The sequence below is a fragment of the Falco cherrug genome, chromosome 5 (genome assembly GCF_023634085.1).
Source record: "Falco cherrug isolate bFalChe1 chromosome 5, bFalChe1.pri, whole genome shotgun sequence".
Taxonomy (NCBI): Eukaryota; Metazoa; Chordata; class Aves; order Falconiformes; family Falconidae; genus Falco; species Falco cherrug.
Genome location: NC_073701.1, coordinates 57,131,457 through 57,202,524, shown reverse-complemented (window position 1 = coordinate 57,202,524; position 71,068 = coordinate 57,131,457). Strand labels below are relative to the sequence as shown.

The window sequence follows — 71,068 nt, the reverse complement described above, 5'->3', positions numbered from 1 at the left end:
ATGGCTATTACAGTCTGAATGTTTTCTTGCCGTGAAAAACACAAGGAAGTTAATAATTCTGTATTTAATGGTGTAGTGTAACAAAGGCACGAGATCACACAATACAAAACAAGGAAATGTAACATATGTTGGATCGTTACCTGGTGATTTTCATTCACAGGGCATCACTGCTACAAATCAGGTTCTGAGCCTGCCTAATCTGTGTAATAATTAAAGACTGAACTGTAATTTATACTCACAAGACTTGTGAAATAAGGCCACACATACAGCTAAAATAAGGCTCACCTGCCTTATTTTACAGTGTGTTTTTCCAGCTCTGCTGGTTTGTCCGACAAAGAGATATTACTGCTACCTCTCATCTTTGCTTGATAGCCTATGTCCTTAAACCATCATTACTGCCACCCTGAAAAGCACAGTAGTCGGGGCAATTTTCCAGCCTTTCAGGTGTTAATACGCGGCCTTCACTTTTTTCCTTTTGAAGTCCTGGTCTGTACTGTTTTGTGTTTCCTATATCTTTAAAAGCGGTAGGCAAAATGTTGGAAAGCAGCTATAAACAAGACTCCGTTTTACCACTGGTCCAATTACAGTGCCAAAAAATAGGCTTCAGATGACAGCAGTATTGGCTGTCCATTCCTTGCTGTTAGTGCAGCTGAACTGAACCACGTGCTGTAATGGTGAGGAACTTTACCAAAAACTAATGTAAACAAGATCTTGTCCCATTCATCAGTTAAGGAATGTAAGCCACATTCCAGTCAATAATTGAAATGTTAATTATCTTGACAGCTTTCCACTGAATGTGAAAGAATCCTGTTTGGCCAGTTCTGCAGGACATAGACACAGAAAAATAATGTTCTCTGTGGCACATTCACCTAGGAAGAAGGTCATTGAGGGCAAAATAATATGACAAAGAGGATGTCAAAAGACAAATGTATCAATGCCATTCATCATAATATAAATAACCTATAAATAGTAGTATCTTCTAAACTCCTTTTCAGTATGTAAATCTACGCTGACTACAAGGAGGCTCAGGCAGCGGGAATGGCTACAGAAAATCATCCTCTAAGGCCTTCCTGGAAACAATCTGAGAACCAAGAAACAAAGTAGCACAAAAAGTGGAATATTCTTTGTTGTGAAAAGCCTTCCAGAGCAGAGATGTTCAGTTTGAAGAGCCTTGACCTTTAACATGTCTTAATTTGCAATAGGACCCAGGCAGTGCTACCAGAATGCAGGTTTGCCAAATTACAAGATGCATCAGAAAGTTCATTAAAAACACGATTGCAAAAGAGACATGACAAGTGGAATCAGAAGTTGGAAACAACATATTACGACATAGTAAACTGACAAGAGTCTATAATTAGGATCTGTAATCCTATAGTTCTTAATCCTGTACAATGACTGTACTTGGCATGACAATCTGCTGTTTTAACCAGATTAGACATCTTGCATTTCAAGAAATAAAAGCAATGCAGTTCCAAAGACATTTGACTGTGCTAAAATTAATCACCAACAGATTTATTTTGTCAAAGTACTCCTGTATTTTGCTGTAGGTAATACTTTAAAAAGTCAGGCAGCAGCAAACCGCAGAAAATGTAACTTACACAATTAAAAGTTGAAACAATTTGGATTAAGTCCAGAGACATAAATAGGAGAAGTAAGCTTTTTTTTTTTTCTTGGGGTAAAAAAAAATTATCTATTTTAAAAGGGAGCCCTTGTTTCCTTCCTGAGCTGCACATCAGTGTCAGAGCAGGGCTACTCCTCCAGGCATCATGAACTGGGATCTAGGGGTACCCCCCCCAATGAGGGCACAGTCAAGAACAGGGCTAGGATGGTGATAGCAACAGGCTTTGTCATACACTTAGCAACCATCACACAAGTGAAATGCCAAATCAAGTCCAGGATCCATCCAAGAAATCTTGTCAGGGAGAGCAAGAAACAGAACTAGAGACCTACACCTATAACATAGGCCTGGGGTTCATCCAAGGAGGACACAAGCAAGACAGGCTCACCCAAAACAAAGCACAGGCAAATCCTGATGACCTGGGCCTGAGCTTAAATGGAACCCTGGAAACCCTGCCTACTATGGGAAGAAGGTAGCTGAGTAGGGGCCCCAGATGAGGCTGATCAGGGCAGTTAAGGTATTTTAGTGCCCTTAGGTCCCTGGCAATCAGGAAAACCAGAAGTCCTTTTAGAAACAAAACCATGCATTGCTATTGTTCTAAATAAGCAAAAATCACTGTTGCTAGTGGAAAGTGATATACCATTTGCAGCTTCAGTGGAATAGCATATGCCATGGGTGCCATCTCTGATTAAATATTTGTAATCTGACAGGACCATTCAACAAAACTGCACAACATACAAAACGTGGAGGATGGACTTTGCTGAAACTGTGTTGTTTCTAATGAACACTAGTATTTGCTGCTTCCATCAAATCTGTTCACTCAGCTTGTTAAATCAGTTTGTCTGTTCCTTTTAAACTCCTCAGCATGGTTAAATGCCTCAAATCAGAAATTCCTGTTCTCCAACCAGGTAGAAAGCTGGATAAGTGTCTTGGTGCAGACTTGGCCACAGCAGTCAATGTACTGACAACTGACAGTCCCACTTGCATAGCTTCTTTCCAGTCATACTGGTGCAGAATGTGGTAAACACCATTGCAAACAGTTCCTGCACCGCACCCCTGAACTGCACCTCTGTCTGTCCAGGCCTTCTGTTGCATTTAACCATCTGTCTGAGAGACTGTGTCTTCAAATGCGGCTGTTTCCTTTGCTAATAGTTACAATCCACTGGACCTAAGAAATCTGTTTCAGAGAAGAAAAAACACAAGAGACTAAGATGTTTTGCAGAAGGTAGCCCTAGACCATGGCAGACTTCTCTGTTGAAGGCAAGAATGGCTGTAGGACTTTAAAGAAACCAAGTGCATCATTTTTCTTTGATCTGAAGAATTTAATTAAAGTTTCCCATCTATACGCACAAACACAAATGCCAGCTAATCAAATTTTTCCTCCTACGGGGTGGGAAGAACAAAAGAATGAGATGGTTGTTCTCTTTATAGGACATGTTCAAGTGTGTGGTGGAGGAGGATGTCTCAACAATTTCACCGATAAATAAAGCAGATAAGTTTTTTAATCTTATTTTCTACTTGCCTGTGGTACTTAGTACTTGTTTCTTTTACTGTTTTTCTTTTTTTTTTTAAGTATTGAATAAACTGTAATTATTACCTTACTTTCAATGAAGATGTTATAAAACTAAACTCAAGTGAACCAAAGGATGAACGTATTAATAGAAGTCACACATGCATTGCAACCCCATAGCACAGTGAAAAGAAACAAAGATTGATCCATTACGTACAAAAAGGGTACAAAGACTATATAAATCTTACCTGGTTTAGAGATTTTTGCCCCCTTTTATACTAGATCAGCTGAACCAGCACTCGTAGTTTTGGGAACCGTAACATAAGGCAAGAGCTACCCAGTCAAGAATATTTCTTCAACATTTAGACAAGCATTTGGAAAGCAAATCTAATTTGTACCTGGGCATAAATAAACATCCAGTTTATGGGAGTCCTAAAACTACAGCTCTTATCTTTCTGCTGCTTTCTTTGATTCAACTGATACAATATTAAAAACAGTGAGGTCTGTGTTTTTCTTCAAATCCACCCACTATAAAAAATCCCAAAACAATAACAAATAGGCAGGATTCATGTTAACTGCTCCTGAAGCTCAAAACTTCCAGTGGTGGAAGGCAGCACAGCCTCCCTAAGCAGTGCATTCCAGTGCTGAATTAACCTTGGAGTTAGAAATATTTTTCCAAAGTCTAACCTAATCTCCTTTGAAATAATGAGCTTATCTCAGTGGATGCAGGAAGCAACAATCTTCAGGGTATTTGATGGCATCATGTATCCACTCCATTTTCTCAAAGAATAAGCGCAGTTATTTTAATCTTGCCTCATAGGTGATGATTTTTAGACTTAGAATTGTTTTTATTATTCTCTCTGGGCTTCTTCCTGTGGGTCTTCATCTTTGTAGAAGAACAGTGCTTAACTCTGGGCGCAGCACTCCAGTTGAGGTCTGAACAGCACTTGCTTTAACATATTGCACACCTGTTTACACATCCCAGCAAAGATCCCTTGATTTTTTTTTCTTATGGCAGCAGAATGCTGCTTAACCAGTCTTCCTCCAACTTGTGAGTGACTTCACTTGTGAACTTTCTTCTATGTCCATTGATTCTCTCTGAATTCTAACCTTGTCCTGAAAAAAATGTTTATGGCCCTTCATATCTTGCAAATTTGTAAGCACACTCCCTATTCCATCAGCCAAGTCATTAATCAAAGCATTGCATGTTTTCAGAACCAGAATGATCATCTGAGATTAGATGCTTTACATTAACAACTAGTCATCCAAAACCATGGCTTGAGCATGGTTTTCATATCAGCCTTCTATTGTCTTTGCAGCAGTTTATGCTGGACAGTGTGTCCCTCCATTTTTTGTAAGATGTCATTGAAGGGAATTTCAAAAGCTTTACAAAGCTCTATATCATATATATCGATTCTTTCCTATGTGTCTTGGAATGATGCAAATGATGTGCTCAAATCACACAACAAATTTCTTGCAGCATCAGAAATCTCAAACCACTTCATAGTCCTCTCCTTTGTTAGACTTGTCAACACGCTAGATCAGTCAGAAATAAGACCCTAAAATGATGTCTAAAGAGTGAATGCTCATCAAAGCCTTTATTCCTTAATTAAAAGTCAAAGCTCAAATACCAAAACATATACATTTGGGGAATAAATTCCTTTCATACATAGTATATATCTATACACAGCCTGCAGAACTCATTCACACAATATAACAAGAATGGCAAATTCTTTACCCTTAAAAAAAAAAAACAACCACCACCTTGATATGACTATGGAGAACGCTGCCTACTCAGGGAAAATATAAATGAATAAAGAATATAAATTCTCTATTAACTATTAAATGACAAGGATTAAAAAGAAAATTCCCCTTCAATCACGTTAGTTTACAAGTGTCCACTTTGACTATAAGACTGATTCTGCAAACAACCTGCCCAACTAGGCAGATTCTGCTGCTGCATATAAAACAAATAATACTTCAGAGATTTTTGAAGGTGGTTATAAATGTTAACTTAAAGCTAAGTGGAAGAAACAAAAAAACTGAAATGGCCTTACCAACTTATGTAAGGACTGACATGTGGTTTCGTTTATCTTTAGAAGCAAGCTAGGGACAGATCTAAGTGTGATTAAAAATAGTACATGTTCATCCCTAGTTGGAATACAGCAGAGATGCCAAACCTGAACTCAGAAATCAGAAAATAAAAACACAAAACACATTTTCACCTGAAAATTAACCCCCAGAAAGCCAAACAAGCTTTGTAGCCCTGACAAATCTGTAGTTAAAACTCAAGAATTCTTTTACCTAATCATACTCCAAAAATAGCTCCACCAAATACTCCAAATAATAATAGTGAAAAGCATACGGTGAGCATTCAGGAATTTATGTTTTATTCACAGTTCTGCTTTGGACCTGGGTACCCTCCCTGTGCCTTAATTTATTCATCTTTAAATTGAAATTCATGAGACTTCTTCCTCCTTCCCCACAATATGGTCATGCAATAAAGTTTAAATAATGATTTTTTCAAAGGTCTTCATTCTTTCAGGCCAAAGTTGCTGTAAAAATGGGAGATGTGGCTTTAATGGGCTGATTTTACTTTATTTTTTCTCAATAACATGGAGATTCAAAACCAGCCTTCGATCAAGTCTGCCAGTTATTGCTATGTTCTGCTCTGTGAGGTGAAGCTGGTCTTACAGAGAAGTTTTTGCAGGTACCAACCATTTCCCTGTGTGATAGAAACACCGTTTTATTCATGTTCTGTTCAGCATTACCTAGCTGGTGTGAACATCACTCCACGGGGCATAGGAATGCCTCCCAGTTTAGAATGGCCTTTTCTTCTCCTTGTCTTCTGTCTTCTCCAGCTTGGCACACTCATGGTGACAATGCTCTGTAAGTTCAGCGCAGCAGAGAGGCGTTTCTGAAAAGTAATCTGAATCCTTTACTCAGTTGCATAGATGGTAAAAAATGCTGAAGCAGTATTGAAACCAGAGCAGTTCCAGTTCCACAGAAGAGAGGGATTACTCCGTTACACCTCCCACAGTGACGTTTAAAGTGCCAGGGCCCCCAGAAGTCTTGTCTCCAGTAGCATTTACATCTGCATTACCTTGACTGGAACTGTGCCCACTCTCACCATGGCAGGAAAAGTTTTCCGTCACCTCACTGAAACAGTCAAAGTGTGGATTTACCCAGAGGAGTGTGAAGGATAAATTCCCAGTTAGCACCATTCAATGTGTGCTCTGGGCCATGTACTGGCTCAGCAGCGATGCAACGAGTGTAGTTTGTTTCGTCTGCTCTTGGCTCACAGGCTAAACCTCGTGTCTGGAGGAGTGGTGAGACTTTTGGTTTTGAACCAATGTAAACAAACACAGTGTAGTGCGTATTTTGCAAAAGCTACCCAGTCTGTTTAGGCTGTTTTCCTATGAAAAGTTACAGGAAGCAGAGAATGAGCATGTTTGTAGCAGTTCAAGAGGAAATGATTGGGCTTGTTGTCCATAGAAAAAGGAAAGGCTAGTTGTTCAGCTCTGTTGGTTCACTAAACTCGCATTTTTTTTTCCTGAATGCTGCTTTCTCTTTTTATAGTCTTCTTTCCGCCACCCACCCCCCACCCCCACCCCAAATCTAAATCTGCAAAGTAAACAAATGAAGTTCTGAGGGAAATATTTAGCACTGAAGTAGCCAGAGCTAGCTTTAATACAGGACTGGCAGGACCACCTGGGTCACAGAGTAAAGTCCTCAGTTTTATCCTTTTCACATGTGTATGAAGTACCATTTTTAATAGCAGTGTTATTAAGGGTTTTTTTTAATTAAAACTAGCTAAATAAGCAAAAAAACTCATATGAGTTGTTCGCTTCACAAAGAGAAATTGGTGGTGGTCAGCCATCCTGACGTAATCCTTTTTTATGCACAAATATAAATAATCCTATTTTCACAATCACAGCAACAACTGTTCCAAGTCCTTTCCAGACAATACCTAACTCAAAAGAACTTACCTTTTCTAAACACTTTTCCCTGCAAATGTTTTTCTGTGTGTTCTTAGCCTCTATCTTGTCGTTTGAATCTCTGGCATCTCATCTTTCCCTTTCTCTCTTGTGCAAGCAGATACTCCCACAAATCTCTGCCCAAGACACAGCTCAAGGATATCCTACATCCCAGTTGCATTTGGTGTTAACATGGCTCTACATTTTGGTCTGAGGCCCCCTTTAATTTGAATACAGATAATTAAGGGTATAGTTTCTCCCATCCGTAGCGGCATGGTTTAATCAAGCCTCTAACAGTGTTGTATATGGTAAATTGCACCATAGATCTGCATCAGTCACTACTGCACAGTGTTATTCTCTTAAAATCATGCAGTAATCTGGATTACTATTCTTACAGGTGGTTTTTCATGTACAAAAATCAAAATACATTTGTACAGAGCATTTCTTCAAAGAATAAGCAAAGCTATCCTTGTGAATTTTTAAGTGGGAGAAACAGAATGGTTCAGTTGTGCTGTTATGTATCTTGTCTGTTGTTACATACTATTGTTATTATTGTTGTTGTTATTGTTATTATTATTACTACTATTATTATATTTCCATGCAGAGAACAAGAGTTATCATTTGCTACTCTCAGAGAACACCACTCACTGTAAACCTAGCCCCTTGAGCCATAAAGAACATGAGTTTATGATGCTTCTGTTGATACCTCAAAAATCTTGGCTGAGAGCACAAACATGCCTGTTGTACAAACAAAGTTGCATTATTAATTTTAATACAAATAAACACTTTCAGTATTCTTAGAAAAGAAACATTCTAATGTGAGAGAAGTCCCCCTTTCTCAGATCTAACTCCTTAAGAAGTGCAGGAGACGTTAATATATATTATAAAGTACAGACTGTTTATCAACAATCATTATTCTTCAATGTCCACAGCAATACAAAATTCTGTTAACATAACTTCTTCATTAAAAAAGAAAAGAAATTGCAGTTCTGCAGCATTTTGCATGTACAAACGGTTGATTATGCAAATGGCTGTGCAATCAGCTGCATTTTTAGGCAAGCAAGGAAATTATCTAATATCAAATGCTTGACATTGTGCAAGAAGTTTTGAAACCCTGGTCATTTTGCAAAGCAGAGCGTTGCTAACTTCAGAAGAGCTGGTCCATGGAGCAAAATCAAGCACCTCTCCTTCTGTGGTTGCCCTTTTGACCATGAAGCTTTCACATAAGCTGAAGCTACATTAGCATATATTAAGTAACCCACCCAGTCCATTTCAGATGAACAAGATAAGTAGCACTGTGGAGAGGTAGGTCTTAAGTCAAGAGAAACCTCTCCCAGTCAGCCCAGACATTGGCTTTTGAGCCCAGTTTCTGGACAGCTTATTTCTGGTTGCTTTTTTGTTCCCTGACAAGTCCTGGGCCATGACATCAGTTTGCTTTTGTGTGTCTGTGCCTTCCAGCAATAAAAGGATTGTTGAAACTGATAACAGTCATAGTAATAATAATATTTCTAATATCAAACTCGGCACTACACATAACAAATGATGTTTATTTCATTACAAGGAACTTGGAAAGCAAAGTGTTTCTGAATATGGTTTTACAGTACTCAGAGAATTAATCTGTCAGGGCAGCAGGCTTTATCCTGCAGACAAATTCATTTGTAATCCTCTGAAGTATTTTACCATGTGACTTCCAGAGATAAAAGAGCCTCCTTTAAAGTATATTTCCATAACCCACACTGAACGATGCTAAGTATGGTGGTATCTCTCCCACTAGATTAACTTTTAATTATTGCAGTTTCTCTCATGAAAGAGACCGTAAGATATCACAGCAGCTCTCTATACATTCATTCTACACGCAGAGGACATTTTATGTTAATTTACTGATTTGCTTAAGACAGGAATTCCAGCAGCAAGTGACAGTAAGTAGAAAAATAAAGCAAAACTCAATATAGTCTCATCTGAGAAAATCTGACAGTACTGACAGTAGATTTAAACTTTCATACTGTCCTCTTCCCAACACTTTAATTACTCACTTCTTTTCAATAAGAAAATTCTTTCATGTTGTTCAGACCACATTTTAGCCTAATTATTATGGCATTTCTTTGGATATTGATGTTATGCATTGTTGTAATAGATAATGAAGTGCTTGCTTGAAGCCTCACTAGCACACAGTATGAATTAATGTCTCTTCCAGAAATCTTCCAGTATAAATGGGCACAAAAATCAAGAGGAAAGAGGAGCAGGGAGCATGAATAAATGAAATTACTTGTATTTGATGGATTTCTACCATCTGTTGCACTGTGCTGTCTTGTTAAACACACAGGAATGGTAGTAGCAGAAACCTGCGTAGTTACACAGTGCAAAAGGTTTTTGTCTCTGTGTGATTTGTATGTGTCCAAAGCACATCAAGAAAACATGAATGCAAAATACACCATTAGCAGTGATCATTAGTAGAGCTGTATATACAGAGGAACTTCTGATAACTACTGTTGTAGATGAAACCTCTCAAATTCTTGCCTACTATATACGCTGGTGAAACAAAAGAACCTCTTTTGCTTCTGTTTCATGCTGCTGCAAGACCATTTGCTAAGGATGTCCATCAGGAAAGGTCAGAAAAGGGCAGGAAGTGATAAAAATAAACTATTAATTTCAAATGTAAAATACTATTTTGCAGACTTTGCAAATCCATCCTTTTTCAGTAACCTTTTAGGAACATAATGTATACAAACAGAATTTTTGCATGCTATCTGCAATATGACACCTGTTAAAGATAATTGCATGTGATAGCAAGGGTGTGAATATCTTAAGAAAGTACTACTTATCATGGCTTGAACAGATCTTCTTTTGAATTAATAGTCCATAATAAGACTCTGTATAGATTTTAAATAGTCTCAAAGATCTGCAAAATCATTTCTTAAATACCAAGGTGAAAAAACTGATGTAAAGAGCACCAGTTTGCAGGTCTTTGCACATTACTATGAGTTTTTATGAATTTGCCATAAACTTCATCTGCTGCAGTGGACTCAGTTATGTTTAAAAATCTAGTAAATGGTCATAATTACCCATACATCTATCTTATGGTAGAAACAGTCACACAGCAGAGGGGAAGGTAATACAAAGACAAATCCTTACAGAAATTTTTCTTTTCTTTTTCCCCTTCAAAAATACATATTTATTTATTTATTTCCTCTGTTATGTTGTACACCAACTGCCTATTAGCCAGCAAATCAGTTGGCACCCTTATTGAATGTGCTTCTTCACTAAATAATGTATTGAAGTGCTAGGCGATAGCTCTGATTGCCCAAGTGGCTCTTTGTAGCACAGATTTGCTCGTTCAGGGAAAAAAAAAAAAATCCAAAGAGAGGGTTATGAGAAAGTACAAGAGGGGAGCTCCAGTTCTTAATAACAGGTCACAGACTGCAGGTCTCCATTCTTCAGAGTCTGTTCCCAAACTCAGTGGTTAACGGAGTAGTCTTTACCTTACTGACTTGGAAGAAATCATCAAAATTATTTTTAACAATTCTTTCTCTCGAATCTCTAGGAACTAGTCCAGGCTCATTCCTTGATAACTCCAGGCAGACAGTGCTCCAGAAAACAACATCCCTTTTCCTGATAAATCGCCCAAGGCTGCCTTGCCCAGCTAATGCCTACTGGCTCAACAGTGTATCTATCCCAGATTTGTTGAAACCTCATCGGTGATGCAGTGTGGGGAATTTATTGCTGGGCAGGTTGGAGAGAGGCTGCATGGAAGAGCCCTACTCAGGAGGGGGATTTGCCATAATGGAGCAACCCCACCCAACCTCAACTGGTCACAGCTGCTAGAAGGGAGGAGGCCAGGAGATCAGCAGTGTCTATGAACCTGCTGTCTTTGTCCCTCTGTCTGCCAGCTCCATTTCTTCTGCCCAAAGTGGCTGTTGGGCACCCTGCTTCCACTGCCACCGCAGCTGTGCTGTCTCTGGCACTGGCATGTGGTGGACAATTATGGGGTGGAGGAGGAAGACAGATGCCAGGCCCCCCCTGTGACCCAGTGCTTCCCTGCAGCTCTGCTCAGCCGCGTGCCTGCTGCAGCAGTGTCCTGCCCACAGCTCCCTTGCCAGCAGCCCCCTCGCAGCTCCAGCAAGCATTTCTGATACAGCAGGACTGTCATGGCCTTGTCAACATCACCCTGAAGCAAAGGAGTGTGACCATCATTAACCAGTATTTTATCAGTCCTTAGCCTTAGCAAACGAGTTTGTCAGACTGGGGAAAGCATTCTCTGCTGTTTCCTTCCTTCCAAGTCCGTGTCTTTATCCTCTGCCTCTAAAGCAGAAGAAAGCTCCTAATGTCTTGGAGAAAAAAAAGCTCTATAGCTTTATTTTTGCAGAGCTCTATAGCTAGTCCTTGACGAACCAAAGAAATTACTGTGATGGCTTTCACAGCCCTTCTGTGAGCTTTTGGAGCCCACCACCAATGTGTCATTAACATTGTGGATTCATAATATCAATATAAAGTTGAACTGAAGAGTTGAATCAAAATGTTAAGGCTGCCTTAAAAGTTACAGTAAAGGTCTCCGCTCACTAATGCTAACACAGATATTAGCACCAGCTAGAAAAGGTAGTAAGTTCGTTAACAGGGAACTTAGCGGTAGCAGTCACAAGCTGTCACTGCCTCCCCGCTTCCTCCTGCATTCAAGTGGAGCCAGGCAGCCTATGGGGACTGGAGTCCCGAATGTCCCCTAAAATGGGAGCACCAACAGCTGGGAAAGGATGTGCCCAGCCAAGTCCGAGGGTGCAGTAAAGCCACACAGCAGCCTCTGTTAGCAAGGGCTCTACACCAATTTAGTATGCTTCTCTTGGAGAGGGGGCAAACGGAGAAGGAGAGATAAAAACATCATGTGTCTTTGGGAAATACCCAGCAAGGACTCAGGGGCACCTTAGTGATAAAGAGTATTTCCTACAGAACTGGTCACAGTGGAGCTACACAGCTGGAAACTTGTATTTATTTCTGCTTCTGAACACACAGGAGCTCTAAATCTCATTTCTTCTGCAAAACAGCTTAGAGCCAGTGGAGCAATCTCAGCTACTCAAACCTGCAGGGGAACCGAAGAGCAGCCAGGAAAACCACCTGATACCCACTGACAGAGAGAGGTGCTATTATTTACTGCTCAGCGAGACCCGCAAACGATTACACTCAGCAAAGAAAAATGTTTTAGGTCTAAGTAATTATTTCACCAGTGACCTTAAAATATCCCTGTTGTTAGGAGTTTTCCTTGCAGAGGGCAGTAACTGTAATAGGATCAGGCAGTACGTGTCTTCATGCCAAGTCACTGAATGCTAAAATGATTTGTCATCTTTCACCAGAGGCCACTGCCTGACACACGCCGCAGTCTAATGTCTCACCTGCTTTGACATCAAAGTGTCTTCCTTCTGCCATTGCCAATGAGAAGAAAGGCAAACAATGGCAGCAACTTATTTTCTTTCCGAGAGAGTTTTAATTAAATAAGTGGTCTCAAATAGTTTAATGGGACTAAGGCGGGGGGGGAAAACCCTTTCATCATAAAATGTATTAAATCTATAAATCTTGCTTATTCTCTCCCCCTGCAATTTTTTATTTCCTTCACAGTCACATTATTTCATTCTCCGTAGAGATTTATGGCGACATTATATGACATCTCCTGGGCTTTCACAGTCTATCACCTTTTACAGCTCCCTCTTAATGCCATGGGTCATAAAAGACACTAGTTCATCTCATTTTACAAAGAGGAAGGGGGGAAGAAGTCCTGTGCAGATTCTGCAGTTGCAGAAAGGCTTTCACATGCTGAAATGTACCATCGTGAACAGGTTCACTGAGCCTTTTAGTAACAGCAGCTCTGCCTGTTTTGAGGGATGGCTGATTTCTACAGCATACCCCAGAGACCTGATTTCCCAGTTCGAATCAGCAATGCAACAATGCGGCAAAGGTGTGCTCCAGGGTGGGATCGAGGTGCAGCTGGAGCACATTCCCAAGTCTGGTGGGGTTGTCTCCAGTCTTCCCATTTAAAAGTAGTCCGTGCTATACACTGATGTGTCTTTGTAGGGCTGGCTCAGAGAGATCACACTTTTCAAGAGAAGTCTCAGAGGAAAAATGTTCTCTTTTTTTCTATCCCATTTTGGGGATGGGAAACAAAATGTAGAGAACTGGAGGTGCCAGCCAAACCATCACAAGAGTCTTCATTCAAATGAAAGGGGTCCTTCCGATGGCAAGTGGCGTTATAATTATAGACTAGAAAAGAGCAAGATCAGCAGCTGCTGCTGCTGCTGCTGCTTGCGTTTGTTCCCTCTGTAACTGACAGGACAGAGTACTTGGCAAAAACAGACTTCCAGAAGTGGAAAGACATTTTAACCCCTGTTCTTGTCAGTCCACTCCTCCTGGGGCTCAGCAGCAGCAACCCCTTGCTTCAGGTTAAGGGAAGAGCAGGGTGACTATTGCAGACCTGAAGGGGACTTTGGGACGTCTGAGAAAGGAAGGGTCTGGGATTTGCCTCCGGGCTTGGACTGCCGAATCAAAATAGCAGGTCAGTGGATATAGCATGAGCTTAATACGCTTTTATAGCTGGCTTAATTTGAATCTTTCTCACTCACTTTCTCTACTATGCCATAAACCAAGAAATAAGGTGATACAATGACAAGGGGTAGGTCTGCACAGAGGCACTATTTATTTATACATTCTGTAATGTGCCTTTCATGGTCTGTTAGGAAAAACTGATGGCTGTTATTTTTTACTGTGGTTTCTCTCTGAATCCTAATGCATTCTGAAATTCTCAGCCAGGCAAAAATCCCATTTACAGTTGGGCTCAATATTGGTAGGAGGGCAAAAAGTATTTTTATTTTTAGGTGTTTATACCTAAAGGCTTCTGATGATCTTAGCATAAGTAGAGTAATATATAACTCACATTTCAGCATGTGCTTGGGAAAGTTTCAGAGTGGGAACAAACCCTAAGCAAAAGGAAAAGCAGCACCATAGGTATGAGCCAAAGTCTCTGCAGGCATAAAATGAGCATAACTTTTGTGTTATGTCCTCAAAACTTGCAAATCCATACCAACTGAAAGCCTAGCCCTATATCTGCTAATGAAGTTAAGGGCAACACAACTAATAGGAAAGTCTTCCCTGACACCAGTGCCTGTGGTATCTAACCTGACGGTCCCAGTCCTTCTGCTGCCCTGGCCAAAACAGCACTCAGGCAGGAATGTGCTGGGGGGCATCATATGCTTTGCTCTTCCTGTCTGTCTCAGTTTTAGCTTTTTAATTTCCTGTGACCGTGAGTAGTGTTGGAAGGCCTCACAACTAATATGTTGCCTGTGAACCAAGGGCTTGGGACCACTATGCAAGAATCAGTCCTAGGGCAAAGCTTTATCCCAGAACTTCCCATTGTGGGGGAGACTGTACCCAAGTGGTTTTATTCAACTGGTTGTAGCTGTTCCCAGAGAAAAAAACATGAGCACAGATTTAAATCTGTGTTTGCTCTGTTGTGAAATCTAATCAAACAAATATGTGGCTGTCTTTCATAGCTTCATGTACTCTAAAGGGTTCTTAAATCACCTAATCTGACCTAATGTATATTTTAGGACATTAAATAGTACTACTCTGAAGTCCCTATATGAACCCAATAATTAATGTTCAATAAAACATTTGCTTAGCAGGAAGCTAAAACACGGGCAAGGCAGGGCAAGGAAACAAAGGCACCAAAACCTGAAGCTGCTGTCACAGTCCCCCTTTCCTTTGCCCCATTTCAGAGGCAGAAAGGAAAAGCTGCAGGTGTCCAGTGCCTCCCAAGCTAATGTAAAGACTTTCTATTCAGAGCCAAAGGCATTGAGTAAAGTGCTAAGAGAGATAGCTGAAACCTGTTTAAGTGAAATAGTTGCTGGACTTAAGCACACAAATTGCACTTCATGGAGAAACTCTCCTCTCCCAGTCTAATGTGGGGAGGAACATTCTTAATCCTGAATCCTATTATCATTACAGCTCTGCAATTGTGGCCAAACCCCATTGACTGGGCCTTGCAAGACAGGATTTGCTGCAGCTCTGTAGAGGAGGTAGACCCATTTTGTCCAGCTCAGCTACTGGCCAATTTCTGGCACCATCCAGTCACTGATGCCTGGGAGAACAACTTCCTGAGCCCCATATGCAGAAACTGAGAGCCATGGATTTGACACTAATCACTGCCTCCCTGCAGAGCTGCAGATGCTGTGAGGGTGCTGCAAGCAGTCTTGTTCCCTCCATGGCCCATGACAGGAGGGGCTGGACAGAAAGTTTCACAGAAGCCCAGATACCAGGGGAGACCAGCAGAGCCACTCAGCCCCAACTCTGTATGTCCCAGCTATATGAATTCTTCCTGAAGATCATCTTTTGTCCAACTATCTGCTCTCATCTCAAAGATCCTAAACCACAGGGTGTCTATCCAGTCCCCTGTCCTGACGGTGGGTTGCCCCCACAGTTAGACTGCATTTATCTAACTACTTCTCTTTGTTGCACTGTGTTATGCGGGGAGTCTGGGCTCCCACTAGGCTATATGCCCTCACATTATCACATATCTTTTCTAGATCTAAGTCCCTACACGAAGGCAGTCCTACTGGAGGTTTCCATTACAAATGGAATATTAGCAGGGAGACAGAGACACGCTTCTTGATGATATGGCTTGAACACACATACTCCCCAGCATCAATGGGCAAGGACTAAAGGCTCCTACAGGAATCCCAGGAAACACTGAGTTTTTCACCCCCATTCCTCCCCTATAGCACAGCCAAAGACTTCTCCCATTGCTTGTAAAACCCTATTTCTGCTGGAGAACGTAAATCTCTGGTTCCATTTTCTTACATGTTGCATCTTGACCACAGGCTTTTTAGCAGACAGGGCTGCATTTATGCATGCCAGTCAGCCAGTCTGGCTCCTGAACTGAACTTTTGGGAGTTCAACAATGACAACAAAAAATTTAAAGGCCTGTGCCAGGTCTCAGAAAAAGGAAAGCTATCATTTAGATGCTAAAGAATAAAACCCCTGCATCTTAAAAGAAAAAATAACACAAAAAAAAATCTCCAAGCCCACAGTGGCAAACCTTGCACAGCCATTCTGCAGAGAAGAGGAGAGTCTGTCAGCAATAGAAGGCTTATGGTGTCTTTTCCCTGCTGATTCCCTTGGTGACTAAAAGAGAAAGTGGTACTTTTACAGCTGAATTTTAATGGCTTACTTTATGCTCTGCATCAGAGACACAGCCAAGTTGCATAAAATACAAGCCATATATTAGCATTCAGATTTTTTTCTGAGAGTAAATGATCTACAGTGGTATCAAGAAAATATAGACAAGAAACATATTTATGACACAGAATAACTACCTTCAGGTTTTGTGCCTATCTTAGTTACTCCCATTCTTCCATGCTGTACAAAACTGCTTCAATCCACACTTGGAGTCAGGGTTTTTTTTGTAAGCACATAAAAGTTCCTGGAGCATCTCCCTACTCTGGGTAAGCAAATAACAAACTCAGTGTAAAATACTTACCTGTATACTTTTGGTACTGCTTTAATGACGTCGTGTTGCACACTGCCTACCTGAACAACCCTATGGCTTTTTTGCATGGCCATGCAATGCATGGGTATTGACGAGTGTGTCTAGCTGCCAAGACAAGAAATAACAGGGTTCCCCAGCTGATCTCAGCTGCTGTTGTAACTGTTAATAAAAGAGGCAGTCTCCAAATTTCATTTGGTTTTAAATAAGTATAATTACTAAAGCCAGCTAAAAATACTGTCAGGGGAGGAAGGTGCATTTGTGGACTTTAGCTTTGCTTCTCTTGCTGAAAAGCTGAAAAATTTTGAAAAAAATATTCAAGGAAATGTACTTCCTTTTCTTTGCTCACACTAGACTGGAGCAAACTGAGAGTAAGCAGAGGCTTCAGAGATGTAACATGTCCCTGCTGCTGCCACCAAGGCAGGTGGCCACATTTGCTGCAAGCTGTTGCTTTTGGGTGGTCTTTGAGGTAAAGCTCCAATACAGCCTCTCATCATCAACGGGGCTTGTAATGGCAAGATTTTTGTTCTTCTCTCTCTTTCCATGTATATAAATACAAACAGGATGTATTTATCTATACATATACTATTATATGTGTATATGTGCATGTATAGTTATGTATCTGTCTATGCAAGGGTGCATTCAGGTTAGGATACACTGTCTAAAATGTTGGTTTCCTGCTTCTCTTTTACTGTTTCTAGGCACAGCCTGCCAAGACGATGACAGTCACTTATTCCAGCAAAGTAGCAAATGCCACTTTCTTTGGATTTCACAGATTACTCCTAAAGTGGAAAGGCAGTATCTACAAATTGCTGTACAGAGAATTTATTGTTTTTGCTACTCTTTACACAGCGATAAGTGTATTATACAGGTACACTCTTTCCAATGCACCTCTCATTAAATCTTATACTGAAGTTTCCCACTTCATAGTGTTAGGCTGATGAACAACGGGGGGAGGTTACTACATAGTTATTGTCTTTTCCTTGGACCTTTTCTAATGTGCTTTCCTTTCCATGTTTACTTCGATGTTCCAGAGAAAGCATGTAAGATATAAATAAAATACTGTCTATCATATTCAAGTGATTCTACTTTCAGCCCAGCATTGAGCAGCCATCCTACTGAAGCTGGGCTGAGTAAACACCCATAGCTAGCCTATGTTGCACAGCTTTTATCGTTCTGATGTTGAGTTGGCAGCAGCGAGCATGCCTCTGCTTTAAATAATAAGTATAGACCTTTCATCCTACTTGCAGAACTGTGTCTTCAGTTGCTCAGTGGTAATTTCTTTAATAACCCTGAAGAGTAATAATGTGAGAGCCAGGTTACATAGTCAGGAAAAGCAAAGTTTTGCTTAGAGCTAGAACAGCATGCAAACTTTATTTTTAAGCCTACAAGGGCCAAGCAAAACTGCACGGAAACCAGACGTGGTTATTAGCTGTGTCTCACCCAGCACCTGGGAGGGTCACGTTAGGAGAGTTGCTTCTTCCACCAAGGTGTGAACTAAACACCTGTATGACAGATGCAATATATCAATTAGTACAGTGACACTTCTAATTGATGAAGTACACTACACAGAAGTATCAAAATAATGATTCAGCTCTTGATCTGTAATTAGAACTCAGTGCTTGCTTTTTATGTAAAGCAAGGAGAAAATGAGCTTCAGTTTGTCTGTGAATAATTACTAATTTTCAAAAATGTTCAGTAACCTATACCTGTAAACTTGGAAAACAAATTACAGCATTAATATGTAAAGTAACACCAGAGTCTTACATTTATTTAAATTAATCTAGCTTTACTGAAATGTTAGGCAATTAAAGACCAAGGTAAATACACTATGGAAAGCTTTCTATATGCACTCCAGGTTTTATCGCACAGTTGTAAGCAAAACCCACCAAATATATGTCATGTGTTCCTATTATATTAAATCAAAGAATAACTGTAATAATCATCTATACAAATAAAAAATTGTTTATATTTGATATTGTTTTATTTCATTAGATATCTTTTTCCATGGACAGAAGCTGCCATGCTCCACTCATTTTCTATCATCTGATGAATATTTTCCTCACTGCAAAATAAATACAGTTGTTCTGCTTTTGGAAAAGAAAAATTTTGTAGGAGTAAGAGCAAAAAAACTGCTGCAACAATGTAACATTTTCAGATAAGTGCAATTTGAGATTGGTAACCTTTTGCAATTCAAGCAGACCTGAGCATTTCTATTAACTAGCCCCCTGAAAAAGGAGAGCAAGCTCTACTTGCAGACTTACAGCTTACTATTATCATTGGTCTGTATGAGACAGCAAACTAATTCTCCAGGTGTATTGATCCTAATTAGTAGTGGTAGTCAAATCATAAGAAAATTGCAAATTATCATGAGAAAACTGCAAAGACCAGGCAATAATATTGTCTTCTCCTCCAGCTTCTTTATTACATGCCAAATGTGTTCAGCATTTCACCTTTAAGAATTCACTTGAAGACATTAGCCAAGGTTGCTCCCAATTGCACATACCTGATTATTTATACATATTTGCACTTTGTATCTAGTGCCAGAATATTGTGAAAGGACAGATACATTTTATTTTTGCTGCAGATTTTTTCTTACAGGTAGCCAAAAACGATTCTTTGAAAAATTATCAATTTACTGTGACAAATATGCTGAACAAATCCCGGTAACTTTTGTGCTTGGTAAGTACCGGTTACATGTGAAATTACTCTCCAACGCTGTCTCTGTTCAGACATCTTGTGAATGTCCGTGCATGAAAGCATTTCAGAGCTGAGGGGCATATGGGAAGCTAGAGGATGATGATAAAATCATTGGCTTCCAGCAGGTCTCCTTAAATTCAAGTTGATTTTGTCACATCAACATTTATGCTCATGTTCTTAATATACCAAGAAAATAGTAAAATGTGTGTGTATGTGTAGATATATAGATCTAGATATAGGTATAATGCCCACTAACACTGATAAATTGTGCCTCATCCTTCAAAGCAGTAATTCAAAGCAGTAAATCCACTCAAGGTTTACTACAGAAGAGGAAATCTGGAAGTTCATGGGTACAAGATACTCACCTGGAATGGGCCATTAGGTTGCAGTGTCTATTAAATCATTAGCATTGATTGGATCCTGGGTTTTGACGTGACTTACTGCATTTATTCTGGGAAATGTAGCAGCTTAGTGATACGAATAACACTCCACAAAGTAAATTACAGTAACCTAAACAGAAATCCTGATAGGCACTGGACTTTTTTCCTTCTGATCCCTAGGTTTCTACGTTACTTTGGTGGTGAATCGCTGGTGGAACCAGTTTGTGAACTTGCCGTGGCCAGATCGTCTGATGTTCCTCATCTCCAGCTGTGTGCAGGGCAGAGATGAATATGGGCGCTTGTTAAGGAGGACTCTCATGCGTTATGTGAATTTAACATCCCTGCTGATCTTTCGCTCTGTGAGCACAGCCGTGTACAAAAGATTCCCCACCATGGACCATGTGGTAGGAGCAGGTACTGGAATCATCCTTCTCTTTCCTTTCCTCAGAGGTGGGGGCACAGGGACAGAAGGACCCAGACTCATTTTTTCTTACCTTTTTGGCCTCATGTGCCTCATACTAACCCATGTAAAAGCTGTCACGTTTTTGTCAGTGGCTTATATGATGTGCCCTTAAATGTGCATCTTTAATACTCTTAAAGTCTTCATCTAGCAACACTATAGAAACCAAATGAGTTTGAGACTCTTAAGTCAATCTACTTTCAGACATCATGGAGGATGCAGGCCTGCCCCAAACACACAGGCATATGGAGCAGGTACAATGTTCTCCAAAGTGTGAAAAATAATGTAATTGCAATGCAGTAGGAACGGTGGCTTCTTATGTGGCATTTCCTTGATGTCTAGGATATGACGTTGCATGTATCACAGACTGATCTCTGCAGGCACTTCACAAGTTCAGCTTTATGTCATTTTATTTTAAGAAGATTGCACATTTTAAGTGTTGTGATGTACTTAAAAAAACCCAGCCCCAAAGGGTTTTTTTTGAAATTTACAACCTCACAGTTTTTCAGGGATAAATATACTATGTATTAAGCATGTCTTCATTTTCTGTTTGTTTTGATAACAGTGAGGTGTGGTGATGGGGAAGAGAGTTCAATCATGTAAGACTTTGCTTGTCTATGAAGGACTGGGTGCTGGCTGAGTATTTAAAGGCAAGGTCTGATGCGGTGCCTTCTGACTGGCGTGGTCAGCGTCAGGGGTAGCACACCAGTGCAGAGACACGGGGATCTGTTCCAAATAGGAGATATCATACATTTTTTACTGAATGTCTTGCATTTCTTAAAATTATTCCTTTGGCAGAGATTAGTAAGCAAAGTTGTAGCAAGTTAAAATATACACATACACATTTCAAATACGTGTGAGAAGCTTTGGATATTTAAAAAAAAATCCCGGCAGAATGCTCTCATCTTACTGAAAAAAATCATTTATGTTGGATTCAGTTAGATTTTGAAGTTCTCTTCCTTGTGCTGTTCAACAAAACTGTTTACCTGAGTCTGTGAGAGGTCAAGGAAGCTTCTGTCATTCTCCCCAGCAATCTGCTTCTAGTACACACTGGAAAATTACAACATTTCCAGCAGGCTAATCCAGCTCTGCCTCCCTATTGCTAAAGACAATCTGTTCTAAAAGAAACAAAATGTCACCGCATTCTACAAAAATTGTAGACTGGAAAACAACTTTTGGTTGTTTTGGTTTTTTAAACAGTGGAAAATATTCTACTATAAACTAAGCATTGACAGTGTAGGCAGCTCTGTGGTTTCAGTACATATTCTGTAGGTTTTAATGCATATTGAGCCACAGAATTTTTGTTGATGCAGTACTGAGCACTTGAGGATATATTTTGCTCCTATTAACATCCAGTGATTTAGACAGTACTCTGCAATTAAACCCTCCCTGTCTCCCTATGGCATTACATATCAGACTGCATGGGGGAGCAGCATTTAATATGAACATGAGCAGCAGAATCTGATACTTACAGCACAGTCATCATAGAAACAACTTGTGCTGATTTTGCATTTCACTATCAAACGGAGAACTGCCACACCATAACCATTGCTACACATTTTACTTTTCAGCAAATGAACTGCTTAAATTTACAGATCTAAAATCGGAGAACAGTATCATAACAATCTAGTCTGACTCATCCATAACACAAGGCATAAAAGCTAACTAACAACACCCTTTATCCTGTTGCAATTTCTGACTGAGCTATAATACCTTCTAGGAATATAACCAGCCCTGATTTAAAATTCAGCTGGGTCTACTGGAGACCACACTTCATCCTAGATGAACTGACATTCACTGTGGGGACCTCACTGCTGAAAAGTGAAAATTTATTCTCAGTCTGAACTTGCATAGAGTCATCTTCTAGCCACTGGATTTTGTAATAGATTTGGGTTGTTCTTTTTCTAATTAGATGAGAACACCTTTTTTTCTCTCAATAGTTGCCTGTTAGCAGAGTGCATAAAGGCTTGAACAAACTTACGAACTTCACCATCTATAGTGTCTCCTTCCAAGACACAGTCTTCAGTGCTGGATCTTCCTCTTAACTCTTTCATTTTTTTAGCATTTTTTATGAAGCTCTAGGCAGTAGATGCATGTAGATTCATGACGTTACGATGTTGAGTGCTGCAGCACGTATGCTGTAAGTGTCAAATGCCTAGCGGCAGTCCTGAGCATATCAATCCGGTTGGCTGCAAGGTGCAATAGGGAAGTTGGATGCTCAAGAACATGAGTCTTAAACATGAGTAATGAGTCAGCAGCTGGGCAGAGAACCGCCCAAAACAGCTGATAGGAAATGCTGAAGAGAAACATGAGGTGTGAGCTCAGCGCAACGTGAATACCTACATGGCTGAAGTCTGCAGTCCCAAACCCTCTGCTGGAAGGAAGTACCTAAATTAACTCTTTCCCACATAACACAGAAGCAGAAAGTGAAACTTTTATCTACTTGATCATTGTTAGTGTACCTGGAGATGTGGAAGATGACAGCTGTTCAGTTCCTTCTTCTCTAACTACTGGTCTCCAGAGTACTTACTGAGGGTACCCTGAGCCAGTCCTGTGTCAAAACATTCAGTTTTGACAGGAGAACTGAAAACTCTGCAAATCACGGGAGGGACAAAACCAGTGATTTCTTCTAGCCAGGCCTGTGTTCTCATCAATAATTTTCCCATAAGGTCACTCTGGCTGGCACTCTTCACTTTGAATCCTTTGGTTCTTTATTGATTGCACCCCATGTCAAGCTTCTCATGCTTCTGCAAGGATTCAGTGCCCTGTCCTTCCTTAGATCATCCTTTTCAAGATCTTGGCAGAGTGTTTGCCAAATATTACCCATTTTCTGGAGCTGCTCCCGTCTTCCAGTGCTTGTCAAAACCAGCTATTTTGTTCATAGACTTCTCCAGTCAATTCTTTGAATACTCTTGAATAAAGATAGTATGGCTATATTTAGAAACAATTTAATTTTAATAACTAAGGTTTGATATCTTCCCCTGTATTTGATGGAATATAAAGTGTTTCTTTACTGCAGCAATAACAGCAGGCTGTTCTGAACTGCATGTTGTTTGCCTTGCCATAACCTTCCCAGCAGTAAGAGCAATCCAGAATTAATATTTAATGTGATAAGGATATTACGCATTATTAATAATCATCAAAGAGAATATTTAATTAATATAAACACAAATAACTTTTAAAATAATGTCAAATCAAATGTTATTGTTAAATGAACAAGGCTTTGTTGAGCTTTTCTGCACAAAAAGGTAACCAGTTTCAGTGGAGAGCTGAACTGATCCTTGGAGCTTTGCTGTTCTTTGTGACCCCCTCAGGGCTGTGCCCTTCCAGGTAATGACTTCCCAGAGCCTCCCAAGTGACTTGCATGCAGTGTTTACTCCAGACTGTCAATTTTCTGATATTCTGTCCGTCAGCCTGACAGAAACATCTTTTCCTGTCCTGTAATGAGCAGGCTGGCCAGCCAAAAATAAAAGGCAGCCTGAAAGACTAACTTTTAGAAGTCATGAGTCATGACTAGCAGGTCAGTTTGTCTGGTTGCCTGAGTATTTCTGTGCAGTTGATTATGAGAGCTGGCTCTAAACTGCCCAGGGACCTTTTATAAGCTCTGATTGTCTGTTCTCAAATTCCAGAATGCTGCAGGAGTACTGTGTCTTCCTGCTGAACTTCTTCTCTTCCACATAATTTTCTGTCCTCTCCTTGTGTTCCTTCTCAGTAGTTGCAGCATTTCATGCATTCATTCATTCAACCTCCCACGTTGATTTGTTGCAACTGTACGGCAGTGGCATTTTCCTCAACAACAGAATATTTGAGAGGGTTACCACGTGTAACAAATCTCCTTTTACCTTATTCACATTTTTTATACAAAACACAACTGAGTTTACATGTATTTATTTATTTATTTTTTGCTGGCCTACTTACCTTTAGCAATGTTAGCAACAATGGGCCAATTCTTAGTTACTAGCTGGAGACTAGAAAAAAATCCTGTCTAGTCTCAATTCCCTTATTGAATTTTCAGTTCTCAAACTTGTAATTATTTTGGGGCTGCCGTGGAGCTAATGTCAACACAACAAAAGAATGCTTGTACCCACCCTGGCAGGTGACACACTCCTGAGCAAAACCTAAGATCCTCCAAACCTGAGGATTGCTTTAATCCCAGAAAATCCAGGATTTGAACAAAGGAAAATATGAAGTTCCTCTAATGAATTTTCGAGGTTGTTTTTCTCAAAGGCTGGGTGGAAGGAGGACAGCAGAGCAGGGCTTTCTTACCCAAGAGGGTAAGGGTGTTGCTGCAAAAACCAGCTGCTCCCGTGCCAGGCACAGGCAGCAGACTGCTCTGCTGCAGGTTTTGTCACACACAGCCCTGGCTCCCCTGCTATCTGACCTTGGACTTGCGTGCGGCAGCGGGAAGCAGGGCTTTGCAAGGCCAGGGGAACTCTGCGGGAAATGTAATACCTTCCCAGCACCCCAGCAAGGCAAACTGCCAGGCAGAGAGCAGCTTCAGCCTGCAGCCCCACAGTGTGTCACCTGGCCCCGTGGCTCGCTAGCAGCAGGAATTCTGTGCATGATTCCCTTTCCATCTCTTTGCACGCCTTCATAACCCCAAAGAAAACATGAAACGCAATCTGGCAGGGAAGTGTTTTGCTGGCAGAAGGCACGCTCTCTGTTGAGCTCAGTTTCATGCATGCACTTGTATCCTCTGTTGCTTGCTCACTGCTTTGCAGATTTACCAAAAAATTATCAGAATCTGGAGGTCAAATAACTGCCTTTACAACATATGTCGACATGTTGCCAAAAGTCATCGTTGCTGAAAAGTCATAGTTTCTTGACTGATCTATCCAGTTCATTATTTTCTGAAAGTAGAATATGGAACTAGAGAGTAATCTGTACAATTCTTAACATTATGTGTACCTACAATATGTCAGTGGTCAGATATGAGAACACAGTAATAGCAATTTATTGCATATATTGACCATGAAAGATTTTGTGTAGCTGGTTAGTGCAAAAATAAATTGTTTCAAGCAAGATCTATCCTAGCAAAAAAGCATAAAAAAGAGGAAGCTACTAGTTAAAATTGTAATTAGTGTTTAGCATAGTTCTGTGCAAATATTACATAAACAGATTCAAACATATTCAAAATTTGTAATATCAAAACAGTGGAAGCACAGAATAAATGAAGTCTTTTTTTTTTTTTTTTGGGGGGGGGGGGCATGGTAAACAGGTTTTATGACAAGATATGAAAGAAAAATTTTTGATGACCTTAAGTCTCCACACCTGAAATACTGGGTCCCATTTGTCTGGTTTGGGAATTTGGCATCAAAGGCACGAAAAGAGGGAAGAATCCGAGACAGCGTAGATCTGCAGACACTGATGAACGTAAGTAGAAAAAGTAAAAAACTAACCTGAAATTGCTATGTGGTAGCTTTTCACTTACATAATTTGATTTAGCGTGCACAGCTCTCCAGTGTCATCTAAATGATCATACTCAGGATTTATCCCCCTTTCCTTTGTGTACTGATGTACGCTCAAGCACACAGCAGCAGTTTGCTGGGATTGTATTTATATGACTAAGAAGGTATTAACTGAAGCAACAAATTGATGAGAAAAAATCATTGTAACACCACTTTAAATTCATACTTGTTCTGTTGCTGCAGGTAAAAAAAATATGAAATAATCTGACATTTTGAAGATTTTAATATCATTTTCAATGCAGATAGTCTCCCTGAATATTTCATTAAGTGGTCAGACATCCTTTTTATGATATAGCACATTCTCTTTCATGTATCACTAGGCTGTGGATAAGATAGAAACAAAGGATAATTTGTGAAGAAGTATGTAATATACTAAATACACTAAGCATTCCAACTCCATAAATGAAGTGAATATTCAAATGTGACAGTGGGGTGCTGGATATCGTTCTGGTATCAATCTATATAGTACACTTTCATACCCTCCTGTCTTTTTATATGTGCAAAAATGAACTGTAACAAAGTATTTGAAATTTAGAATTGAACCCCATGCAATTCTAGTATGTTGTGGTTTGGTTTTCCTTCTTTTTTTTTTCTTTTTCTTTTTTTTTCCCCTTTTAGGAGATGAATAAGTACCGGTCTTGGTGCAGTCTTTTGTTTGGTTATGACTGGGTTGGAATTCCACTGGTCTATACCCAGGTACTGAGCTATTATCCTTCACAAAGTTCAAAACACAGTTTCCACAAAAAGGGAGTTTGATGCAAAGCATCCATAGACTTGACCAGAGCGTCCGAGCTGTTGAGCACTTGTTGACTCCCACAGGATCCTAGAGGCTTGGTTAACCATTTAAGTCATACTTAATGTGTAGATTTTTAGAAGGCTCATAACCTGGGAGAGGGGAGAGTAGCACTGAAATGTTTTTATGTTTCCTGGGTGTTGTTCCTGGCCATAATTATTCCTGTGGCCTCTCTACAGATTTGTAAATTATATGGCAAATACATATTTATTATGCATAAGATTGTATTATTGCACAATTTAAATGAAGTTTTGTCCTTTGCAGGTTGTTACTCTTGCAGTCTATACTTTTTTCTTTGCCTGCCTGATAGGGCGCCAATTTTTGGATACTGATCAAGGGTATCAGGGACATGACTTGGATCTTTATGTTCCAATCTTCACACTGTTACAGTTCTTCTTCTACGCAGGATGGCTCAAGGTAAACTAGCTTTCTGCACAGGTCATGGGGGAACCCTCCCTGGGCAGGATGGTAAAGATGTCAGAGCTGAAACCAAGGTGTCAGTTTTGTGGCATAATGTAAAATCACTGAAGATTAATGGAGTTACACCAAAGTTGAACTCAGCCCAGTGTGTCCTGTGATCATAAAGAAACATCATACAATACATTTTTAATTCCACCTGACAGATTTTATAGTAAGAAATGGTCAGGAAGCTGAAAAAGTCCATTTTGGTAGAACCAGAACAACTCCCCAAGGGAGAATTACTCCAGCAAAATTTGGTCTCAGGACTTGAACTATAAAATGACAAATGAAAGATTAAAAAAATAACCTTTCTCCCACTCTGCTGTATGATGGGAAAATATTGCTGCAGACCTGGCATGGGCTGAAAGGGATTGATCATACTTTCTTCTTATGATCAAAGACAGCCTTTAGTATCTGCTGTTAACTTAATCAGATGCAGCCAATTAAGGGTGTCCAGTTCCAGAGGGCTATCAAACAGTGACAGCTAATATTGGCCACAACCCCACTGCATAAAAACGTTCATTAAAAAGAAGAGTTATAGAAGGAATTGGATGCTACCCACCAGCCCATTGATGCCTGTTCAGTTAACACATCACCATCGATCTAGTAGTTGAGTAATTAAGCCACATACCTCATGGCAGTTCTCTCCTCTGCAGTAAGTATCAAGGTAGACTAACTGGAAAAAAGTTTCAAATAAAAAGCAAATTGGTAAATTAGGGTCTATGTGCATTAAGATTTCCTTTTGGGATTATTAATCATGACTGGAAACTTAGAGCTAACTTTTCTGTTGGAATATAAATTGCACAAAATTGGACAGTTTTAGAGCCCCTTTCCCACAGCCAGCTTCAAAGGGCAGAGTAGAGAAGGCAGCACACCAAGCTGGCGGATTGCTGAGGCAAAGTAAAGTGCCTGATCAGGGCAAGCTCCTCTAGTCCTGCGTCCTAGGAAATCGCAGGGGACAGGGAGATTTGCCACATGGGGACCAGCCTGGACAGAAGTGGGAGAGAAAGGAAAAGAGGCTGATGTGGCAAGGGGAACACGTTGTTCCTGCAGAAATGTGAGACTTCATCTCTAGGCAATGTCTTCCAGGGTTTTACTAGTGGGTTACAAAACTGTAAACTGTTCCTCTTGACTGCCCTGCTGGTGCTCCTGAGGAGGGAATGGCTTCCCCTTCATCGGCACCCAAGGCTGTCAGTAGCATCTTTTCCAGTTAGGCTCAGGGCTTCCAGCCAGCTCCTGGCTACAGCAGGTACAAGATGCCATTGTAACTGAAAAATCTTCTGCATAAGGAAATGAAAGGGAGTAGAAGCAGGTTTAAAAAACAAATTTAATGTTGGCAGTGCTCCCTCAGACCGGAGGTTTGCCCAAACCTGCAGTGTCCCCAAGTCAGGATATTTCTGTCTTGAAGGTTACAGCCAGCTTCCTGCTGAGTATGTTGGGCTTTGGCTGCCAGGCTGTAGAAAGGGCCCTGAGCTATTGACTTCCAGTAACTTGGCGATTTCTCAGAAATGATGGCTAAACTGAGCTCATTCCTTGGCCTCAGGCCTGGCTTGTTATACCTGCAATACAGGGGCAAAGTTTCCCATCACGTGGGGCACTTCTAAACGTCCATTTTCGTTACAGGGGTAGATAGACCATCCAAAGACAGGGCTTAGTTGTACAGCACTACATTCCCTTCTGGAGACTAAAGTCACATCTCACATGCCAGGACCCAGTCAGCCAAGCAAAAGGCCACCACTGCTGTTCCCTCTGTCCCAGCCCTCCTCACTTTTTTTAGTTCATGTGACAGGTTTTGCAGTGGATTTTTGGGTGGTGTTCCCCGGTTTACACTAAGCTGATCCAGGGTCTTCCCTGGAAAGCCACAGTCTGCATTCTGGCTCATTCCTATTGCAGCACTTCCATAGCTATACCCAAAATTTAATGCCACGAGCCAGGCCAATGAGTGTGAGTAGAGGTGTCCCCTTGTTTCCTTTCCATTTCTCCTGCCTTACAGGTGGTTTTGTTGTGTTAGTCTGCTCAGCAGTTCATTTGCTCTCTTCCACCACTGGCCTGGGAAGTGGTGGCCTAGGAAAGTCAGCAAGTGCCTACCCACTGGTACAGCCTAGAGGTGCAGAAGAATAAATAGCGGTGGAGTGACAGCCTTACTATTATAAGCTATTTAGATCATAGCTGTCCATAGCAAAGTTCATGACCAGGGCTGTTTAATCATACTGTTGCTTTACCCATATCCACGTTAAACCAAGGACCTGGCCACTGCTCCTGCTCATGGCCCTGGTGACCACCAGGAAGGCTTGGAAGGGCCAGTAAGAATGTGATCAGCTTCAAAACTGGGGCTTAAAAGACAAAAAGAAGGAGAGAATATTTAACCTCAACATACCAAGGAACTGAGAAATAGAGAAGCAGTCTGAATTTCCTAAAAATCTGGGGGTTTTAAGTTTTCCTATTTCATCTTTTTTTTTTTTTCTCCCCCAGCAGCTATGAGTTTTCTCCCCACAATGTACTTCGGTGATCATGGGGATAGGGGGACAGTCTCTGGTTGGTTTTCCATTTATTTACTCCTCTGGGGGGCTGCAGGACTGGATAAGACCATGGGCAGCTAGAGAGCTTTCCTTTCCCAGCCCAGTTCCCAGACTAAGGCGCCTCACCACAAAACAGCCTGAGCTCACTGGTTGTCTCGTCCACAGGATGGGCTTTTCCCCTGCAGCTTTAATCACTTCATGTACAGAAACCCAAATGGCAGGCTGAATTAGACAAACTCAGGTCCTGTCTCCTGGCTTTGGCTAGCATGATGCACAGCATCCACTCAAGTCAAGTCTTTTGGTGGGCTGCTTTTCCTGAAAAGTTTCAGAGGAATGCCATCAGCATCACCCCTGATAAAGCAGCAAAGGCTGAGGGCTGAGCTGGAGTGATGAGCTGTACTCTCTCCGGCAGACTCCAGCTGCAGGGCTTGGGAATACTGACCCCATTGGGCTGGTGGAGTATCGTAGACTGTAATGCAATAACAGAGCCTCTAGCTGCTAAATCATTCATTTAAATCAGCCAAAGAGAACAGTAAGGAAAGGTAATGACTATCTTACGTGATAACTACTGTGGCCCAGACATGTCTCAATTCCCAGCAGGCCAGCAACAACAATCATGATTGACAGCACCAACGAGGCACGCAGGAATGACTCTGTGGGGAAAGCAAGCTGTTCCTTCGCTAGGCTGGCAAAACCATCATACGGGAGCTCAAGTGATGATTGCAAGTGACAGGCAGGGAGACAGAGAAAAATCCGATCCTATTTTCTCTGTGGCAGCAGTCCTGACATGGCATGCCAACCTCTATTCACTGTCTCATTTTCCTTTCAGGTCGCTGAACAACTTATTAATCCATTTGGAGAAGATGATGATGATTTTGAAACTAACTGGTGTATTGATAGAAATTTACAGGTTGCTGTTGTTATTCCTACTTCCAGCTTTACTGTACCATAGGTTATCATTACATTTAATCCTATTTCTTATATTGAGGTGCAAATTAAGGGCAACAAGTGTCAGCAAAACAAATTTTTTCCCCGAAGGAGCACCTATGTCTGTGATCCCCAAATTTTCCTTTTACAATCTAATGCATCTTGATTTTGGTATTTGGCATTTACAATGCCTGACTAACCATGCAAACAGCTGACCTCAAACTATAAGCTCACGTTATGCCTGGAAAAACATGTAATGTAGGTCAATCCTGCAAAATCCACAAAGCCATCTATTCCCACGTAAATAAGAACACGTTTTGCTAATCTGATTGTCTAGACATTACCATATTGTATAAGAATCTGACATTTTAAAAAAATGAAGACAGTGAAGATACCAAAAAGATCAAGCAGGGCCCTAAACTATAAGCAGGGCTGTATGATTCATGTTGTGATGCTGCTGCCCATGGCAGCATCTGTGGTTGGCACAGAAGCCAATGTCCTCAGCAGCAGGAGCTGTGAGATGGGCAGGGTACAGATTTATTGCAGTTACCCCCATTCCCAAACAACCCCTGTCTGTCGTGCCCTGAAGGGGCCCAAAGACATGAAGAGGTTCGATGGCACCCACTGCTCCCCTTGCAGGTAGAGCCAAGCACTGGGTTGAGCTGCTGTCAGACCCCACATCTGCCGGGGACAATTGAGACTGCAAAGCAGAGCCCAGGTATTAGAGGGAGCAAAGGCAGAGCAAGCAAACCAGCATATTAAGCAGAGCAAGCAATGCAGGTATGCTGAGGAGTGCCAAAGGCCTTCATGCTGCCGAAGATGCTCTCTGGCTTAACACCACTTCAGGCTACTCGTGCTATGGTGCCTCAGAGCCCTTCGTATAGAATGTATTGGAAGGCCTAGAGCAGGATGATCACATACTTGGTTCTGAATGTCTTAAAATGTGGATGAAGCCTATCATAAAGCTTCTGGACCTCTGGACATGTTAAGGAGCACAACTAATACTCTACACAGGTTTCCCATAGCGTGTGGAGGATCACATGTCTATTTAACTACATCATGCATGAGGAAAGGACTTCAGTCTGACACAATATCTTTGCAGCACAGAAGGCTCAAGTTACAATAAAATTTATGCTTTCATGAGTGTAGGAGGGTATAGAGGGTATATTTTAGAATACTGAGTGATGCCCAGGCCAGCATACACAGCTTACTTTAAAGGGTTTCTGAAAGGAATGTTGACCCAGGGAGTACAAAGCAGATTAGTAGGAGTAGGAGTAGGAGTAGGAGTAATAGTTCATAAACTGTACTATGCTGAAAGTGACACGATGTATACCAAAATTTTAAGGTCTCACTTCTAGCAGTGGACGAGATGCACATGAATCTACCAAGGATGGAGAAAGATATTTACTGGAATGATTCCTCTGCCCGGCCACCGTACACAAAAGCAGCGGCTGATTACTGCATTCCTTCATTTCTTGGGTCGACTATTGAAATGGGGTGAGTGGCACTAAAAGGGTCTTTCAAGCTATCAGAAAGGTCATCACCCCTACAGCCCATGTTGACGGACAGTCAGCACAGGGCTGAGGGCTGTGATGGTACTGTGAGCGGGGAATATGGAATTGGGAAATGATCTTAGGAGGGAGTGGACAGGCTGATGTTGGAGTGATGTCTCTGGTGATCCATGTGCTCATACACATTGTGCACCCGTGGCTTAAACTGTGTAATTAATAAATAGAGTATGTTTGCAGGGAGGGTTTGTTGATAGTGTCTGAGCACAGGATAGTGCCTGAAGACAGTGACTTGACTTTCTTAATAATTCTTTGTTTATTGCAGCTTCTTCATACATCCTCCAATCAGCAAAACAGCTATTCATTTGCTTGTTCATGTTGATAGCTAAAATCAGTCCAGATTTTTGTCAAGTTAAACAAGAAATTATCTTAAACATTGTATGACTTTTCATTCACTAATAATCTAGCCATGGAAGTTGGAACGGTCAGATTTAGTGAAGGGATGAAGAGGAGTTATTTGCAGAGATCAACACCAGAACCATTGTTACAAAGAAACACATAGAGGCTGTAGGATTGACCCATGTTGTCAGGTTCTATACGAGAAATCAGTGATAGGCCAGTTAGCTTAGAAGCTGTTGAATTTAAACACTCGTGACATGCTGTAATATAGAACAGGTTAGTAAGTTTAAATACCACCATGCCTGAGCAAATACCAAGGCACGTAGACATTTTTATCTGAAAATCATTTAAAAAACATTATAGCATCCATTTTTTTAACTTTAAAACTTAACCTCAAGAAGTTCTCAATTTTTCTAAAATTTTCCAGCCTTTATCAAAATAAAATGTGCTTAATTTTTTACTTAATTTGGCCTGGAAATTGGTGTTTTCTCATTTTTATTCCTCTTATTTTTCCATTTTTGCATGTATTCTACTACAAAGAACAATGGTTTATATGAGTTCCTTTTATCACACACAGCCTTTTCAGAAATTATTTCCTTCTGGAAAAACTATAAAATGGCCAAAAGAAAAGTAAAGAAAAAAAGTAAAAAATTAAAGAAGAAAACCTCACAGAATATAATTTATCTCACTGCAATTGCTAGGGGGAAAAGGTGGCGAAGAAGAAACATTATGAAGCCTGCAAACCACTTTTAGTAAGAAGGACTTCACACAAAAAATGAAGGGGGAGTGAATGAAAAATAGTTCCATGTTAGCCCCTGTGAAATGCAAACAACTTTGATGTTTTGACTTTTTTATTAACTATTTTCTCCTCTGAACTGTTTCTCTGTTCACCTCACTAAAAAAAACGGGTAGTTCTTAGGCAGACTTCAAAAGTAGGTATAAAAATTCATCCAAGTCCAAAGCAAATATATAAAACTTGAGCCCAAATCCAAAGTCTTCTCCAGTCCCCGCAAGCTGACATCTGGAACATGTGGCTCAGAGAGGCAGTAGTTGCCCCATCCCTGGAAATGTTCAGGGTCAGGTTGGATGGGGCTCTGAGCAACCTTATGTAGTTGAAGATGTCCCTGCTCATTGCAGGAGAGGGTGAGACTAGGTGACCTTTAAAGGTCCCTTCCAACCCAAACTATTCTATGATTCTCACAAATGCTGAAGTTCCTCTGTCCCTCCAGCTTAGGCTTGCCTCCCCGTGCTCCTTGCCTTTGCCATACCTGCCCTTAGAACAGGTAACTGGGCCAGTTTAGCTTGTCTTCTGGGGTGCAGCAAGTCAGAAATGTATGCTGCATTGCCTGGCAGATGCAGCAATAGTTGTTCTCATGAACCACCAGGGCTGGGCAAGCAGAAGAGTACCAGGTGCAGCTTTCAGTGACTTTCAGACACACTGTCATGCCCAAAAGTAAGTGAGATTTGGTCATCTGAGTAATTCCAACATTTTTTGAAACCAGCGCACTCTGCTTCCAGCAGTAGCTTTATCAGTGTTATTTTTGCCCAAAGCATTCTCCTGAAAAAGCACCTGGAGCACCAACCAGGGTTTCTTTCTTCTCTCTCCCTCACCCTAAGCACAAACCTAACCATGTGGCGATGCCACAGAGGCTGCAGCCCAGGTACAAAATGGTGCCAGATGGCTGGCTGGATGCCCTCCCAGCCTAGTCCTCAGGAGAAGAGACACCTGGATGTGGAGAGCTGTCTGTGTCATCTGGCTGGTCCAAAGGCAGCATTTCCTGGCACCCTCACCCCTTTCATGCCCTTCCTTGGGGACACACTAGGGCCTTGGTTCCTATGTCTTCCTGCTGAGACAGCAGGATATATGTGCAGGCAGGCCACACAGTTCCTATACGTAAGTGACACCTACTACCTGGCTTTATTTGGCAGGCTGGCTGATACTGAATTTCTCTATGGGGAAGAGTGGCCCTGGGAAGAGGAGAAACACCGAAGGCAACATTCAGTGCTGAGAAGAGTCAAGAGATTTCTTAGCGTCCATGAGGGTCCTTCTTCCCCAGCTCACCAGCGCTACAGTCGGCAGACAAGTGAGAACTCGGTGTTCTTCCCAGCAGATGAGAAAGGGCACATCAGACGGCTGCAGGAAATGCACACGAGAGGGAGGCACTCTACCTCAAGCTTCAAGAAGAAACATGATGGAATTGACAGAAGCAACAGAGTTCACAGTAGCCGAGATCTAGGACCCATAAATGAAACCTCAAGGAGCGAGGCACCGTTCGGAGACAGTGACACCTCCTCCGAGACAAACAAGCCAGTTCCTGAGGTTGTCATCTCTGAAGCTGAGGAGAAGGCAACTGATGTGCTGGGCAAACCAGATCTGCCGACAGAGCGCACCGCAAGCTTGCCAGAAGAGACGCTCCAAAGGAGCCTAGCTGAGGCAAATAGGACTCTTCTGGACTATCCGTTTTTCCCCCCAGAAATTACAACGTACCTCCCAGGCTCTGAGGTGCATCAGTCACTTCCTACTGTGATAGGGGAGCCCAAGCATGAACCCCATAGCAGCAACATAGCTGGTTTCATGACAGATGATGAGAGAAACCTTCAGCGATGGAGTTTACCGAGCTTCCATAGTCACAGTGCAGTGTCAAATGCTGACACTACACCACCTTTAACAGATTCTGGGACAGCTTTACAACAAAGGACCTTCAGTGATGGAAAAAATGTTACTGCTGCTGCTCCAGAGACATTTGAGATGCAGCACTTGTGGGAAAACCTGGAGAGTAAAGAAACAGCCATCGTAGAATTTTCTAATGAAAAAAATGAAAGAAAACTTTGACCATGCTTCCCCTGCGTTTGACTGAACTTCTTGTCTTCTCCTGAAAGTGGTCTCACACAGATTTGCTGAAAGTGCAGAAGGGCAGACACAATGCTCAGACAAGTCCTGAGCAAGATCCAACAGAGGATGTGGGCACCTAAACAGGAGGCATTGCAGTGACATGCTTTAAGCCACTTGGTCACTGGCTTGAGATCTGTGACCCTGTGCGGAAAACATTTATGAGGAGAACTGGGATCCTCAGGAGTGGATGCAAACCAGTTACTGCACATGGCAGCGAGCTGTGCAGGCTCACCTAGAGGAAACACCAATGTTATCAGAAGAGCAGAGGTGGGTCTGTCCACTTCAGATCTGCCCTGAACGCTGCTACCTTTGGCTGCTCCTTCAGATTATGGTCCATGACATCCTTGTGAGACTCACCAGCAGTTTTGGTTTCTACTCAAGTGGCTAGAAGGGGGGCTGTGGGCTCAGTTCCCTCCTCAGCCTGAGGAGATTCAGCCCACCATCTCCCACTGCCTGGAAGAACGCTTGAAAACTCAGGCTCCTCACTTGTGTGGAGCAAAAGCCTGCCCTGCTCCTGATGAAGTTATGCCACTGCATAGTGGAAAAATAAAAGGACTGTATTTTTAACTTCATCAAGAAAAATGAAAGAGGCAAAACTGCTGATGAGCTGGGTGTGGGAGGCCTGGGCCTTGGTCTCTGTTCCTTGGAACACGTATGTGGTGTAACTAGTGGCTGTTTGTTGTAAACCGCCATTCCCAGGTGACTTCCCTAGTGATGACAGGGTTGTTGCATTCACTCAAGAGCTAATGGAGCTGCAGGGGCACCTGAGCTTAGGGCTCCACTCTTGTGGAGATCTTCAGCTGGAAGCACACAGGCTGCAGCCATCCCAGGGAGACAACTAAGTGGCCCAGGACTGCTAGCAGAAATTGCTCTGCACTTCCTTCCTCCCTCTTCCCATTCCCATGCTGCCCAGATGTACCACACACATTCTCCATTAACCCAATCCCAAGCCAACATTAGGTGGCTCCTGCTCCTCCAGGGGTGACCAAGTCACCTCCCTAAACCTCCCATGAGCAATCTGACCTTTCAGCTCCTGCAAGAAGTCTCAAAGGAGGCCCTGAAAGCAGCAGCAGCTCTTTGGTTTTAGCTCTCTCCCACATCTACACGAATGCAATCCAGAGCATGATGCCAGCATTCCCCCACAAGTGAGTATCTGAGGAGATTGTGTCCCTAGACAAGAGAGAGACTGGGTAGCTGGGAAGAACAGAGATAGGGGGAGACACAGAAAATCATGAGGCTGCAATAGCTAGCAAGTGGTATGGATTGTATGGACACCAATTTCACCCAGTTGACTTGCTCAGAAGGTTGCACTTCACACAACCACGCAGCATCTTTACCAGGGTAACTGGCAGCACCAGTGGCTCCTAGGAGTCTTCAGGATGCCCTGAAGCTGAGAAGGGAATGAATAGACCTGCCTGCTCCTGCTCCTCTGGCCAACAGCTTAGGTGAGAAGCCCTTCCAGCAGGGTATCACATACAGCAGGACTCTGCTATCTCACCTGGGTAGGCTTTCAAAAAAAATCAACCACCCTCCCCACTTCTACTTCTTCCAACTTTGTTTCAGTCTTGGAATCAGCTCCTGTTGGTGTGCACCAGATATGGTCTGAGCAGTGCCACGCTTTCAAATCCTTCAAAAACACTAGACAAAAGCGTGGGTATCCCCATCAGTTTGGGAAGCAGAGGACACTTAGCCCAAGAAAGAGCTACTTGAACTCGTATTATGGGAATTCCAGGTATGCAGAAAAGCCCAAGCACAGATTTCCCAGGCACCTACAGAGACGCTTCTTCACACCATGAGATAAGGCAATGCTGGTGTCTGACAGCAGCTGAGTGGTGAGGTTTGATCACAGCTTTGGAGTAAGGCGTTCTGGTGCAACGTCACCGTGGCCACTCTGCAGCAAGTCCTCAGGCAAATCAAGCTGCTATGTTGAGGTTTGACCAACAAAACAAGAGCCTCAACAAAGTCAAATTATATTGAAATAAAGAGCACCTTAGCCTAGCAGTCTGATTTTCTGGATGGCCCTTCCTAGGCCAATACCCAGCTTCTGGCTACAATCTCTAGCTCCTCAGTCCTCCAAGCCCCAGACTGCTGGCTCGCCCTGGGGAAGAGGGCTCTATCGACCTGTGACAATGATGGAAATACCTAGTTTTCCCTTTCTTACATCAGCAGAGAAGAAAATATTTTCCTACAGCATTCCTGCTCCCTTCCTTATTCCCTGTTTCTTCTTTTAGCTGAAGCCACATTTTTCAATTCAATATTTTTGCAATTTAATTGCATCTACAACTGTCAAGGAACTCCATTTACCAATGAGCTTAACTTTAACAAACGGTAAGTTTTTAGTATAAGCAATACATTTTAAGGATACCCAGACAGCTCCAGTCACACAGCTAGACACATGTTAAAGTAACTGCTGCTCTCCTTGGGAGCCTGAAACACTCCTCTGCAGCACTTTGTCAAAGTCAGGAGAGCGATACAGGTTTCAGCAGAATACGGCCATACCCTTCCCAGATGCGCATGTATAGGAAGGGGTTTCAACAGCTGTGGAGAAATATCTAGCTCTCTCCTCACAGTACATGAGCCTGAGGAACTGTGCTTCGGTCTGTAAGGGAATGTAAGCCAGAAATCAGAGATGACTGTAAAGTGCCCACTACAAATCTGCGCTGAGGGTCCAGTCCCACCACACCTCCTCACTCTCCTCCTTCACACAGCTTCCACCAGGGTTCAAGGTGTTGGAGCAAAGTGCTCATCCTCCCCAACCCAGATAAGCCTGAAGGAGCCTTCCCAGCTTCTCATCATCCAGCTCGGCCTACCTTCCATCACCACCTTCTCAGCCTGGCTGCTACCTAGGGCGCACACTGCTGCTTTCCACCAGGACATTATGTGTCTCATGAGCAATGATTTTGTTACCTCCTCCCGCTCACTCTGCCAGCGCTCCCTGGCCCAGCAACTGTGTTCATTCTCCGATGGAGGCCAAGGGTGGCCACACACTGGCCACTAGGTAGATAAACACTTCAGTTAAGTCCCACAGAGGTGTCTATTAGATATGTAGATGCATGTTAAATTAGGAATGACAGCTCTGAAGTCCCACAGTGTAATCCGCAATGCACAAATAGCATTTCACACGTAGCAGGCCAGCTCCAGATCAGCTATAATGTTCTGTTTGTTGCTTGTAAAGAAGCTAGTGCTGAGATGAGTTACCAGGAGAATTTCCTCTCCTCATTTATTCTGTTATCTCACTTCAGCAAACATCTGCAGGCTCTGACTTGTATTTGTATTAAATTATCTTTTGGGATTATGTGCTTTTAGATGCTTGTCTCACTAAACTATTTGCCTTAGCATGGTAAATTTTAGCACACCCAGCCACTTACATTTCATGTTCACTGGTATAAACAATATAGAATTATTGCACGAATAAAGGCACTTGGAGAAACACAGTCATCTTGACTGTATTGAACTGTCAAGAAGCACTTCTGGCAAAGGTGTGACCCACCACACAAGTGAACTTGATGTCTACCAGGAACAGCAAGGCAGACCTGTAGAAGTTGCCAAAGCTGGAAAAGACTGAGGAGACAACAGGGCTAGGAGAGACAAATCGGTCAGAGCAGTGGCTTGCTCCTATGAAATGGTGTTAATCTTGAGCAGGATGAGATATATCAGAACAAAGAGACAGCCGGTCCCTGCACATGCTGCCTGACTTTCCACCTCTTTCTAGGACATGTTCACACTCTGTGCTGGATTCACAGAGCTGAGATATCAGTGCAGGGACCAACTGGCTGCAGGGATGTGTCCCGCCACCCTTAGAAATCCCCCATCATAAATAACAGGTCTCTAACTCTGACTGCAGGCTCATGTTTGAGGAATATATATGTATTTTAGAAATAATGGAAATGTACCAGAGTGTTAAGTCTGCTGCACAGTAAAGAAAACAATACCCCACTGCTGTTAAATGAGTGATAAGGCTTTATAGATGTTTGTCTTCGTTTACGACCAAACAAATGACATTTTATAGACAAATAAGTTAGCTCATGGCCATTCTGCTCTTTAGGAGTGGTATGGACAAAGGGGAAACAAGGCAAGATTGGCCTGAAATACATGGTAACTTCGTACAGCTCAATTTTGTCTGCAAAAAGAGACAACTGGCAGCAGAGTCCCCATTGCTAGAGGTTGATAGTCTGGATGCCAAATGTCTGACACAATGTGGCTGCAAATACAGTCATGACAATGTGCACCAGAGAGAGGGCATATTTCATACTGGAAGGCAAGATCAGTATTTCAGAGATACCTGCAGGCAAACTGTGTCACTTTAGCAATACTTACTGAGTCTTGCAACTGAAGCCTTAAAACCTAAGGGGCTGTGATCGTAACGCTGCCAAGGCCAGTAATGGTTGTCATGTTTGGTCTGTGCTAAGCACACCCAGACAGGCTGCAGCAGCACGTCCCCCAGGGCTGCCAGCCCCTGCCCCAGAGATATTGGTCTCCAGCTCCCCACAGCCCTGTCCTGCCTGGGAGGTGCCTGGCTGAAGACACTTTTTGGCTTTAGGAAGACACAAGCAGCCCCAGCATCCCAACACATCCCATCTCTCTCCTCCCAGAGCAGCCCGGATTTTCAATTGCTGTTGCATCCTCTCCTCCCCATCCTCTCTGGCACTGGAACCACTGTAAGAAAACATAAACCAAAACTGAAACAGCACTAAGACCAAAGCAGGTTTTACTTGGTTAAGTTTTATTTATGTGTACGGGGACAGTATCAGCTTTAACGATCCAAACAAATACGCCAGTGGTTATAATTTAGGTGAATCTTCCTTAGCCAGATCAGCACAGCTACCTGTGGCTGTTTCACTCCTCTGCCAGCACTGAAGCTGCAGCTGCTGCTGACAAGAAGCGGCTGAGCAGGGGGCAGTAGATGTCTAATGCTGGTGCATTGGTCCCATAACTTATCTGAGGTGGAGGAATGCTGCGGTATCCCTTTACATCTCCCTTTGCAAGGGCTGCAGTTCATATTTTGTAATGCAAGTAGATGCTGCTTCCAGCTGCCCGCACCGCTGAGGTAAAGCAGCATCTGACCTAAGTCATAGACGTTAAACACTGAGACCCAAAAGAGGAATAGAAAAGTGTCAAGAGAGAATGAACCCAAGGGAAAAAGCAGGATTGAGATATGATGTAAGCAGCAGAAAATGGTGTGCAAGGAACAGTAGTGGAAATTAGTGGTCACACAGGCATCAGTCAAATTTCTCTTTGTACAAACTGATTGGAACAACCCAATATAAAGAGAATTTCCATGGCACTAAGGAAACAAAGTTGGACAAAACCCCAACCATGGAAAATAATGAGCAAAAGGGAAACAGTAGGAAATGAGCTAGAAACTAGCACACAAGAAGAAAAAAGGATATCCAGACCAGATTAGACTCAGATTACTTTCCCCAACTCATAACTGCTATCTTGTCAGCCTGGCACTGTTCAGCAGTCTCTCCTGCTCTTTCACAAATCTGAGTACTGAGCTGTTTTCACTTCATCCTGGCAGCTGTGGTGTCCATCAGTTATTCAGGAAAAACTGTTTCTGAATTGTAAACATATAGAGATTGAACCACAAACTATGTAACTTGGGACAAGGACCACTCCAAAGCCCTTAAAACCTGGAGGGGAGCAACACGACTGCATTTAGGTCTAGAGTTTCAGTTAAAGCTCTTCTTCACTTATGTGTTGAAGATCATTACATTAACATTCAGGTTAAGGCAGAGAAAACGCTATTATGACTCAGTAGTAATCCTTCCTATGAACAGCTTTTGCAAATCCCACTCTGTCATTCCCACGGTCGAAAATGCAGTAAAATGCAGACATAAAGACATCTCCTAAAATCCAGAGTGGGCCAGTGCGAGTGGTGATGTCAAGAGACTGAAAGCCACTCATGCAGAAGGTTTGGTCTTCAATAGACTCCTGGAAGGGAAAGCACGTGTCCTTGTGGCAGCCTGCTCCAGCCCCAGCTCAGGGAGCAGGGAACAGGGAGCGGGGAGGTTGCGGATACATACCTTTATGATGTATTGCTCTGCTGTCAGCTTGTACTCGTGATGTCCAATCGTGAAGCTTATGTGGGGCGAGCTTGACAGTCTTCTGCAGTCTACAAGAAACTGTATGCGATGCACTGATTGAGAAGGGATCAATTTGCCTTTTTTAAGTATTGTCCTTTGAATTCAAGACTTCGGGGGCAGTTAATAGTGAATTTACTGCAGAGAAACAGCATCAGGCTGACTTATGGCCCGGCTTTCCAGCTCCTGCACTGGGTCAAACCAGCTTAGTAGCCCAAACCACTGCACCAAAGTCCCTAGGGACCCAGGGCTGATTAAAACCCTTGCGAGCCCGAAAAGGAACAATGTAAAGGGGGACTCTCACATCCCACTGTACAATTCGTAAGCAAAACTGAGCACGTGAGCCCCAGCAAACCCGTATTACCAATGTCTGTTGAGCAAAAGTCCTCCGATGCTCTGGCTTTGGCTGGGTGGAGGGAGCTGCCCCAGCCCACGCAGGGAGCACCCTATGGCTGCGGCTCACCCCACTCCCTCCCAAAACAACATCGTTTTAGGGGGAAAAAAAGCCAGTGAGCAATACAGCACTTTATACTTATACTCTACCCTGGAGTGGGATTTAAAAAGCAGAAGAAGGACTAAACTCTGCCATGGTCATTAATTTCCATAAATAATACAGTCACTTACAGTAACACAGAAGATAATTTCCTGCCCTTTCTAGTTATTTCATGAGACAACTGGCATGTTAAATGGCACTGCAGAATGCTCCCAGCCCCGGAGGGATCTTAGCTGTAAACTGTAGTGTTTAAAGCCATTGTTTTAGAGGCTTCCTAGGAGGAAGAATCTACTTTTCCTTGGTTTAAAATCTGCTTTATGAAAATATAACCCTAAATCTTGTGTATTTTTATCAGGTGTCATACCATTAGAATAAAATAAGCCATGGGATAAAGAGGACAAGGGTAAAAAAGCCAGAAGAATGGTTTGTAGGATATGAGAAGAAGGACATAACTCATTTACATAACTAGTATGGCCAGAATGATTTTAATCCTTGCTGGAAAGAGATAAAAGTTCTGGTAAAATCACTGAGGGATGCACCCACTTATACTGGGATAGATTTGAGCCAATATACTCAGCCTGTCTGTGGTTGCTACAAACAGTCATAGAGAGTGTTATTTTCAGGATGCTTTTTTGCAGAATCTGAGATGTTGGCTGAGGGTTCTTACATCAGCACCAGAGTATATTAACTTATACTGCAATGACCTGTTCCTTGTTCGTATTACACTAATGGAAGTACATTGGAAATACATATTTTATCTATATCCATTAGCATGTACCTTGGTATCAAAGCTTACTGTTTGACATGTATCTGAAAATGTGAATAAAAACAAAATTTAAAGTTTAATTGAGAAAGAATCAGAAGTCTCAGGGGTTACACAGATGCCACTCCAGCTCCTCCTTTTACAAAAGGAGGCAGATTCAGAGGCCAATTTTGTCTCTGATCTTTGCCAAGTGCACTGGGCAACCATAACACTCTTAACTTTCTTCCAAGTGCAGTTTTGGGTCCAGATCAATCAAGACAACTGCAAGGCTAACAGAAGCCGTATGTGGCAGCTTTACTAGGGGCACTGGAGCTGTGGCGACGTGGTAATTACCCGTAGGAGTCAGCCAAGGGCCAGCAATAAAGCACGGTAAAAATAAGCTGCTTTTTCCCTGGAGGCGAGTGGGTTTAGCCATCTCAGGTTTGTTATCTCAATACTTTAGACGTTACAGGGATTTCTGTCATGCCAGCTGAAAACTGCCAGCAGGGAGATGCAAAGGGCAGCAGAGAGACATCCCAGCCTGGCCTGTGGGCAAGGTGGTGGGAAAGCCTGTCATACCTCGAGCAACTTCGGTTCACACAAGCTCCCCAGACACGTGCAGGGAGCCAGGGATTGCAGGCGTGGAGCCAGAGAGGCCATGGAGTGGTACATCAAAGCCATTTTGGCCGCTGGAGGAGGTGGAAGGTGCTGGTCAGAGAGCGGGCAGGGGCAGGAAGAAGTGGTGGGGAGCATCAGCAAGAGGGATACAAGAGAGAGTAGCAGGGAAGAGAGGAAAACCAGGGAGGAGACAGAGCAATAAGGTTTGGGACGAAGAGTAAGAGACAGCGAGGTCTGTCCCACACCTTACAGCTCATCTGCCAGGAGCCAGCATTGTGAGGGACGTCACTGTGCATCCCTCCCAGTAGCCCCGGCATGACACCATCTGCTCTGCCGCACGCTGGCGGTGAGAGGTCCTGTCAGAGGAGCCGTGGTGGGGGCTGTAATTAAAGTACCTTTCCCTTTCCATTTGACGATGTCAGAACTTGCCATCAGGATTGAACCCCTCCTGGCTCAGGGGAGCTAATGGCTATATCTGGGGACATTGAATAACCTCTGATTTTCCAAAAGAAAATGATCTCTGATGTAGACTAGAGATCGATTCCTCAAACAGATGCCCCCATTATTTCCTTACACACCAGTATGGACAAGTATGGGAGTGAAAGTGGACATTTGGGAGGAGGTCTGGGGCAGGAAAGTAGATGGGTTAAAACTAGCTTGGCTCCCAGTTCAATGCTCTCCTGGAAACAAAGGTTTAGCCGAAATGTTTCTGAGCAATTATTTTGGTTATTATCCCACCCTACAAGCTCTTTGCACCAAATACCAGTTTCTCTTCCCCTTTGGCTGTATTCTGGCTGAATAGTTTTTACCTCTCCAGTATGCGATGGACTTGCCCCAATATACTCCTGTAATCGCCTGATTTGTGAAGAGGGGCCAGTGATAAGAGAAGTGCCTGAGTCAACGATGGCTTCACAGCCGTGGGAGCAAAACGCCACCCGGCCCTGGATCTTTATACTGCAAGTGTTAAAACAAAGCATCTTTAAGCAAATGACATACACTGTGAGTGAAGCAGCATATTATTGCTAGCTAAAATAACAGAGTATGGACTGACGTTAAAACTAGCTGCCAAGCTTTGCCAGTCTTAAAAGACAAGAATGTCTGTGAAGAAAAGAAGGTAATAAAAGGGAACTGCATGGGAAGGCGTCTTGTCTGTGGACCCGCTTTTCTCTCTTAGAGCTCCTACAGCCCTGATTGTTCCTGCCTGCTGATGAATTTGCCCTCACCCCCAGGTATGTGTCCTCGTCAATTCACACAGCCTGCTGGAGGAGCAACAAAGGGACACTGACTACGTTGACTAAGGTTAACAGGAAAGGTGAGAGCAGGACCCAGAGTTGGATTCAGTTCCTGGGTGCCTTCATCTCTTAGCTGAATAGTCAACCAAGAGTCAGCTTGACCACTGGTGTATCATATTAAAACGTATTAACGTGCTCTCCCAGAAACCAGCTACTCGTGCCACAGCTGATCTGGAGAGCTAATAAACCCTGGCCTCATCCTGGTGAACCCCCTCTTTGAGACACACAAGGGTAAAACACTGCAGCTGAGTCCTCCTGCATCTGTATCTCTAGGTGCTTCTGCCTCTGTGGGTTTTACCTGAGGAGACGAAACCCACCAAGTGTTTCATACATACATACATAGATACATACATGCACGCATACGTACTTGTTCAGGTGTATTTGCCAGTAGCTTTTCTCAGTGACTGGGACCCAGTGGATTGAACCTTTGTAGAGAGAATGGTCTATCCCCCCTAGAATCAACTCACCACCGTTCTCGGTGTCATCTCCTCTGAAAGCGAAGACAGGTTAACACAGACATGGGAGTGTGCCAGCATGCATTGATAAGATTACACTTTAAAAGCAAAAGACAAACCACAGCCCTTTCTAAATTCAGATATAGATGGCTGAAAAGGGTTATTTCTAAATTATAACTGCATATGTCCCAACTCAGAGCCTCCAAATAACCTTTGAGAAGACTTACTGTAGGCTGCCAAGGGCTAAGGAATGCATCAGGGGCAGGTTGAGCCAGTAGTTACTCTCACCTCAGAATAAACACTGGATAAACAGGTCCAGATTAGGGAAAAACATTTCTTTTCTGAAATGTGGCTACTTGGGCGTAGCATGGCATTTCTGATCATTTCCACAGGTCAGAAGGAAAACTCTAGCAACACAGACATGGTAAGTCTGGGCTGGGAGCCTTTCCTTTGTTTATGACTTGCTCCAACAAGAATAACTCCCTGTTCAAAAATTCATGGTTCTCTCCATAACATTTTTCCTTTTCACTCGATATTTTTCAGTGTCAAATTGAGAGAAAAAAAAACAACACCAAAAAACAAGAAATGGGGGAAATTACTTTCTAGAGATTAAGATTTATACAGATGTATGGTTGTTTTGGCAGTGTCATTTTAAAGACTAACCTTTTCAGATAGAAAGAGAAGACCGGCTCTTCTACCAGCTGCTGGTTCATGATGCTGTCAAACACGGGCAGAGCATTGCCCACTGCTAAGGAGGGGTAGCCCAAGCCCAGTACTCCATCAAATTGGGCAAGGGCAAAGGTTGTTCCTGGCTCATACACCGACTCGCCGAAGTCCTGTCCCTTGATGGAGATGTTACTTATCTGTTTGGTACCAAAAAAAAATCCACAACCATTTGAAAGCAAAGACACCACCAATTACAAGAAATCAGCTGTATTCCAGAGCCATATCAATGGATTCAACCAGTTTATAAAGCCTGGGTATCCTTGCATGACTTGCATCCATGTAGCAGGTGCCCATTTGGCAGGTAGGCTGCACCAATTCCTTTTAATACCTTAATTCTGTGGCTGCTTGTTCATAAACCCAAGACAGGCCCCAAGGAGACAAGCAGAAATGAAAAAAGAAAATCTTAGGGATTTGTCTCGGTAGCCCAAAGCTGGAGCAGCACCCGCATCTCTCAGCACCCGGCTTGGTGGGACCTCACCCTGCCCTTGTCTAAACAAGGCAAGGATTTCCAGGACAAGGCCAGTGTCTGAAGTGCCCTGAAAACAGCTGACCCGGAGGCTGACACCTGTTTAAGGTGGATGCTCACCTGCAGTGTGTCTTTGCCAGCAACGCCCAGAAGCTGTCCCGTGCCGTATTGCAAGGAGAAGGCTTCCCCTCCATGCTCATACGAATCTGACAGAAAGGACTTAAATCTCTGGTGCACCCCTACACAAAAAATAACATCCGTGCACTGAGGGGAGGCCCCAGAAATGCACCCACTCCCCGATGCAGAACCAGATGAGATGTAGGAGAGACAGATTTTTTGCTTGTCCTACAAGGAAGGGTCGATGGAAATCCCTCTTCCCCTGCAGGCACTCTAGTTTTTGGGTTTTAAAGACATAATATTAAAAAAAAGGGCATTTCCACTGCTATTGGTAGCAGCAGATAACGGGTTTATTTTCATGCCTTTTACACCAGGCACCTCGTGGTGTGGAGGGACGCTTGGCAGCAGCAGCAGGCGCCTGCCCCGGCTGCAGGGTGGCACAGAGGGGCAGAGGTGGAGGAGCAAGCCAGGGAGGGGAGAGTGGCCCTTGGGGGTGCTCCAAGTCCTCTCCTCCAAAATCCCTGCTGCAGGGATTCCAGAGCTCCTTGGGGAAGGAGAAGTGGCCAAGGTACCCAAGCCACAAGGAGCATAAGGGAGGGTAATGTTTCTTACTGCATGCGTCACTGATGCAATAAGCAGAAGGGACCCAAAAATTGGAGGAGCCGGTGTCAAACACGACGGTGAACCTCTGCGGTGGTGTGCCGACACTCACAACTCCGTAGTACTGTGCCTGGGGGAGGAACAACACGGTCAGCAGCAGGCTGCCTCCCGGTGAGATATTCCTGAGGAAAAGGCAGACTTGGGAGCATCACGCAATGCTCCTCAGGGAGTTTGGTGCGATTTCATTTAATTGCAAAAGCACACTGCAGGGAAGTGCGTCTGGCTCCACGAGTGGCTGTGCGCAGATTTCACTCCAGCTGCATGCAATAACGGGGCGGCGTTTTTAAAGCCTTTTGAGCCAACATTCAGTTGGGTTCCCCATGAAGCCAATAAGCCCGACCTGAGTGGTGGCAAGGTCAGCCCCAACACAAAGCTCTCACACAACCACACAGGCTTTCAGTCAGCTCCTTACTGATGTCAGTAAGAAATCAGTGAAGCAAAACCAGCACGACCCGCATCCACTGGTGTCAGAGGGCTCCAACCAGTGGCACAAATGCTGTCACATGTGGCTGGGCTTTTTCCTTTGTAATCAGCAGCTATTAGCAGGTCAAAAAATTAATTCTGTTGCACAGACTGTTTCTGATGTATGGAACAAAGTTCATCCAGTGGATAAAGAAACTGCTGACCATCCCTGGATACCAATTGAGGCTAGAGATAATCTGTGAACACGTGAATGCTGGAGTGAAGAGCTTATCCACATCCCCTATGAAGTGCCCTGGAAGAGCACTTCAGCATTAAGAGACCTATTTTTAGGAAGAGGCATTTCTGGAATTCACACACAGATAGAAAAGCAATAGCCTTTTGTAAGTGCCAAGCCTTTTGTAGCAATACAAATATTTGAATATGTATCTTCAAGTGCATACTTGTTAATTAATACACTGAATATAGTTTCTGACCCCAGAGTTTACAGCCTGAGCGAGATAATCATGAAAAGGCAAGCAAGGGTGCCATTCAAGAGAATATCCAGCTATACAGCAGGATTTTATTCCTTCCTGTATTAAAGACACCTTTATCAGTTAATCTGTAAAGTGAAGCAGCTCTAAGACATGTTCATCAGAAAAACCCCAAACAAACAGAAAAGTCACAAACACACTGCTCTCCCTGAAACCTCCAAAAACCACTCCTGGTGCTAGCTGGGTGTGCTGGGGAGCTGGGTCCTGTTTTGTCGTTTGAAGAGGTACGCCTCTTTGATAAGATTTAAAGCAGGCTGAAATATTTCAGTCTCCCTTGCTATTTTACACACGTCTAGCTCATCTTGACATATATTTTTATGGCACTCAAGTGTCAGGAAGTTCTTGCTGAATTTATTTGGCCTTCCCTTCCATTCCCTCCCCTGGTCAGATGCAGCCTCCACAACATTTCTGCAACCTAGCTTTCCTTTAGATAAGCATAACAGAAGAACCAAATAAAACAGAAAACAAAGACCATCCAAATGAACAAAATTCTAAAACCTGGAAAGACAGTTTACAAAATGGTTGACCTTCTGACCTGCCTGTCTGAGATCCAAGGAAACGCTTTTTTTCCTTTTTCAGTTTAAATGGTAAACTCAGCCAGGTTAGTGCGAGACCCAGGTCAGTCTCCAATGTTCAGTACACATTAAGCTCAGGAGATAAAAGCAGAAAAATAAAAACTCCACTTGGGTCTTTGTTATCACTGATTTATGACTGATTTGTGATCAAATAAATGAGATTTGGGGTATTTTTTATAACATGCAAACATCCAAATTTCTGACAAATAGAATACAGCTAAATGAAGTAATCAGGTTCTGCTACTAAAAACCCATTCCTGAACCAAGATTGATACAGCGAACCTTCCACATTGGTTTGGAGACCCAGCAAGTCCAATACAGATCTATGCAAAAATCAAATTTGTCACAGGACTACCAATGCTAGACTACATCAGTTTCCTACCCAGGTCTCATGCTAACTTAGATCTATACATGCTTTATTTTGCAGACTGGTAAACTAGTTTTTTATGATCTAACATTTATAGCATAGAGCAATGACCCATCTCGAGCTCTATAAATTCATGGAGAGACTAGATTTGAAATGTGCTGGGGAAAAAAGTCTGCCTTCAAGAGAACAGTGAGTCCTTATGATTGCATTACAAAACTGTACTTACATTCATGTAATCATACAGCCGTTCTGAAGCCGTTCCTACCGATAACGCAATATCTGCAGGGAAGCAATGCAGGTATCTCTGGGCGAAAATGCTGGGGTGGTGATTCTTCCAAAATTCCTCTAATTCTCCCTTTTCCTTCAGCTGTTTCTTGATAGATTTGAAATGAACAAGGGGGACTCTATGCAAGTAAAATAAACACACAAAAATTAACTGGTTGTCCTTTCTAGAGCTCTCAAATACTCTTTAAAAAAAAAAATGTTTCTTTTTTGAGACCCTGAGTAGCAACCAGCATGGGTCACCCCAGAAAGCCAGAGACACGTGCCAGAGATGCTAGATGTGGTTTCTTACCGTTCCACAGCCACGGTGAATGGGATGTAAACCACAGCCAACAGTATCACCCTCATGGCTCCAAACAGTTCAGAGTCTAACAGCACTCATTTACTCAAAAGTCCCTTTTTTATACCCTGTTGTCAGCAGAGGGCTGTTTGCCAGGTCAATCAATCACAGGAGGTCAGTGCTTTGGCAGAAAACCAGTTAATTTGCTCTCAGAGTAACCGCTGGATTGTGCAAACAGTGGTGTCCAGTGGAGCTACTAAGGCACAGATAACTAGGGCACAGTCTAGATGAAATAGACATTTTACTAACAGTTCTTGATGGCTTTTACATAAATATAATACATAGAATCATAGAATCGCAGAATCGTTTAGGTTGGAAAAGACCTTTAAGATCATCAGGTCCAACCGTTAACGTAGTGCTGCCATATCCACCACTAAACCACGTCCCTAAGTGCCACATCTACATGTCTTATAAACACCTCCAGGGATGGTGACTCCACCATGTCCCTGGGCAGCCTGTGCCAATGCCTGACAGCCCTTTTGGTGAAGAAATGTTCCCTAATACCCAATCTAAACCTCCCCTGGTGCATCTTGAGGCCATTTCCTCTTGTCCCGTCGCTTGTTACTTGGGAGAAGGGACCGACCCCCACCTGGCTACAGCCTCCTGTCAGGGAGAGCGATAAGGTCTCCCCTGAGCCATCTTTTCTCCAGGCTGAACCACCCCATTCCCTCAGCTACTCCTCATCAGACTTGTGCTCCAGACCCCTCACCAGCCTCGTTGCCCGTCTCTGGACACGCTCCAGCACCTCGGTGTCTGTTCTGTGGTGAGGGGCCCAAACCTGAACCCAGTATTCGAGATGTAGCCTCCCATGGGGTAAGCTTGGCTCCCATTAGCGTGGGGAAGAGGTGATGGCCCCAGGACTGGCCTGGTTCCCTCTGAGTGAGCTGCTTTTCAAGCTCACTTTAGTGACAGGTGGCCCAGAAGTGCCCCACACTGAGAAAGAGGACATAAAATACAACCATTTCCCTTTTACAGGGAAACACTTCAGCAGGGCTGAGCAGACAGACATTTGACAGGGTTGTGATAAGTCATCTCCTTACAACTGGAGTTTAATTCCCTACTTATGGGAGAACTCCGGTCTAAACGTAAATGTGACTGCCACCCCCAAAAATGGGTCTTAAAAGTAAAGACATACTTTTACATACAGTAATAAAGAGCCAGTGGGTTTGTGCACATTTCAGCAAGACATTTGGAAGTGCTTGCTTGGATTTATTTTCCTGCAAGTTTTCTGAGGTTAGCAGTTCCCACCCCTGCCTGGCATTCAGGTTCAAATCAAGCTGGAAGAAAAATAATGGTGTCAAAAAGAGACTCCGATCTAACAGAGAGCAACCCCAAACCCATTAGCTGCCTGGGAGGCAGCACGGAGTCTGCAATTTATTTATGTGACTTTTTGAATCTTTCCTCTCCACGAGAAGGTGTGGTGAGCAATTACATACTGCAGCCTAGCATACATGAGAGAGAAATTTGAATAATCAGCCGTTTTTGTTCAAAAGACTATGCTAGGACACTGGGGAAAGGGCAATGACAATTTTTCCCCTGCAAAACACCACTTATTAAATATAAACTGCTCACCACGTGAATGTGAACTGAAACTAAGTAAACCCCCCAAAACAAAGCAGATGTGTGACCGTGCGTAGTGAAGAGGGAATGTCAAGAACACAGAGGAGGCAGCAGTCATCATCTGCTCTAGCAACAATGCTCTGGTCAAGAAAAAACAGCAGCAAAACCCAAACACACAGCATCTGTGAGTGAAGAGGGGGTCTAAATGCCTGTCACAGACTTTAAGCAAATCGTTATCAGCATATAATAAAGAAATTCTTTAAATTTGTTAAGTCTCTTCCCTTCCTAAGTCAGGCTGACTGAAGAGGGGCACAAAAGCATTAAAATCAATGAATTTAGACCTCTATTCATTAGTCCCCTGGATTTTGAAATATGTTTTGCTTTTTCAAACTTAATGTGCAAAATTGTGAGGGCTACACACAACTCAGCAAAGGCTGAGCCTGGTGTCTTCTCACAGCTGTGTGCAGAGCTTTGGATCTGAAAAGGCACCCACATCTCTATTCTAATAGTTTGTTTCAAAAAACAATAAAATCTCAAAAATGCAGCTTTTATGTTGATTTCCATTTATTGTGATTTTTTTAAAAATTATCTAGCTCTGAGCAGTCTTCCTCTTTTCTTCTGGACTCAGAGCTTTCACACAAGTTCTCAGCAAGCCACGACATTTTCTGTCCCACAGCCATCCCAGCCACCAAGCTGCAGGAGCTGGGTGCTGGAAGTGAGAATGGTGAGTAGTCAGTGTGGTTATTTGTGAACTTTCAGAAAGCAGAGGCATTTCTCAAGGAGCCTACACGCGCCACCTGACGTGCAGCAGAACAGATGTCATGCCCTCTGGTAAGGGCAGTGTTGCTTTGACAAGAACAAGACAATGTCTGTGCTGAGCACCTTTATCGCTTGAACTTTTCCTCAGATGCCACAAATGCTTCTGGGAAGTCATTAATGTTCACATTGGAGGGCATCAGGATAACTTTGAAGACATTAAGCGGCTTTCAAAACACCACCCTGGACCTACTGAGGGAACTGCCTTTGCCTAAGAGCTTTCACTGAGTTGCTGACTCCCAGAAGGATCAAGATCATTCATTTTATTGCAAATGTAGCCCTTTATTATCCCACCAAACTACGGTTATTTTTTCCCAAATACTCTGATATCACAATGTGTTCCAAGCAGACATTCATTTAGCCAACAGAAGTACAAAATGCAGCAACAAAAGGTCATCGTGACTTTTTTTGATAAGCTGGAATAATGATTAAACTACAGTGCAGAAGTTCCCTAAGAAAGAGTTGTCTAATGTCGTAAAGTAGAAATAATTCAAGTAGAAAAAATATATACATATCTGTGTCTATAAAGGTATATTGCAAAGTTATTTCTCTCCATACGGATTATCAAGAAACACCTAAACTATATTATTAATATACTCTTACCTAGGCATTTATGCAGTTCTGATCAGCAGGATATCTGAAGAGGTTTGTCTAAAGGGCATGTCTTTGCCATGGATGTAAATTCATTATTTTTTACGTTTTCCCCCACCTGTAGCCTACAGTGCCTTGACAGGGCAGGGAGCCATGCCTTTAGAAGGTGCTACAGCTGCTTAGAAGTACCAACAGATACAAAAACCTGCTGAGGGCCACAGGAAAATGTCCCTAAAAGTGTGATCACATTCCGGGGCAACTGCTTGGAAAAGGATGCCCTGCAAAATCCAGGAACGGCACGTTGCCCACAGTGGTCTTCTTGACAGGGTGCGTAGAGTTAGAGCAGTGAAGAAGTGGCTGCTCTGAGGTGCTCATTCAGCACGCGCTGGCCCTTGCTGCTGGGATGCTATGTCCTGCACGTCCTGCCTTCTGTCATGGGGGAGAGTATTTTCAGCACCTCTTCCACAGCACGGGCACAGATGACTGCGCCGTATCTTTGTTCTCCAGGCTTGATACTCTGCCCAGCTTCTCCAGCCAAAGCCTGCTTTATGGCACTTGGGTCACAGCACTCGCTGTTCTCTGTCCTGTTTTAATACTGGTTCCCAGATGCGCTCTCTGCGGTTGTCCTCTCCCAGAAAACTCTCCGTACATTTCATAGCATCCAGGCTGCATGGCACAGCCACTCACCCTGCAGGGAAAAGACTAGTAAACGTCCTATAGCCTATACTCAACTGACAACTAAGAGCTGCTTTACATTTGAAAGCAAGCGATAGCAAAGAGCTCTCTGTTGCCAGATTTGACCAGAGATCCAGAGGCCACCTTAACTGCTCCACGTTGCCTTTTTCTCAATCTTCCTTTGCTCCATCTTTTGTTTTTTGAAAAGTACGTGGCTCTCAGCAATCACCTCTTTTGGTTGTGTAGCATCTAATGCCCAGAAAGCAGCTGCAGACTGTTTGAAGAAAACTATCCTACCTAAATCATGGCAAGTGTGGAACTTAGCAGCAATGAGCTGTAGACACCAAAGAAGTCAACCAGCTGCTGGAAAGGTTATTTCACTTTAAAACACTCTGCCAGCTTTCACACCCAAAAGCTCACAGTAGAGCCACAGCCAACACACAGTTAGGACAATCCCCAGGAAAGATTAAAGCAGCAGCAGCTCAAGAAGTCAAAGTATGCAGAGATGCCTACAGATGGGGAGGCTCCTCCTAGAAAGCAGGGATGCTCCTGACCTGGACAGCAATGGGTCTTGCTGAGAGGAGGAGGGGAGCAGTTTACACTGCCATATCTAAATAGTCATAATCTTTAATATCCTATTTATATCACCCATAACAAGTGAGAAACTTGATGGAATTAAATCTATGGCAGTTTCTTGACAGGTTTTGGTATGGACACAGGAACTGCAGTAGCACAGTCGGAAGGCGGACGGAGAACAGCCCTGGCAGGTTGTGATAGCGAGCGTATTAAATGGGGATTCAGACAAGAAGTAAAACATAATGTAATGAAAAAGGCCCTACACAGTCAAGAGTGCCAGAGGCTATAGTAAACACTGTTAGATTAGGAACATAAATAGTAGAACAGCTCAAGATAGCAGTTTGCCAAGTATTTGTGTTAAAGCTTTAAGATAAGTACTGGGTGGCAGGTTACACTCTGAAATTATGTATTTGGCACCTTGCAAAGTAAATCCCTAAAAGTGCCACTCGTCTGGAAAGTCAGTCAAGTCTTGACAGGTATTTTAAACAACAATTAGATTACATCCGACATTTCCGCTGAAAGTTTCATGAAAGCTAAACATCTGCATTTAAAAATTTGGTCTTCTGTGGTGTTTACTTTCTCGAGCCAATCGCCACAGCCAGCACTGGCTGCACAGGCAGCGCAGCCGGAGAGAGGTGAGGGGCTGGGGCATGGCGGGGATGGTTTGGGGCAAAATCAGGGAACATTTAAACATTTACAGTGTGCAGGAAGAGGCAAGAAGGAATGTTTTTGGGGAGGGGTGAAGGGGAGCGTGGGCGAGAGAGGGAAACCTGCGCTCTGAGTCGTCCTCTGCGTAATCCCCGTCACCAAACACTCATTCGGTTATCAGAAACATTTCAGAGCCCTTGAGATTAATGGCTGGTGCATGTAAACAGAGCCTTATATTGAGAAGGCAGAGTTACCGCAGGCCAGTGCACAGCAGAAGACCAAGGTGGGCCCCTGTCCCTTGCAGTCCCGGCCATCCCCAAAGAAAGTCGGTCCCAGGATGGGGAACAGCCTGAAAGCCATAATAGCTTTTGTGCCCTCCAATGAGTGCCAGAAGTACCTCCTGGAAGACCTAGAAGAGATGCCAGTGGACAAAATGGTGGATCTGAGCAGCAGGCAGCTGAGGCGGCTGCCTCTGCACATTTGCTCTTTTAGGGAACTGGTCAAGCTGTACCTGAGCGACAACAACCTGAACCACCTGCCCCCCGAGCTGGAGCAGCTGCAAAACCTGCAGATCCTGGCGCTGGATTTCAACAACTTCAAAGCACTGCCCCTGGTCGTGTGCACGCTGAGGCAGCTGTGCATCCTCTACCTGGGCAACAACAAGCTCTGCAGCCTGCCCCTCGAGCTCCGGCTCCTGCAGAACCTCAAGACCCTCTGGATCGAGTCTAACTGCCTGCAGTGCCTGCCCGAAGTGGTGTGCGAGCTCAGCCTGCTCAAGACGCTGCACGCTGGCTCCAACGCGCTGCGCACGCTCCCCGCCCAGCTGCAGTGCCTGCAGGAGCTGCGCACCATCTGGCTGTCGGGCAACCTGCTCTCAGAGTTCCCCCCTGTGCTCCTGGACATGCCTTTTCTGGAGGTGATTGACGTGGATCGCAACTCCATCCGGTTCTTCCCCAGCCTGGCTCATCTCCACGGGCTGAAGCTGGTCATCTACGACCACAACCCCTGCAGGAACGCACCCAAAGTGGCCAAAGGCGTGCGCAGGGTGGGGAGATGGTCAGAGGAGACCCCCGAACCCCGCAAGCGGTCTGGAGCAGTGATAGAGATCACACTCGATGAGAAACTGTTGCCACCTTCTGCTGCCAAGCCTGAGCCAGAGGCCGAACCCTGCTAATGCTCAGCTGCCTGCCCTGGCAAAGGTGGCAGCGCACTCACACCACCACCCAGCCTCTACTCCTCCCTTGCTCGCAGGTGTCCAGGAAGCACCATGCCACCCACCTAGTCTTCAGGAGTAGGTGCACGGCTTGGAGCTAGGTGACAGCAGAACTCCCTTGTACAGACACCCCCTTTCGCATTGCACCCAGCACTCTCTCTAGAGCAAAGACTTCCACCCTTTCCCCCTCTTGCCATGTGGGGACCAGAGTTCACAGTAGATCTAAGACACAGTGTAGATGTTTTCCATGGGTGGATCGTACAGAGCACGCGTGGACTTGCTGCTCTTCACCCACGGGAAGCCCATGGGCTCACTCTTCCCCCTTCCACCTGGCTGAGGTGTCCAAGCTCAGCTGGAAGCCACCGTTCAAGGTGATCGCTGCTGAGTCACCGCTTCCAAGTAACCCACAGCATTTGTCTCAAATGACTTGTCTGAAACACAGCAGCAGCAACAGCTTGAAGGCTTCCCTGCCCTGCTGCGTGGGAAGCGGTAGCAGAGGTGTGGCTGTGTCCTAAGGAAACAGCACGTAGGTACCAGCGAGCTCTCCTCTTACCATTGCTGCCGCCTTCCTGGAAAATTCTCAACCACTCTTGTTTTGTTATTTCCAAGCAGCATTTTAAATGACTGTGAGGAGAGCTAGAGGCTTCGCTGCCAGTTTTTACGTTATCAGCAACGCTGCCTGTAAGGGTAGCTGTTCATGCTGCGTTTTCATGCAGTAGCAAAGAAGAAAAATCAAAGCCTGGCTACAACAGAAAACCCACAGAAGCTGCAAAGGTAAACTTGCATGAATAAAACCCAGGGCTGGGGGCCTGCCCCTAACAGGCATGCCCAGAATTTGAAGCTGAAGGCAAACGTTACTCAGCTGACTTAGCTAGGTACTTCTCCAGCTTGCAACTCAGACCAGCTCAGATCCCCTTCAAAAGGCACGGAACTTTTTTTTTGAAGTTTTGCTGTTACTGTGTAACACAGAAATCTGGCTCAAAATGACATTTTCAGCTTTTGATTCCATAGCATGGATCATTTGAGTTTGCTAAAAGAGAGCTTTTTTAAACAGGGTGGGGAGCCCTTGGTGGCACAGAACAGTCTGGTCAAGCGGAACTGTCTCACCAGCACAGCCTGCAGAAGCAGCAGTTGACTTCCCAGAAAAGGTTTGATTTAATGCCAGTTCATGACTGCTTGATGTCATTCACATGCTTGAAAAATTATCTGGAAAATAGACTCTGCTAGCACTTGCCATCTTGTTAAATGAATTTGGATCTGGCTGGCACCCATGTAGTGTCCTTACTAGTCAAATTTAATAAAGTATACGAGCATCTTACTGAGCTGAGCCATCCTTCTTTGGAATTAACTGAATTACCCCTTTCCAAATTCTTTATCTAACTTTGTTCCAACAAACTATTCCTTCCTACAAAAAAAAAATATTCAGCAAGACAAAAGGTCTGGGCTCTCTTAACATCCAAGTTCAATGTTTTATTTCCTGTGGAACTGACCCGGTAATTCATCTAAGGGGGGGTGGGGGGAAGAAGGTGCTTTTACCTGCTTGTCAACAGTCTGTATTTAACATGGTGCTCTCTTCAGATCTCCAAATGTGACAATACGGGGTAGTCTGCTGTGAGAGTTGGGAAGCGCATTCTGTAAGCAGATTTTCTTCATTTCAGGAAACCGAAGGGAGATAAATGTTTGCATGGCTACTTTTCTTGATTTCAAATCAAACACCCTGTGCTTTGGCAGGCTCACCCTCACGTTTGCCAGGGTGCTGTGTTATACTTGCAAGAGCCAGAAGGGTCACAACACCCGGTGGCACCCCTCCTGGGGCTCCCACGCAGTCAGTGCCTCAGATTGTCTCTGCTTACAGGCATCAAGAATGCACATGAAGACTGCTGCAGGCACCACAGCCTTCCTTATGACCCAAACAAAGAAACTAGTCCAATTAAGAAAGAGACTATGAAGATAGGCTGTAATAGGCATAAGGGGGGGCAGATGCAAAAAAGGGAATGTGACACAGCCTGGCACATTTTCCACTAACTGCCCGCTATTATTGAAGTGCGCGAAGTCAGCCCAAGTCCACACCTTTATAGTTAAACACACAGACTGTTTAGTCCAGGATGTTGATCTCTCCCCTGAGCAGCATTTTCCTCTCGACTCTTCTCAGCAGAACTATCTACATAAAATCTGTGGTGTTAAAAGCTGTAAAATCCCTTGTTGTAGCTCTGGGCATTGACTAAGGTTCCTCTTCAGCTTTTTCTTTTCCTTTAGTCATCAAGACACAAGTAATACTTCAGCATCACTAGAAAAGGGTGAATTTAACTTCGGAGCCTATTTCTAGGAACCCAACTTAAAACCTATTACAGCCAGGACTGGCATAAACTGCTTATGCTAAACGCAGCAGGTCAACCTGAACCAGCAAGGCACAAAGGTGTGAGACATTATTATTCACGCCGACTGCCTGGGCACCCAGGACTGAGGATGTGCACTGCAGCTTTTCTAATGAACCAGCCCTTCTTGGTTCTACCCAAAGACAAATACAACTTTGATGAATTTGAATATATTTTTATTATTATTTTTGTGTATTTTAAGTGGAACCTGGATAGGAACAGAAGGGATAGGGTTGTATAAACCCCCATTTTACTTTAAAGTGAATTCTTCCCCACAACACATACTGAAATAAGTTAAAACCAACCGAAGATGGTAATTTTCATGCCATAGATGGAGATCTGCTTGTCTCAAGCTTCTGTTCCATAACCTCACAAAAACTAGATCATTACAAAAAATTACTAGGCGAGATCTGGTCCACACATCCTCAGGTACTGAAGAAAAACTAACATGGGCGATGGTCTGGTACGCGTTTTCTGGGGAGAGAAAGAAAAATCAGAAAATTCCCCCTTCAGGCTGATGACCACAAGGCTCCCCCACCCACCCTTATTTGTAACTTTTAGTTGATATTTTGTGTTCAGTGCTAGCTCTATCTCACAGCACAAAAGGCAGTATCGTCTCAAAACTAACAAACCACCTCTGACCATTGTAAAAAAAACACTTTTGACTCACAAAACAGTGCAAAATACCTGGCAGTGGGCACACATGGCAGAACCGGCCTAGAAGCGGTGCTTCTTTCCAAACTTTTAAACAAATGTATTTTTCTTTTAGCTGCAGATTCTACTTCACAAGCAGCTGGGCATTTCACTACAGTTCTTGCCAAAAGAAAAAAATGCAGCATGATCCCTTACATTTTCATCAGCTGCTTTGTTTTAGTACTATATATAGCACATGAGTAGCTGGTGACCCAGGATTACCTAGACATTGTTCAGGCACGCTAATTTCTCTGAAGGCCTGTTCATACTGCTAATGCAAAAAAAATCACCTAACATCAGTGTTAGATGTCAGTCTTCATTTCAAATAAGTATTTTTAGAACAAGACTTTTTTTGCACAATTACTCTTCCACAGAAGGTTACTCTATACCACTGTAACTGACCAAGTAAGATACTCAGATCATACCTCGGTGCTGCTTTAATAATGTCATCGACACGAAGAATCATTTCTGCTGCTTCAGCTGCGCTCAGCAAAACTTGTCTCTTGACTTGAAAACTTTCCGTTACTCCCAAGACTGCCATGTCTCCAATGATACCCTCTTTCATATCTGGAAAAGGAGACACATGAAGAGGTTTTTTTAACTTGGGTTTTTTTTAACGAAATTACAAGAAGCTGACAGCACAGTAACTTACCTGCTCAAATGCACCATAATGATAGTAAGGGAAGTATTAAAGTCTTTCACTTCAAGCTCCTGATTTAAGCCTAACACGTTGCAATTACATACAAAAAATTAATGATGAAAACATTACACACCAGGAAGAGGAGCAGAGGTCCCAATAGGACTCTCAGCACTATTTCCCTAGGTACTATCAACTTCAGAATTCTTCTCCACAACTTTTTTTTTTTGTTGGGGGGTGGTGGGTGCCAGGGGGCAGACACAGGAAGGCGATGGACAGGACATGACACGGAAGCTTGGCTGTGTTGATTTAAAAACAAAACAAACAAAAACCCAATACCTTTCTTTTTAAGTTTCATATAACTAGACTCAATGGAAGTAAGGAAAACGATTTTCAAGGTGGAAACCATCCCCTTCAAACCCAGAGCTTTTCACTCTATTGTGAAAAGCCTGGTAGAATGATAAAGGAACATAACATTGTACGCCTACATTCTGTGCAAAGCAAACAGGAATCAACATACTCAGCACTTCCAGCTGAATATATCAGTGACAAACAGATATGACCAAGCTTAGTAAGCCTTACTGCACTCCCAAACAGCAATCCAACAGCAGAAGTAATATCAAGCCCCTTACCAAGTCCATAAGTAGTCTTCCCTTCGCTGTGAGCAGCTCTGAGCTGAGCAACCAAATCTGCACTGTCATAGCCAGCATTATCAGCTATTATTGTTGGGATCTAAGGGGATAGACAGATTGTTTTTTATTAACGCGCAAACTGATCTCTAAATAAACATGAAACGTGCTTCAATATTTCTAGTTTACTAAGTTGCAAGAAAAGGGAGTTTCAAGAAGATGGCGTATGCTCTGTTACAGTGATCAGAAGATGGGAAAAAAGAAAAAAAATATCAGACTACCTTTCTATGGATTTTAAGATCCTGTTATAAGAGAGTAGCTGAAAGGACAGAAGTGTGTTAGCAGATTTGTCAGTTCATTTTACATAGGCAGAAAAAAATGTCTCTTTCTTAATTTCAGACTACAATTGGAGAAATTTTTTCATTTTAAGAACCTAAGCTTGCTGGTAAGCATTAATCACCAGATCATTCTGTTCACTGTTTAAATGACAGCAGTGCAAACTGCACATTCTGACTGAAGAGGTAATGCCAAGTCTTACCATGCTCTTTAATTTAATTCTCTTGGGAGAAATGTTTTCCCATAGTCTTTCATTTTCTAAGAAAGTTTTTCCCACATTTAAATTACAGGAGGGCAATTTTTCTCAAACTGACAATTTGTTAACAAAGTAATATTCTATAAATGTAAAAAGATAGTACTACAGCATGAATACAATTAAATAACACCACAGTATCAATAGAACAGAAGGGCTGCTCATTTCTAAATCAGTTTCCACTGAATAAGTTGAGATTTTTATGTGCCATTTCTGCTGCACTTTTAACCCTGCAGCTAAAAGGAACAAGAACCACACGCTTGCCCTCTTCTAACTGAACATTCAGAATTCTCTAACATGCAGAATTAAGAGGAAAAAAAAAGCATGGCTGTTTTGAAAGAGGAAAAAGTAACTTTTCCCCCTTTGTTCACCTAAGCTCTGTTGCTAAATTTCACTTTTTAGACAACCAAAACTTTCAAAGAAACAGCTATCTGATGCAGGAGCTAATAAACTTAGTGAAACTTTATGTCTATTAATCCAGCAATCTGATTAAACAAACTTACCATTCGTAAAGCCTTAGCAAAGGACTCCATTGCAACAGACTCTTTGCCAGGTGTTCTGATGGCAAGTTCTGCAACAGCATTAGCCATCAGCATCTCTGAACAACCTATTCATGGGAGACACACAGATGTTTTGTATTACTGTTCAAGTTTGATACAGAACGTGTATCACGTACAAAATACAAAGAATCCAATATTCACCTCCACCATACACAGTTCTAGTGTCCTTCACGGTCTGGGCAAGAACACAGAGAGCATCATGCAAAGACCTCTCCGCCTCATCTAAAATCTGCTGTGTTGCTCCACGCAAAACTATGGTGCAAGCTTCACCTAAAAAGCACAAATGCAAAAGGGTAAAAAACCACAAACCAAACACACAAAATGAGGCTACTGCAAAGCATTTGTAATGGTTTTGCTATCACTGCAGTTAAGTTTTACACAGATCAGTTTTGAGGGAAAAAGAAAGCACGATGACATTTCACAGGTAGAGCGAAGTGATGTACACTATGCTATTGCTTTTATCAATGAACTGTTCCACAACACCTTATTTAATAGAAAATTAATGCTATCTCAAAACAACCCCTTGGAAACTTAAAAAGAGTACTGGCATTTACTAGACCAAGCTCTCAAGTTCTTAAAGCATGACATGTTGTTATTTTTCTTGTCAATTTAATCTCCCAAAGCAGAAATTCTGGTCCCTATCCTTAAAAATGTCTATGTTCATTTAACATATACAAAATTTCAACCATGAGCACACCTCTTTGCAGGATTTTTACTGAAGAGCAAGGCTTTAATAAAAATGGTTACATGATTCATTACAAAATTCCCGTGCCATCCTGGTAACTGAACAGCATTAGCAGCGGGTTAACACAAATGTTACACGTGCTGTTAGTGGCAAAACACTTACCCATTGCCACTCCAGAGAAATGAATAAGTTTATCTTCTCCAATCATGACTTCTTCAATAAGCTTGCAGCTTCCAAGTTTTACTAGCTCAGGGTGATCAAAGGTTGATACAATTTCACCACCTACAAATGTAAGGTCATGTGAAAGTCAAATTGCTCACAATGAAAGCATCCATTCAGGCAAGGTCTAACCAAGGGGAGGGGGAGGGGAAAAGATGGGAAAAAAAATAATCATCATAATTGCCAAAAAATAGATTTACATTAACAATAACGATAAGCTGAATTTTTCCAACACCAGCATATGGCACCAGAACCAGAAACCTTCCACTGATGTTGACAAGTCCTTAAAACACCAATATTGTTTCACACCACAAGAACTACAATAGCTGTAATGCTTTTGAGTTCTGTCTGGATAAGAGATTAATGTTGATCTCTGCCTATATTAAAATGCCAATCGTTTAAAGATTTAGTAGTATTTACTACTCAAGTAGTTATAAAATACTAAATGAAGTTTGTCATGTTTTTAAACTTGAGCTTGTGCCAGGATTAACTTTGCCTGCCTGATGATGGCTGAGAACCACCGGCCACCATTCTCCTGAATCAAGAGTCTTGTGCTATTTCATAGCAGCAATACTGTGGGCTACTTCTAAACCTCCATAGCAAACAAAAAAATAGCTGTTACACAGATCAAAATGTCTCTGAACAGAATATTGTTCTAGTACCCTGCTCTTCCCATTAGAAAACCATTTACATACATTCACTCCCAGCATATGCTTAACTATTCCACATTAGCATGCAGCAGTGCTATAGTTGTAGCAGTACAAGGAAAGACAAGATTTGTTGTAGAGTTTGTGCTTACTAAAAGCTTGTCTGTTTTTTTTCAACTGCACTATTTGATCCAGTGTGGTCTAATATGGTCCACTTGCTCTGCCTACAAAATTTGCTCTTATTTTGCTCCAGAACATAAGCAGTGCTCGTCTCAATCAAGCATTTGCTTGTGTCAGTGTGCCTACAGTTATACACAATTGCTGTTTCAGTTTGGCTAAGCTAAACAAGCAGCACCTTTTCCTTTCTCTCTGCAAAGGGAATTCTCCATTCTCCTGATCGCTTTCACAATCAAATTTTTATGATGTTCCAGTTAAATATCTCTAACTTCAGCAATGAGAATCATCTGCGGTCTTCCAAATGTTTCATTTTCATTAATTACTAGAGTCACATCTACACTGGCCACTACTAAAAATACCCAGGTTCTTCATGTTGTTTGAGGTCCACCTCAAGCCGATGACTCAGGCCCACATTTTTAAAAAAGAATGACTGTTTAGTCTAATCTATTACTACAAACAACTGCCATTTATAACAAGGTGGTATTAATTTACTTGCAGATTCATTCATCATCTTCATTCTTTCAACCGCTAAGTTTAATTTTTTTCTCTAGAAAACAAACATTTCAAAAGTTTATCAAGCAGGGACTTAACTGAAAATATTTTTAAAATATGGAGAAAATTACTAGCTGGCACTAACTGGTTAAATTATATTCCACACTTAGCATTTTCAGTTGCTAGAGGAAAAAAAAAATGTGTTAATCATTATGCAGGGAGGATTCAGAGAGTTTAAATGTGGAGTATAACATACTAAAGATAGAAACTGAGCTACCCACTTCTGAAAAAATACTGACAGTTTTCATAGCAGCTGATAAATAAACAAAGTTAATTTCAAAGTTATTTATGGACAACTTTGTAGGGTTCTCCACATACAATTGTATTTAAGTTCTGTAAAACAAAGTTTATTTGGAGTACTTTTCACATTCACAGATCTGCTTAATAGTAGAAAGTACAAACTAGGTGATCAAGCATTAACATTTACTAAAGATCAAACAAATAACGTGACCCTCCAAGTTTCATACAAGGTACTGTACTTACCTGTAACAAGAGCCAGACGCTCTACACCAGCAAAGTCTGCATGTTCAATAGCCATGACACCAGCAGCTCCAAAAAGCTGTTCAGGATAGTTGTAGATCAACTGTCTACAGTTAAAACACAGACACACCTTCCCATTACACATGGAACAAACCTTTCCAAATACCAGAGTAACAAAGGACAGCCAATTCTCAGCAGCGTGGACACACGACAGATTTCTGAAAACTACAAAAGCCGTCAGTATGCAAGGCACCTGCCATACACAGGATGTTGCACCACACAGAAACAAACACGGTGACAGGAAAACATACAAAGCTTAAAAAAAAGGTAACGTATACAAATAGCAGATCACAGCGTAATATGTATCCCACCCTCTCTAGAACGAAGTAGTCTTCCAAAGCTGAATGGTCAATGACCATTCAGAAGTACTATGTCAAAATATTTTTCCCTTCCAAATTAAGGGATTGAGTGTTGCAGAGACTCAGCAGGAGCTGGGAGATGCCATTTCCATCAAAAAAGATGCTTCTAACCTATCTTCAGAGAGACAATTGGCACAGAGAAGATTCTTCCCATTCTGGATACATACGCCCTTGACCTTTGTCAAGCAGCTCATCAGCGGCATTTAACTGGCTAATGTTCAGAGTATCAGATGTGAAGCGGATCTACGGTATGCCTCTAAGCAAGTCAATTTTATCAGGGAAGAAATCTGAAAGTCAAGAGTCAGTCTAACTGGAATATCACGAGCCTGGCTACACTGACTAACTGCTACCTGAGCTTAGCAGCGATGGAGTTAAGGATTGTTTTTGCATACTTCAAAGAATTCTTCTATCGAATTGCCAACAGGGCTCCTAACTCTAGGACTCTATATCTGTCCCATGTCCACAGGAAGAAGCATTCATTTTGCCTACACTAGAATGCAATGTATGTGAAACATAACATAGATGGAGGGATTATGCGATTCATCAGTCTGTCAGTGGTTCATACAGATACTTAACACAAATTTTGAAGGCAAGTTATAACACACGCTATGTCCTGAAAGAGTACATCTTTGCTACTGTGGCAAACAGTACTACTCTTACAACTCCCATCCTTTGGTGTGGAACTAGCTAGTCAACTTTATAGCAGACTACATGATGCACCACACCAACAGGTGTCAAGTTGCTCATATATTTGGCAGTTTCACTCAAATGAGAATTACTGAAAGGCAGAAGCATTTTTCATCATTAAAAAAATCTGGGTTTTTTTCACTGCAACAGTTTAAGAGAAGCACACTGCTAACAGAACTAAGTAACTTAGATTGTTGACAACTCTTAAATGAAAATGGTTGTATATCATAATTTCAAAGATGCATATAAAAGAAAAGGCTCATGACAGGGAGCACAGAGGTCTCTCAAACACTCCTGAATTTGGAGAAGTACTCCAGCACCAGCATTTTAATGCAGGAAAAAGCATAGCTGGTTCAGTCTGAACTAAACGCATTCAGCAACACAGATTCTTTCAGCATCAATTTCCCACAAAAGGGGGCATATGGATACAGACAACGCTGCTGGTACTCATAACTAAGTAAATCTGATAGTATAACAGCACAGTGACATTGTTTCAACTGGACTTAAACATGGGTCCCTGTTTAAGTAACATCAGTTCTTCCTCTTTAAAACAAAGCAAAGAGGGGGCCCACCGTGCACAAGGAAAAGCACAGAAAGTAACATCAGCTTCATGGAGGTGAATCAATTAAGCATTAGTTAAGTTCACCTAATTTTACAGGTACAGGCATAAATAATGCTCTTCATACTCATACTACTCAGACAACATTAGCATCTTGCTACTTTGTAACTCTCTCCTTTTTCCAAGAAAATACATACCTGTTAATAAAGCAGTTTATTCCATGCTTAAGAATACGCTCTACCTTCTCCTTCATTTTTTCTTTTTCTGCCTGTTCTATTTCTGCTACTTTTGCTGTAGAGTCCACCCTAACACGAGAGCCAAAAATCTAAATCAAAGAAAACAAAGCATTCAGTCTAAAAATTAACGCCATTTACAAAAGCATAATTTCACAACAGCAGTTCTGTCACATACCTTAATCTTGTCTGTATCCATACCAGTATTTGCAATAAGAATCTTTGCATTTTCAATTCTTTTTGGCTGATTTACACCAATCTTCTTGTCAAGTAAAAAGCCTGTAGTAACAGAAAAGTCTTGTAAGGCTTCAAATTAAAAGAACAATTCATTTAAATTATTACAAGCCCCCCTTATACTTATAATTCAATTCAATAACATAGCAATGTTTCCTAGAACAAATTTGTACAGACACGTATAACTTAACAGCTTCATTTCTCAAGTGCACTTACAGCCAACACACAAAGACTTACCTTCATCTAAGTAGGAATCAGCCAAACTTCCACCAAGTTTCTTAATAACGTGGATAGCTTCCAAATTACCAGAACCTTTTAACCGAAGAACAGCTTCTACAGCTAGCTTGACAAAGTGATCTTTATGATGAGTAAGTAATTTTGATGAAAGAGTTGTTCCCGCAATGTTCATCAAGTCTTCACGGAACTTCACTTCATCATCACTAAAATAAAGTCAACACAGTTAAAGTGGGAAGTCTGAAAGCCTTAACTTATCATTAACCTGCCACTGTGAGCTCCTCCCTGCTTCTTCTAGCCTGTATCTATGTGTAACGTGTTCTACTTCACAAATGCTGCACAGAATCCCTCAGTGTCCCAGAATACAACCTTCTATTTGAAATCCAGTTTCAATTAGGACCTTTGCATTCAGCTTTAGAAAGTCTGTGCTTTCAAAGTGTCAGGTAAAGAAAACAGTCACATCTAAAATCAAGAGTATTAAGTCTGAAATATCAGCTCAGATGTTCGTTCTAGGGAGCAAATGATTGCTCGCATTTTTTTTCTCCACATCATAAGTAATTTAATAAAGCTTCTGTAGTTCACCTAAAAAACAAAGTAGACTTCTTTCTTAACCGTTAAAATTCTTAAGTTCAGCTTTTACACTACTTAACAGAGAGCAAAGAATTTCCCAGTGGTATATAATTCCCACTGATGTTTTAATCTTGACTGGTTTATAACGAGTTACAGCAAATATACAATACTAACCCATGATCAACGGCTGCTTTCAGAAGTGCCTCTCTTGAAGCTTTTGTGGCTGCCCTCCAGCCTGCAATGATAGTCTGAGGATGAATCTTCTTTGCAATCAGTAATTCTGCCTCCTATTTAAATGAAATTAATAATTAGGTTTCTTCCCCCCTCAAGGTGCATTTACACTAACTAAGAAACACACTCCCAAGTAATCAGAAAGTTCTGAATAGCAGTAAAAGCCAGAGAGCTATAACAGTGAAATTAAAGTCACCCTGCTGGCACGTTTTTTTTCCAATCTAAGCATGTATGATCTGCTCTTGGAATATCATCAAGAAATTCTGATTAATGAGAAAAAAAAAATCTTAATTCCAATATGAATAGCAATCTTTCACTTCATGTTTGAGATCAGTTTCTTGTTCACTTATAGCTACAACATGAAGTGTAGTTGGAAAAAATAAACATCTTCAAACACCCTTTCTGCAAGGAACTTAGTGAACTGATGAATCATTTCTCAGATGCTCTTGATCACAGTTCCTAGATCCGAGATGATTAGCAGAGCTGCGCCAGCAAATCTAAGAAGAATTCCTCGCTTCTGAAGTCTTTCATAGTAAATTCAGATTTAGAGCTTGACAGCGTAAACTCTTACATAAACATAAAAACCATGCCAAGTTTAAAGGAACAGGATGAAATCAGGTCTCTTGCACTCAAGAACAGAATTTAATGTGCCTTTTTTTTTTTCCTCATAAAGGTTACGGAAAACTATTTCAAAGAACTGAACATCACAACTAAGCACTGCTGCATGCTGCCCAGTGCAACATCCAGAGAGTGATCTGTGAGTGATACTTCTTTCACTTGCACAATGAAATATTTTTCTATAAATGTACCAAATTAAAATATTTCTGAACTTATAAATAGTAATATAAGGAATACAGTCTAAAAAAAATATATGTATATATCTCTATATTGATGACGCAACACACAAGGGGTTTCCCCTATCAATTTCAACAGCAACGGAGCAAGGTACCCTATACTTTGGGAGTCCTACTCATAAACATCAAATCACACCCTTCTACTGATATCACCTGAGTACACTGCCAAAAAGAAAAACTGTAATACATCACCCTCAGTAATTCCGCTGCCAACACTGTGACAGATGTAGTTCCATCACCAACTTCATCATCTTGAACCTTTGACATATCTAAAGGAGAAACACACCGTATCAATGTTTTGATTCAAAATACCATGTTCACTGGTACCAGTTTCACATACAATTATTTTTATCTCACATTAGTTTGGAGAAGAAGAAAGAATCTTAGTCTTCAGTAATTTAAAGAGGTCATTCTCTAAGTCGCAGAAAAACCCCAAGATTCAGATCAAATTCAGCATCCTTCAAATCCCTGCTCTTTATTTACAATGTAGACACCAGTTCCAGCCTGGCAATAGTCAATGGCTACTCTCCTCTGTCCCCATTCCTAAAGATGGTCATCAAAAGGAAGCAGTGCCTGATAGAACCTCTAAGGTATACATACAGGATCAGTGAATACAATAACCAAGTATGCCTCATGAACTGTTGATAAACAAGGACCAAGCAAACACAAACTCATTAAGAAACTTGACACCAAATTGTTCAGGGTACTGCTCACCACCATAACGGGACCACTGGTGCACTTAAGACAGTTGACCACAAAGGTAAATTCTGTCCAGAGCACAATGTTGACAAAGTAATAAAAAGAGATGTAAATCATGGAAAACCCGAGATAATCTCTGTACCCCAGTAGGTTTCTGTTCTGAATTTTCCCACTGAAAAAAAGAGGGGTGTAGAGCTCTCTTTTGTCCTTTCTGACTGCTGGGACAAGCCAGGGTTGAGGGAAAACAAGGAGACACCAGAACAGTTTTGCAAGAACAGCATATACCACAATTTTGCTTTTGCAGAGATCCACAACTCTTGCAACACCTTCGCCTCCTTACTTCAGGATTTCTACTCCCCCTCCCTTCAATTTTTCACATTACTTGAAGAATACTTTTCTAACAACAAACAAAAACTACGTAATAAAGCTACAAATGAAGAAATGCCAGTACTGCAATGACAAGCTTTAAAAACTCACCAACCAAGACCTTGGCAGCTGGGTTGTCAACACCAATAGCTTTCAGGATGGTTGCACCATCATTGGTAACTGTTACTGTGCTATCCCTCCCAGTACTTAAAAGAATCTTGTCCTACAAGATGCAAGATGTAGAATACTGCTTGAAAATGTACTGTAACTATGAAAACTAAATCAACAGGTGTACCTACTGAGAACTTGCAACTGGCTTACCATGCCTTTAGGCCCCAGAGTGCTCTTGACCAGGTCACCAATAGCAATGGCACCAACAAAGGATGACTGAAATAAAAGCAAACATACTTTAGAGAATTATTTCTTTCTACTTTAGTACAAGCCTGTCTCACAGCGAAAAGGAGTGTCTTCCAATGAACCAATCTTCTGAGCCAAGGTACAGTTACTTAGATTTTGAACAATTATGAGGAGTTTCTCTAAATGTTAATATAAACAACACTCCTCCTTCCTTTTGTTCACAGACACGTAACAGAAGAACAAGGGACAGATTAAGTTCCACATCACCACAAACTGACAGCACATTTAACATCAGAAAAAACAAAGTGTAATTACCACAAGTATTGCCAGTTTCTTAAGAGTCAAACTTACCAACCGAGCTGTTTCCGCCTTTTCTTCATCTGCACCTGCCTTGAAAATGTTCACAGGAGCAAGGGAAATGGATGCCTAAAATAAGAGTTAATGTAAGAAGATCCCTTTAGCTTTAATAAAACTCTGCCTTTTTAAAACAAATCCCTGTCACTAACAACCTAAACAATGTTTTTAGTATTAAAATGACTTATTTCTATAACCCATTTGGTTTTGATACAAAGTATATTCAAGATAAATTCACCTTGACTCTTTTCTTAAAATCCTCTCTCTCAATCTCATAACTATGTGATGTGATTACAAGACTGACTGCAATCTACTCCTAGAGACTGCGCATCGCGTCCTCTGATACGATGTTCGAACCTTACCTCGTGGCCACGTATGCAGGGCTGTTCTGCAGGCTAACCATCAGATCCGAACGACGCAAGGATAGGTAGAACCAGCAGAAGCCCAAAAAGCCTTGTTAACGGGGCTTTTGTATTTTGATATTTGCGCAAAACACTAATATTTGCTGCATACCCATGCAAACTAATTTTAGCAGTAATGAATATATGATTTTGATGACTAACACCTCCAAGGAACTCAAGGCCTTAAACAAATCAGGATGAAATCCCAACAGAACAAAGGTATCAACCCTCTCCAGGAGTGCCGCGACTACTCCGCTGCGTGCTCGGCACACGTTTTTGGCAGGAGTTTCGCGCCTCCGCCCGGACGAGAGCAATCCCACAGGCTGCGGCGGAGAGCGCGGGCGGCGCGAGGGCAGCTCGCGGCAGAGCGCCCGCAGCGGCCTCCCCGCCCGGCCCGGGAGCGGCCCCCGCCCCGAGAGGCGAGGAGAGGAGCGGGGGGGAGCAGAAACCGCCCCCCCCCGCGGCCCGCCCGGCCCGGGCCGAGCCCAGCCCCCCTGCGGGCGGGTGGCCGTGCCCCCGGGAGCGGCGCGGGGCCCGCAGGCTGAGCGGCTGCCGCACGGCCCGGCCTGGCCGCGCCCTGACGGGCCCTCCGCGCGCGCCATCTAGAACCTTCCAGGCCCAACTCGCCGCCGCCGCCGCCTCCCCCCTCCCCCATCCTTCCCTCCCGCGCGTGGGGCAGGGCGCGAGGCCGCCCCCACGCCACCGCCGCCGGACAAAGCGTGGGGGAGGGGCGCGGCCGCCAGGCCCTCGCACGCGTGTCTGCGGGGAGCGCGGCCGCCGCCCCGCCCCGCCGCGCCGCGCCCTCCCCCGGGTAAAAGCGCCGCCGGCGCTGCCGCCCGCTCACCATGGTGCCGGTGCCGGGACCCCGCCGACGGCCGCCAGAGAACCAGCGCGCGGCTCCGCAGCCCACCACGAGCTCCGGCCGGAACTGGCGTCAGAGGAGCCGCCGCTTCCGGCGGCGCGTGGCACCGCGGGAGCCGTACCCGTCCCCCCGCGCGGCCCCCGCGCAGCGCGCCCTGCGCAATGGCGGGGCCCGGGCGGCGGCGGCGGGCGGGTGTGAGCGCACGGCAGCGCGCCAGCCTTCCGCTGAGGAGCTGCCATCTGGGCACTTGCTTTCCACTGCGCTCCTATACGGGGTTATTTCTGCCTCGGCAAAGGAGCTTAGAGTTGGCCCAGGTTAATTGTGTCATATTCCTGGAGGTCAGTTCTCAAACCAGTCAAAAGCGTTATAAATAAGGGGGATCTTCCGGC

The 71,068-nt window shown here is 42.8% G+C and overlaps 4 protein-coding genes across 5 annotated transcripts; 2 read left to right on the top strand and 2 right to left on the bottom strand.

The window, feature by feature from the left end:
- The first annotated feature begins 17,341 nt into the window (after positions 1–17,341).
- On the top strand, positions 17,342–35,094 carry BEST3 (bestrophin 3). Its single transcript, XM_005431879.3, has 9 exons — positions 17,342–17,493; positions 19,210–19,304; positions 19,883–20,116; positions 25,381–25,535; positions 26,249–26,326; positions 26,688–26,840; positions 30,231–30,311; positions 31,674–31,825; positions 34,165–35,094. Exons 1-9 carry the CDS (start codon positions 17,342–17,344, stop codon positions 35,066–35,068), a joined length of 2,004 nt encoding a protein of 667 aa, XP_005431936.1. The 3' UTR covers positions 35,069–35,094.
- Positions 35,095–39,829: 4,735 nt separating this feature from the next.
- On the bottom strand, positions 39,830–49,321 carry LOC102049037 (cathepsin E-like). The gene is made up of 9 exons (XM_005431878.3): positions 49,250–49,321; positions 48,902–49,079; positions 46,733–46,850; positions 46,124–46,242; positions 45,475–45,674; positions 44,724–44,846; positions 43,874–44,018; positions 41,155–41,253; positions 39,830–41,062 (listed from the first exon to the last, which is right to left on the bottom strand). The coding sequence occupies exons 1-9, from the start codon at positions 49,303–49,305 to the stop codon at positions 40,883–40,885; spliced, it is 1,218 nt and encodes a 405-aa protein (XP_005431935.1). The 5' UTR covers positions 49,306–49,321; the 3' UTR covers positions 39,830–40,882.
- Positions 49,322–54,500: 5,179 nt separating this feature from the next.
- LRRC10 (leucine rich repeat containing 10) lies at positions 54,501–58,437 on the top strand. 2 transcript variants are annotated; one of them, XM_014283756.3, is made up of 2 exons: positions 54,501–55,249; positions 58,240–58,437. In XM_014283756.3, exons 1-2 carry the CDS (start codon positions 54,501–54,503, stop codon positions 58,310–58,312), a joined length of 822 nt encoding a protein of 273 aa, XP_014139231.1. In that variant the 3' UTR covers positions 58,313–58,437. The 2 variants fall into 2 exon arrangements, with proteins under 2 accessions (XP_014139231.1, XP_005431934.1); XM_005431877.1 differs by lacking the exon at positions 58,240–58,437 and having other exon boundaries at positions 54,501–55,337.
- Positions 57,906–70,816, bottom strand: CCT2 (chaperonin containing TCP1 subunit 2). Its single transcript, XM_055710724.1, has 16 exons — positions 70,662–70,816; positions 69,414–69,488; positions 69,027–69,092; positions 68,817–68,928; positions 67,833–67,909; positions 66,730–66,842; positions 65,989–66,191; positions 65,696–65,796; positions 65,482–65,609; positions 63,623–63,726; positions 61,707–61,826; positions 61,001–61,129; positions 60,803–60,906; positions 59,714–59,813; positions 58,870–59,011; positions 57,906–58,225 (listed from the first exon to the last, which is right to left on the bottom strand). The coding sequence occupies exons 1-16, from the start codon at positions 70,662–70,664 to the stop codon at positions 58,195–58,197; spliced, it is 1,608 nt and encodes a 535-aa protein (XP_055566699.1). The 5' UTR covers positions 70,665–70,816; the 3' UTR covers positions 57,906–58,194.
- Positions 70,817–71,068: the final 252 nt, after the last annotated feature.

Coding starts and splice junctions, on each gene's coding strand:
- CCT2 (XM_055710724.1), bottom strand. Junction 59,012..59,713: donor GAAGACTACTTATGGACTTG/GTAAGGGGCTTG, acceptor CTCCTTTTCCAG/ATATGAAAGAGGGTATCATT. Junction 58,226..58,869: donor ATTATTAAAGCAGCACCGAG/GTATGATCTGAG, acceptor TTCTCTCCCCAG/AAAACGCGTACCAGACCATC.
- BEST3 (XM_005431879.3), top strand. CDS start 17,342: ATGACAGTCACTTATTCCAGCAAAGTAGCAAATGCCACTTTCTTTGGA. Junction 19,305..19,882: donor CCCGGTAACTTTTGTGCTTG/GTAAGTACCGGT, acceptor TCTGATCCCTAG/GTTTCTACGTTACTTTGGTG. Junction 26,841..30,230: donor TCTACGCAGGATGGCTCAAG/GTAAACTAGCTT, acceptor TTTTCCTTTCAG/GTCGCTGAACAACTTATTAA.
- LRRC10 (XM_005431877.1), top strand. CDS start 54,501: ATGGGGAACAGCCTGAAAGCCATAATAGCTTTTGTGCCCTCCAATGAG.
- LOC102049037 (XM_005431878.3), bottom strand. CDS start 49,305: ATGAGGGTGATACTGTTGGCTGTGGTTTACATCCCATTCACCGTGGCT. Junction 45,675..46,123: donor CTGGCAAAGACACACTGCAG/GTGAGCATCCAC, acceptor GGTACCAAACAG/ATAAGTAACATCTCCATCAA. Junction 44,019..44,723: donor TGGCAAATACACCTGAACAA/GTACGTATGCGT, acceptor TAACACTTGCAG/TATAAAGATCCAGGGCCGGG.